The sequence below is a fragment of the Prinia subflava genome (genome assembly GCF_021018805.1).
Source record: "Prinia subflava isolate CZ2003 ecotype Zambia chromosome W unlocalized genomic scaffold, Cam_Psub_1.2 scaffold_22_NEW, whole genome shotgun sequence".
Classification (NCBI taxonomy): Eukaryota; Metazoa; Chordata; class Aves; order Passeriformes; family Cisticolidae; genus Prinia; species Prinia subflava.
This window is the reverse complement of record NW_026960606.1, coordinates 6,952,502-7,013,449: the sequence shown is the minus strand read 5'-3', so window position 1 is coordinate 7,013,449 and position 60,948 is coordinate 6,952,502. Positions and strand designations below refer to the sequence as shown.

Sequence of the window (60,948 nt, the reverse complement as noted above, 5' to 3'; positions counted from 1 at the left end):
AAAGTAGAATGCAAAAACTCTTAAGGACAGAACTCCTGGCAAGCAACACTAAACAAGCCTTAAAACAACATGAAAAGTAAAACATAAGGAGTGCACACAGGAAAAAAATATATACAAGCAGTAGTTTGATGCAATTATGACATTTGACACAAGATGGCAGTATTACCTCAAAAATACTCCACAGGTCCCAAGCTCATGGTCACCTCACACAAATCTTCAGGCACACAAAACCAAACGCAAAACACATCTGAACTTTTTTAAAACTCACACAGGAAACCAAATAGCAGCAATAAGACAGGAATTTATTTGATTTACCCCCAAAATCGCTAGCGGTCGATCCACGGTCAACGAACCCCTCCCCCCGCCTTTCCCTGGGTCAGTGGTCCCTCCCGATAGCCGCATGTTTGGCTAACGGTTGCCTGCAATCCCAAATCCACCAAGGCCCTTTCTGTGCCCTCAGACGTCTCTGTGCGGCTTATCAGTGGTCTCTTACGGGGGCCCTCTTTTTAAAGAAATACGTACCATTTCTCTGCTGTTCAGGGGGTCGTTTGTCTGTCCCCGCAGTGATCGACCTGAGAGGCGGAGTTCCTTTCCAGAGAAGATCCTGGGGGCACCCTAGGAAGTCTGCCCCTCAGTCGGTCCTGTGGCTGGGCAGAGAACGTCCACTCGTATTCGCCAAAAATGACCTGTGGAAAAACTCTAAAACTCAGAGACAAAGTGAGTTTTAAAGTAGGTATGTAGTTTATTCATAGCTGGACGTGATGCGGGATAGCTCCCAAAGGCAAGCGCACCCCACGCTCACTTGTGTTTTCTTTTATCTTCTAGAATGCTACATATGCAACAAGTTTTGCAATACTGCCATGCATATTCATCCCTTGGCTCTCCCCCTCTCTGTCTTCATATGCTAATTAGCTTATCAGTCCTTTGCGCCTGCATAGTTTTCTCTGGTGGTAGTTGTCTCTGGTGGTTGTTTTGAGGGTCTCGGGGATGAAGGAAATAGTCTTCCTCTTCAGATGAACTTCTGACCCCGCTGCCTTGTGCATGCTCACTGATCCCCTGGTCATAGTCCAAGCTATGAGACCAGTCTTATCTGGTCTTGGGGGCCTGAGGAGCCTCGTTATCTCAGTACCTCTGGTAATCTTGTATTTTTGTCTCTTGTTTTGGTAAGCATTCTTCTTCTTGTCAGACATCCTTGCATTCTTCCTTATTGTTCTCACACATAGCCCTGTCTCTTCCCTCCTTAGGCAATTAATACAGTACAAAGAGCAGCAAGTATTAAGCAATACACATCATTTGAATGCTTATTCTTAATAAAAATCTTCTAATTTCTATGATTAATATCCTCTAGTTTTTAATCTCATGTTTCATGCTCAGCCTCTAGGGACAGCAGACCCAGCATCAGATTATTTCCTTCAGTTTAGACTGTGAGCCACGATCACCCTGATCAGGGACCCCGGCTAGCTCCAGGCACAGCAGTCAGCTGGAGACACTCCTCAGTGCCCTGGGGTACTGAGGGGCAGCTACGGGCATTACCCCGTGCATTTCCCATGCTGTCGTCAGGAGAAAGCAAAGGCTGAAAGAGGACTCTCCACAGTGATATCAATCCAGGTCTTTATTGGTGAGTCCAGAGAGCCCCTAGACCCAGGGGGTACAGACTGTGCAGAGGCTGTGCAGAGACGCTCTGACAGCAGGCTCAGAGCCCACAGCCCCTTTTACAGGGAGGAGAGTACAAAGGAGGGAACCACTCATCAGCCAATGGGGGAAGGCTGGGGAGGGAATGGGGATAACCACTGAGGGTAGATTAGGGAAGGGACCTTGCTTTCCAGCCTATCACTCGACGTCCTTCTTAGAGCCTTCTAGAATAAGGGAAGGATACACCAAGTGATGCACAAGTGACATATAAAGGGGATGGTGCAAACTCTTAATGATTACATCATAGTGTCCTGGGTTGAAAAATGTAACCAAAAATGTGTATTCTATTTTCATCTGTTGAAGTCGGTTGGGACATATTATTCTTTATCTCTTTATCTCTTGTAACTCTAAGGGTAGAAAGAGGGTGGATGCCTTCTGTTAATGGGACAACTGATAACACCAGATATGGCAGTGCCTTCTTATCTCTTCCTCCACCCATCCTCCTCCCAGGGACATCACCTGTGAATGGGCCATTTAAGGCCTCTCACATGACTGATAACATTACCTCATTCCATTGTGAGATGCTCTGCCCAGTGGGAGGAGCCAAAGCCTTTCCACCGAGATAAAAACAGCAATCCCAAACACTAAGGTAGCCTGTTTTCACTGGATTCCCAGAGGACGACTGGACCCTTTCTTGAGGATCATCTCTACTTCAAGGGAGCCACAACTGTCACTCTGGGAGGACTTACTTCGGGCTGCTTCCAACACCCTGACCAACAGGGTGTCAGGTTTGCATTCTGACTGTCAGTGGTCCTTTGTACTATTGCATTTGTCTTATTTTATTTTTATTTTATTTTTATCTTTCTTGTTGTTTGTTCTCTCTCTATTAAATTGTATTTCTGACTTGGAGTCTCACTGGTTTTGCTTTCAAACCAGCACACATAGAAAGGAAAAACCTTAACAAGCCAGAACAAAGGCAAACAAACCACAACACTCAGTCCCGAGCCCAGCAGGACGAGTTTGACTATCCCAGGAAGGATTTGCCTTATCCAGTTTATCCAGAGGCAAGACAGTACCAGGTACATATCAATTACATCCCTCTGCATAATAATTACATATTCTGCATATTAATTACATACCCTGCATATTAGTTATATCACCCATCCTGGTACTAAATACAAATTATCACTAAATTGATAGTGTTTGTCACTAAATAAAGATGTGAGCTAACAGAAAGCCTACAGCCACCTTTCACTGTGCAGATGTTTCCTTCAGGAATGTTACAGACCCTGTTGAAATGTTTTTAAATATTTCCAAATCTGTTTCAGTTTGTGTGCACACAGTGGTAATGCTTTCAGCTATTAGCATGAAAATCATCTTCCAAAGCTCTTGGTGAGTGCACACTCAGAAGCAGCACATACTAAGAAAAGAAACATAAAAATGTTGTTTGATTACAGATTATTATAATAGCAAGCATACTGGGGAATGTGCGTCATGCTGCTGATTTAATTCTAATGTCTCTACAGAGATACTAAGAACAAGTGCTTCCTATATCAGAAAGGTCTTGGAATGCTATGTGATCACTGGACAATCCATGTGCTGAGAGAGCAGCAAGACCCTGGTGGGACACAGGAAATTACCATCCTTCTTAGAGAGCACTAAGTTATTGCAAAGAGAAGTTATAGAGGATAACTGTAAAAGAAAACCTGATATGACATGATAAAATCTTGCATGGGGCCAGAATGGAATAAGCTACGTGAAGATTTATCAAGTCTGAGGGTTGGCCTGCAACTTCCCAAAGTGGCTTAATAATAGCAAGACAACTTCTCTGGACATGCTTTGTAAAACAAAAGGTTTTAATGATGACAAAAATTACAAACATTATAGAACAAAGAAATTATAGGTCGAAGGCAGTGCAGAGAACACTCATACACTGGCTAAGGTAGTCCAAAAAAGCCTTGAGCTCCTCTGTGCAGTCTTTTTAGTACTTGAAGGTTTTGGTGGGCTGTTTGGCCCCTTGCCCAATGAAATTGGCAACAGGCTTTGAGGTACATTTCCAAAGCCTAATCAGTGCCTCTGTACTGGCACTGGACCAATTACAATGAGAAGGTTATAGAAAATTCTAGTTTAACTTCCTTACTCGTTTAGAGGCAAACTGAAACTCTTTTCCTTATATAGAATCATTTGCTTGGCTGTGGGAGTGCATTACTACAATGACACGACATTAACGTCTGATTTATTTACTGTTTAATTGGTGACAGCTTCGTGTGAATCCCTGATACTGCTGTGCACAAGGGTCTGGCCCTGGCAGTGTGGTACAAACACAGCCAAGGACTGGGCCCCTCTCTATCCCAAGATTTATCAAATACCTACAGACCCATTCCCTTGTCCCTTGTCTTTTTTGCTTTGTGTTCCTTCTGTGTTGATCCCAACAGCTGGAATGGTTTGCCTTTAAAACTGCCCTGGCTTGCTTTGTAACTTTTTTGTAAATGAGGAAAATAAATGAAGCTATGGAAGATTGACTACCTTGCCACTAAATAACAAATTAAAAAGATTGAAGACTGGGATTTATTTCCCATTTTCAAAAAAGTCTAAGGCACCTTATATTGTGATTTATTTGAAATTATTTTCCTTTGGTAATATGTGAAACTATATGACAAAACCAGAATCTTAAGGATTTCAGAAAGGGTTTTTTGATATTTGGTTTTTCCCTTAATTTAACAAAAATGCAAAGTGGGCACGTTTCACTGGGTTTACTTCTACTGCTTCAAATTCTGTCAAAAGTAAAAGAAGTTAGTCTGGTTCCCTCTCTTATCTTCAGAAACACAGAGAAATGGTGTTAGCACATCTGTTTAGAGCTCAGACTACCAGTTTAAACTATTCTGACCTCAGAAATTCAGATCCAAAGGTATCAGAGAATTGTGTCAGTGAATCACTTTTTTTGTCACTTCTCAGCCTCGGGTGGTGCCACAATCTGACAAACTGTGGTGGTTGTTGACCTCAATCCAGCTCTGTTGTACCAACCTCATGTGTGAGTGCTCAATTTGATATTCTACCACTGCTCCGAAAAGGAGTAGGAGGAGCATATAAGGAAGTGCTGTCAATATCCATGGTGCTGGCAAGAGCAGAGCTGGCAAAACTGAGTCTCACCATTTCCCAGTGTTCAGTTTTGTCATTACCTTTTCCAGGTATTTTCCCCTTCATTACTTCATTGCATTTGTCAGTTTGAAATTATTTTGTCATAAGAATGTCCATCTCTTGCTAGAGCTCGACAAAATGACTGGAATGTCCTTCCTACTGAAATTACTTTGGTGTGTGCTGTGTGGTTTTACTCTTTAAAATAAAAAAAGGGGAGGAGTGTTGTTGTTTAAATTTTGGGGGGTCCCTGGGGAGGGTCCCCTGGGAGACCCCCGGGTCCTAGGGTCGTAAGTGTTCTCATGATGGCAGGCAAAGAGACTCCAAACGGCTGCTGAGGTGCTGATGAGATGAGGGTTTATTCAAAGTCTCACTCCAGGCAGGGAGCATGGTCCTGCGGGAGAGGGGGAAGGGAAGGGGAGAGGGGGAAGGGGAGCAAGGGAAGGGGAGCGTCTGGAGACCTCCAGGGGGAAGAGAGGCAAAGAGAGCGAGCCTTCTGCCTTTGCATTCTTAACACAGAGGTTCAAGGTGGGCGCGGTAAGATTCTTAGCCAATGAGGTTACAGATGCACGATACTGCAGGGAGGGTACAGACTTGGGATAAACCATACATTTTCCAGGGGTGAACAAGAGCATACCATTTCAATAAAATGCAATCCCACAAGTCACCCTTTTTTTCTTTAAAATGTGAGAAGAGAAATATGACATATGACAATCAGCAATTTAAAAATGAAACAGTAATTACACAGTTTTGCAGCATAAAACCAAATACAATTGCAGTAAGGATTATGTTATACTGTGAACTTTTATCTGACCTTGTAATTGCAGTAGACGGGTTATGTGGATTCATATTGCAAATACAAACAAATTAACAAATTTGTCAGAGCCTTTTCAGCGTGACTGGCCTAATAGTGTCTTGCCATTTCCAACTGGCTTTTCAGACCACCACAGCCCCCAGTTTAGGCTGAGGCGCTGACCTCTGCTCCCACTCTAGGGACAGGAAAACACATGGAGTTGCCCGGGCTCCACACACGGCCTCAGATTCTCCAGGTGGCCTGCTGCAGTTCCCCCATTGGGGCCGGGCAGGGGCAGTGAGGAATTTAAATCAACTCAAGCTGCCACTGATCTGCCACGGGATCCCGTAAGGCTTGAACAGCAAGTCACCGACACTCACGGATCTGAGCCAAATCACTCCTTTCACTTTCCAACTGGTTCAACCAAAAAACCCCCATTTTTAGATCATCAAAAGAAAAACAAAAAAAAAACCTACAAAAACCGTCAAATACTTTCTCAGACACCATATCAGGTTATCAATCACCCTCAGAACTTACTGAGGACAGCATAAACCCAAAAGCTTCACTGATTCAATACTGAATCCCGCCATACAAGAAGACAATTCAAAAACTGCTTCCCTTGGATCCACACTTGTGACCTGAAAAGGCCTCTGCTTTCTAAAACTGAAAGCAGGGGAATCTGCAATATGAACACACACAAAAGCTAGAAAGGCATAATTGTAAAAACTACTTCATGGGGATGGGAAGGAAATGGAGGGGTTTGGGACACCCTGCTGTTTGGCCAGAACAGCAAGGGACTGGGGCAGAAAAACAGGGAAAGGGAATCAAAGTAGCATTAACAATTATACAAGGCTGTAAAACTGGTATTACTAATCTGCTTTAGCTTTGGGGTTTGGTTTCTTAACGTTTACCTGATGGGACTTGGAAAGCAGAAGGTGGGACTGAGAGCATGTGGCCATGGTGGCCATGCGGTCACAGTGCAGCACGTGGTGTCAGCCATGCTGTGCCGGGCTTAGCAGGAAGGGGTTAACTTTCGGGGGTTTGTTAAGGGAAAGAGGGTTAGGGAGAAGGAGGAGCGAGGGAAGGAGAGTAAGGGTAAGGAAAGAAGTTACACAATTTACAAAACTGAGTTTTGGAAGATGTGGGGCTTGGGCGAAGTTGCAGACTGTTTTTTCCTTCTCTGATGGCTGTCTGGCTGAGTTCTTTTCGCTGCTGTCTGGGGCGTTGGCTGCTCGGACTCGATCGACGGTGTGCGGGCGCTTTCTCGCCACTGCTGCCAGGCGGGGGGGGATGTTCTCAGATGCCGCGTCTCGGGTGCAGCTGCGGGGCCGTGGCCGCGTGGCTCACGCCAGCGCCCCACGGCGCTGCTTGTGCCACGGGCACGCGCCGGAGCTCTCTGCTCGCGCCACGGGGCCACCTCGCGCCGCCGCGCCAGCCGCCCGTGCCACGGCTGCTGCGCTGCCGGGGCTTTCACCGCCCGCACCCGGGGCCGCCCCGCGCCGGAGCCGCCGCAGGCCGGAGGGGCCGCGCCGCCGCTACCGCTTTGCCGCCCGCGCCGCGGCGAGGCTGGCCAGGGCCCCAAGTGGCTGGGACTCCGGCCCACGCCACACTGGCCGGTGATGGCGGGATGGCAGTGTGGTGGCTCGTGGGATGGGGGAGGTGCCGCCCCGGGCCGCCATGGCTCGGAACGGCCGCTCCGCCAGAGACGGCACTGAAGCAATGTTACTGTGGTCCATCAGGGTCGGATGGTGGTCTGCTCCACGTTGATGCGCCATTGTTGCGGTGTATATTTTGGGGGGGACCCGGGGAGGGTTCCTCGGGAGCCCCCCGGGGTCCTAGGATTGTGGGTGTTCGTGTGCTGGCAGGCAAAGAGACTCAGACGCCGGTGGGGTGCTGATGAGGTGAGGGTTTATTCGGGGTTTGATTCCAGGAAGGCAGCATGGTCCCTGAGGGAGAGGGGGAAGGGGAGAGGCGGAGGGGGAGAGTCCGGAGACCCCCCAGGGGGAAGAGGGGCAAAGAGGGCAAAGAGGGCAAAGAGGGCAAAGAGCCAAAAGAGAGAGCAAAGAGGAGGAGCTCACTTTCTCCTGCACTCTTAATACAGAGGTTCAAAGGGGCACGGTAAGATTCTTAGCCAATGAGGTTACAGATACACGATACTGCAGGGAGGGTACAGACTTGGGATAAACCATACATTTTCCAGGGGTGAACAAGAGCAAACCATTTCCATAAAATGCAATCCCACAGAGGAGGGTCAAATGTAAGTCTTCAAGTTCTCTGCTAAGTGGGTGAAAGTCCAGAAGGATGAATCTTTTGGGAATTACAGAAGCTCATGTCTCTCTTGACCTGAGGAGCCCAGAACTGGACACAGCACTCCAGCTGTGGTCAGTAAGGTCACCTGGGGATGCCCCATCTCAGGATGTCCACCTTGCGTCACCCACCCTGTGTTGGCCCAACTCTCAGACCCCAGGTTGCTCTGCCCTCTAAACCCCTGACACGATCCATTTAATGGTTGTGATGGTTTGTTTTGATTTCAAAGTGCAAAAAGAGGCAAAGAGAACTCAGTTTTAACCAAAAATCAATGCATCTGTTATTGATACCCACAATCAATGTGCGATAGAGGAAAAGGGAGAGAAAGAGAAAGAGAAAGAGAAAGAGAAAGAGAAAGAGAAAGAGAAAGAGAAAGAGAAAGAGAAAGAGAAAGAGAAAGAGAAAGGAGAGAAAAGAGAAAAGGGGGGTTATAGCTACCAATGGGAGACGCAAGTCCTCGTGACGCTGAACCAATAGACCACCTTCGAAGTCCTCATGACATGCGCCAAATAGATCCGTCTTCTCCATCAGGGAGGCCTCAAAAGGGTCTTTCTTGGGGAGCTTATTATAGTCCTTTTCAAGGTGAGGGGCAGCTCGCCAGGAGGGGTGGTAGATCTCGTGAGCAGTGCCATCTTGTTGTTCCATTGAGGGAACAGGTCAGTACAGCACAGCTAGTTTGGCCAGCAGCAAACACAGCCCAGGCACCCATGACAGGTCCATTGTTCTTCCCATGGACCGGTGAGCACACCTGCAGGACTCTGGCAGGTTTCCACCTCAGCCTGTGCCAAGCCAGGAGAACTGAGTCGGGGGTCTCTATGGTCTCAGCCTCCTTTCCCCTCCTGTCCTTCTGCAGCGATTGGGAGGCAGACAAAGGGTCTTTGGACCAACTCTCACAACCCCCCAGACAGGGGAACCCCTGCCTTCCCTCAGGTAGCTCTGAGCAATCCCCTCTCAGCATCTGAGGGGTTTAGGTCACATTTTCCACGAATCCATTTCTGCCTTTACACTTTACTTGGAAACACAGACTTGGCTTTGAAATAGAAGACAAGGAACAGGCACCAAGCATTGCCTAAGTCCTCCTTTGCTCAGATTTATACGGCAGGCTCTTAATCTTGTGACAGAGTAATGCAAAGTTTCCAAAACAAGTTGCTATGCTTGTTATGAGAAGGTTCATGTCTGTATCCTAACTAGTTTTATATATTAAAAAACTGGTTCAACTTTGTATTGTCACGTTTAACCAGGCAGGTCGGGTTTTCACACTGAGACCTACAGAACTGAAATTGTTGCCCGAACTATTTATACGTTGCGTGTTTTATTCACTAGATGATTCCACTGCCCTCACGGGGACTGGTGTGAACTCCCGTCATTGCCCCTCACGGTGCACCGGGCGGGAGCGGAGGTCCCCCCGCGGTCCCCTCAAGGAGCCGGGGGCGCGGGGGGGGGGTCTGAGGGGGCGGTGGCGGCTGCGCCTGCTCGGCGCGCAGGGGCGCGCGTGACGTGCGGGGGGAGCGGAGTGGGGCCGCGCGCGCTCGCGGCCCCCGCCCAGCTCAGGCTGCGGGCGGAGCGGGCCCAAGCCCGGCCCGGCCCCGGCGCGTCCCGCGGGCCCGGCGCACCCCGGGCCTGCACAGGTGAGCTGGGGCACGGGCACAGTAGAGCCGCGCAGGCCGCCCTCCGGCACCGCCGCCGCGGTCGCTGTGGGCCGCGGCCGTCCCTGGGCGAGCGGGCGAGCCCCGGCCGGGCCCGCCGGTGCCGCGCCGGGCGGATAGTGCGGGCGGGCCCGGCGGCGGAGGGACCCCGCGGGCGGGCAGAAAATGGCGCAACACAAGATGTCGGCCGGGCCGGTGGGGCGGAGAGGCTGCGACTCAGGGCCGTGGGACGGCATTATCCCGGCGGGGACCGGGTTATTCCCGCCGGGACGGCGTTATCCCGGCGCTGTCCCCGCCTCCCGGCCCGCACCGCCGTAGGATACTCGCTCCTTTGTCCCCGCTCTCCCTTCGCCGCCTCCCCCCGCCCCGGCAGCACCGCGGGCGCGCCCGCGCCGGGCACGCGCTGGAGGGAGGGATGCGCCGGGAGCCCCGGCCCTTGGGCACAGCCGGCCGGCTCTGCCCGTGATTTTTACTACGGGAAGTTTTATTGGTGCAACGCGTAGATGTAATTTTCTCTTCTATTTATTATTTTTTATTTTGTATTAAGAGCCTTTAGCGCGTTTCAGGCAGCGAGACAAAATCTCGTTCACTGGTTTTGTCTGTGGCATTTTACATGGATTTTAGAGTGTAAGTTGTGGTGTTTCCTAGGTGGACACAATAAAGAACTTTAAAATGGATATGCTGCATTTTTATACCCACTCTGTTCTCTGCCAAGGGTCTGTGTTAACCTGCACATTCGTTTATTAATTGAGGTTTTCTAATTATGATTTTTGTGCAAGCGGGACGTTTCTCATTGCGTTTCTGTCGGTTGCTGCATTAAAATTAGGGGTGGAAAAAATGAAAACCGTGTCATCAGGCGAGGATATTTTTTTGTTATTCAACTTGAATGTTAATTAAATCGTTACACAGCATCTGGTTCATATTTTTCAACGGCGTACAAGTTTATTTATTGTTCCATTGCTCTATGTGTGAGCCTGGTCCTTTTGGTTTAATGCAAATCTCGTGTGCAGCTTGTGAATATTTAAAACACCAGCAGTGTATGATGTGTTTTCCTTTGGAGCATGTAAACAAGGTGTAAATTATTTAGAAGAAATACACTATTTTAAAGGAGAGATTAAGGGCTAACCATGCAGTTAGGCTTCACGTGAAAATATATCACCTGAACCTACTGGGAATAAAGGTGTGTATAAACTGGGAAGATGCTTAACATTTGCAAGACCACACAAAATGTATTCCTAAAGCTACTTAAATAAAAAGCACATATTTAAGCTGTAATTGGCATGTTTTAATTGGCGGTCTATAGAAATGTTGTTTCTGTTATACACATTTTAAATATAGCAACAATGCCTGGAAGCCAGCAGAGGGATTTGGAGTTTCCTTGTCCCCCTGGGAACACCAATGACACCCTGTTTTTCCTGGGAAGGGTAGAAGTCCTGAAGCATTGGTTGTTATCCCTCCTTAAAATGCTTTGCTGAAGATCTTTGCATTTGGAGTGTTTTCTTAAACTCTCTCTAAAATGAAAATATTCCTGGTTATTTTGTGATACTTTTTTTAGGAAGAGTAAGCTAAGAACAGATCATTGTGTATCCTAGGAACTTCCACCAGTTTTTCAGTTGAGTGTTGTTATTAGGTGTCCTTAGGTCATTCCAAACTGCCAACCATTACCCTTGATTTTAAAAAATGCCATGTGCAGAAGTAATTTACAGTTGTAGTCAGAAAGGTCAGATATCCCTTCTACTCTAAAATTCCTTGCTTGTCTCAGCTGAGACCCATCAAAGGAAGAGTTCTGGCATAAAGAGCTGAAATAGATTGAAATGAACCTCAGGCTCATTAGAAAGAGAACTGTTATTTTTCAGAAAAGCAAAACCATTCCAGATACAGACATGTTTTAAAAATTTAGCCTTGAGACATTGCTCTGGGAGTCTCAGTGTAGGTTGCATGAAATACTTCAGTTTGGGATGTGATGATAATGTCCTTTTTCCTGAACCAAGATAGCATGCTGTAATTAAAAAATCAATGAAAAAATTAATGGAATATTGTAAAGTGAATATTTTATTGGCTGATGCTAAGAAAACATTTTCACTGTCTTTAAATATCCAGAGAAGGGGAATTGAGAGGACAAACTTGAGATGTTACAAGTTAGAGGAAGAGAGGAACGGATAAGTGTGAGATTGTGACAGGGTGTGGAATTGTGGCTTTATGCCTAATTTCTCCCTTTCCAAAGCCATAATTTGGATCTGTCTGTGGTGGTGTGGGTGTTACACAGTGTACTACAGGAGGAAGCTGAGAAGAACCACAATTAATCACTGCACTGCATTTTTTTTTGTTCCAAATAACAAGATTTGCCTGCATATTTGACGTGTAACTGCATCATCTGTACTGCTGCAACCTGTGAGCAGAACCACCCGGTTTGGGGGCAGCCGTGGGCCTTACCCAGGGTTCATTCTTCCAGCAGTAGCAGGAAGGGCTTTTCCTGCTGTCACTGCATTCCTTTAAGATCCCAGAGTTGATACCAAAAATAAATTTGTGATTGTGTGGTTGATTCAAGTCCATCCTTTGTCTGCAGTGAGGGTTTACAAGAACATTCTTCATAGGCTTGTTACAGCTTCAGTGGGGTTGTTGCCTGTGTGTCGTCATCGATCTCTGATTTTAGGGGAAGTTTAAGGGATTGCTGGTGCCATCCTATAACTTTGGTTCTTTTTCTAGTCCTGTTAAATACCAAGGAAATACTCTTAGTGATAATTTGCTTTCCCTGCAGAAATTTAAATTGAAATTATAGTCCTACTTTGTATTACATTTTTCTATGAGCTACAATACATAATATAGTTGTGCATCTAATTATTTAATCTGAAAATAAGTTGCTTATTGAGAAAAAAAAAAGTCTGAGATATTCTTCCTGTAATCTCAGATTGACGTAAATTAAGATAACTTATATCCATTTACTCTGGAAAAAGGATTATCTGAATGTAAAGGCTGTGGTCAGGAAATGATAGATATTGCCTTAATTCTGAAATAGTTAAATGAGCTATTTATGCTCTAGAGCTGCATTATATTTTGTACTAGCAAGAATTCATTAGTTACAGGGAGAATTTTGGATGGCTGTGGTGATAATTTGAGAGTGATGGAGCATTGCACTGATGTTCTGGAGCTGCTCTGTGATCCTTACAATGCTGAAAGAATTTGATTTTGGAGTGGAGTTGGATTAGTGAAATCCTTGCCAACTTTCCTCATGAATAATGTTTGACTTTTTTTGTATTCTTGAATTCAAACCTCCTTGGGTGGATCGGTGGCTTTTCTTTGCAATTCTGCTCGTTGGGCACCTTTACTGGAGGAGCTCAGGAGTTGTGGGAGGTCCTGGCTCTCCTGGGCCCCTTGATTCTGCCTTAGAGGTGTTTCAGATTTTGGGTGCTTGTTCCTACAGTTTGGCTTGACCTTGGCTGTCTTGGTTCTTGAGGTAGAACTCACTGCGATGGGGTTGTCAAGTGTTTTCTACCACTAAGTAATTGGAGTTTCCCTCATAGTTTGAAATTAGATGCAAAGATTTAACGAATTCTTGTGGTGGGGTACTGGTGATTTCTTTTATGAGATCTAGGAGAGCAAAAACAAGGTTGGTGCTACAAGAGGAAAGCAGCATACTTTGGCGACTTACCCTTGAAAGATCTGTACTCCCTGCTCCTCTCTGCCCCACAGGTCACATAGGTCTGAGCTCTGACTCAGCATTCACTTCCCACAACTCCTACAACTTCTTATTTGCTCTGTGATTCTGTCAATTTTTCTGATTCTTGGATATGAGAGGGTAGGAAAGTACAAGATTTTAGTCTTGGGCAACAGAGATTGTTTTAGGCTTGAGATTTTTTACCTATGAAAGCCTTGAGCTATTTCTGATCCTGTGGGTGCTTCTGTGCAGTCACTTTGCACTGAGAACTTGTGTAAAGTCCTTTGGGTTACAGCAAATTGCAAAACAATTTGGAATCCCCACACTTCAGTGTTTGGCAGCAATGCTGGAATGCTGATTTTATCCTTTTCTCTTGTGTTTTATGGGAACGCTGTCAAATGATACATGCTTTCTCCTGCTGTGGGAGTGACTTTGTGTAGCTGAACCTTGTCAAAGAAATCCCCAATTAAATTTACATGATAAAATTGGTTTTGAAGTGTCTCATATATCCAAATTTTGAAAGAATTGGAAAAATTGATACTCCCAATACAATTCTCCACTTTCTTCATCATAGCTCCACACATCCAGAATCACCAGTCTTGCTAATTAGTTAATGAGTCTGTACAGACAGGGGCAGAGCAGAGGCTGCTTTGTGCACAATTGCTAATATTTATTGTTATGCTAATATGCTATTGTTATGTTATTTTATATCAAAAAATATAAACAAAAATAGTAAAGTGAATTGTGTGAAGTGTTGCTTATGGTTTTCTTGATTTTTTAAATAAATATTCCTCTGTGTTTGTCAGTGTAACACATCAATCCAATAAAGCTGATCAACACAAGAATACTGTTAAACATAAATTCTTGTTTTTTGTTTTATTGCAGTTATTTGTGAATGAATTTGGCTGAATATGGATCCTGGTGGCGGAAGTCTTGGATTGCAAACACAGGAATCCAAAATGCCTCACACTATGATCATGCAAGATTTTGGTAAACATTTTAACTATTAAAAATAAGGAGTAAAATCCAGATGATCTCAGGTATTGGGAAGGACTATGTCTATACCAAGATATTTGCATTTGAATTAAAACACTGAATAATGTTAATTATTTTTTTCTAAATTCTGGTAAGAACCATTTTCTTGAGTGTTTTCAAGATTAAAACTGCTGTTTGTGTGTTAAAATAGTTCGCTGTGCATTTTTTGTTGTCTAGAAAAGTAGTCTGCAAATATGACTGGCCAGTCCAGTCTGGTAATGAAAACCATGTTTCTACCTCCAGCCATTCCTTGTGATGTGGCAAGTTGTTGGAAATTTTACTGTAAATATTGCATAAAATTGAGTGTTATTTTGAACAAGGCCCTTGCAGTCCAAAGGATGAGTCCTTTTATTGTAACAGGAATTAATGGTTTATTATTATGCTTCCAGTGTCACACAAGTATTCTGTGAAGGTTCATATTGCTGCTGCAATGAAATGTTTTCTAACTGGGAATTAAAAGAAACGAGACTGAATTGTAAACTGGCCTTTAGTTTTTAACAGATCCTAAGTTTGGGACAAACTCCAAATTATGTCTTGAAGTGTTTAGTTTATCTTAACTTGTACAGAACAGGCTGCTTTGGACAGTGTTTATCTGGTGAAATGCAAAACGTGGATGTGGAGAAGTAACAGATTTTGACATCTGTGTTTAACTTGTCTATGTGATAACTCCATTCCTTAGATAAACCAGTTGCTGGTGCAATAACTGTAACATTTTTCTCTTGGTTCGTGGTTATTTCCCTAGTGGCTGGAATGGCTGGCACTGCTCACATTGATGGAGACCACATTGTTGTGTCAGTCCCCGAAGCTGTCCTGGTTTCTGACATGGTCATGGATGATGGGATAACCCTTGATCATGGCTTGGCAGCTGAGGTGGTGCAGGGGCCTGACATCATCACAGAAACAGACGTTGTCACCGAGGGCGTCATTGTTCCCGACTCTGTGTTGGAGGCTGATGTTGCCATTGAGGAGGCTTTGGACACCAGTGACCACGTTTTGACTTCTGACCTGATCACAGAAACCGTGCGAGTTCCTGATCAGGTGTTTGTGGCAGACCTTGTCACGGGCTCTGAGGGACACTTGGAGCACATGGTGCAGGACTCCATGGCCAGGGCTGAGTTGCCCACCATGGTCTCGGAAGAGGTGCTGGTGACCAACTCGGATTCGGAAGCTGTCATCCAGGCAGCTGGGACTGTCCCTGGCTCCACAGTCACCATCAAAACTGAGGATGACGACAATGGCAAGAGCACATCTGAAGACTACCTGATGATATCTTGTAAGTCCACAGAGGTAGATGGAAGCAGGAGGGAGCTGAGCTGGAAGTGGTCTGGTGGGGAAGAAGTTCCTATAACTGGACTCTTGGAATGCTCAGGGAATAGGCTGGTGCCTAGTTAATTCCTGGTTTCTGGATTTGGGGGTTTTGGTGCAAAATCACTGATACAACAAGAAAGAGAAGGACATTGGTGCTGCTGAGTGAGTGGGTGTGTATGCTTGTGTTTCTGAAACTAGACACTCCAGGAAATTTAAGAAAAACACCTTGGAAAGTTAAACATTCCATTTATTTTGAATATACAACTTTTTACTAAAAAACACCACAGGTGCATTACAATGCTATGTAGATTCATGTGAAAATAACATATTGGGATTAATCAGGAGAATCCCACTGAGAAACAGGGGTTTTTAAAATCTCGAACTCAAAGTTTTCTCAATGTGTCCACAAAATGTGGTTTGTTTAGTGTATTAAAAATTATAATAGGCATTTCATTGTCTGTTGTGCTGTTCTGGGCTGAACTTGGAAATAAGGGGTCGTGCTCATTAATGGATTGGCTCATTAACACATTCCAGTTTCCACACAGCATCCAACTCCATATGATCCTATTTACAGGTAACGGAAGTTGGCTGCTGAAAGAACCTTGGGTACTTAGTGTTTCCTCAGTGTTTACATTATACCCAAGGTACCAGTTATTGCTGCTACACAAATTTGATAAAATATATTCCAAGTAATTTAATTTTTTTTACTTCTTCAGATCGCTTATTGAAATGTGAGTAGGTCAAAACAGATTTTATTTAGTCAGAAGCAATATTTTAAAAAAAGTCAATGCCAAGTGTCAGTGTCAGTCGGTTCACAACAAGCTGCATTTATTAAAAATTTCACGACAGAGGACACCACTGATTCATGATTATAATGATTTCCCTCTCTTATAGAATTTATGTCCCTTATGCAAAATATATTTTGACATTTGTTTTCATTTAGTATAGGATGAACAGCAATGATTTTTAAAGCTTTCCATCATTACTATGTCACTAACAGAAGTCAAAAAGAGGGTTTTTTGAAAAAGGAACTTCAAAAATGAGTCTATATAGCAAATTAGACTTGCAACAAAAAAAAAAACCCTGTGTGTTTTTGTAACGAAAGGAACACCATTTTTACAGTCAGATGTTTGGCTGAACAAATTCCTCCTTTCTGACAGAGTATTTATGATGAGTTTATTCTGTAACTGGCTGTTTCCCTTGTCATTGTAAGTACAGTCATCTTTGGGATTTATTCTGAGAGAGATGAGTGAGTGATGCTGATGATCCTGCACTTAGACCAGAGCATCTGAAGCTTTCAGTTACCTGATGGCCTCATGTGTGTCTGACACATTCGTGATTTTGTCAGGTGCTCTCAAGCTTGGCTTTCACAATGTTTCAAAGCTGTTTTGAGACCTAGTTTTCAGCAAATTAAATTTTTATATATGTGTAATTGTGATGTGCTTGAATAGTCACAGTTGGAAGCTACATTATTCACCTAGGATTTTGTATTAAGTAATCATTTAGATAAATTAAGGCAGTCATAGAATTGGTTAGGTTGGGAAAGAGCTGAGTTTAATCGTTCTCCCAGCACTGTCAAGGCCACCACTGACCATGTCTCCAAGGGACACATGCACATGGCTTTTGAATTCCACCAGGGATGGGGACTCCACCACTGCCCTGGGCAGCTGTGCCAGGGCTGCACAGCCCTTTCAATGAATTAATTTTTCCCAGTATCCAACCTGAGCCTCCCCTGGCACAGCTCAAGGCTGTTCCCCTGTTCCCTGGGAGCAGAGCCCAACTCCCCCCCCCCCCCCCCCCCCCAGCTGTCCCCTCCTGTCAGGAGTTGTGCAGAGCCACAAGGTCCCCCCTGAGCCTCCTTTTCTCCAGGCTGAGTCCCTTTCCCAGCTCCCTCAGCTGCTCCTGGGGCTCCAGCCCCTTCCCAGCTCCATTTTTTTATTGTTTAAATATTACCCTTGAATTTTTTGTTTATGGAGATAATGTGTTGTGTAGAATAGACGAAGACCTCAATTTATCAAGCAGGTCAAAACTTTTTATTTACTTATATGTATTCAATTGTCAAATGCTGTCAATATTGTAGAAAGTGAATTTTACAGTATTTCATTTGGGGTGTATATAGAGGACTGTTGAACTGTTTTTATAATGTAAATCACACCAAAGTGATACTTCTAAAGAATTTCAAAATAGTTAGTTGTCTTTTAATGAAATTTAGCATCTAAAAAGGGGAGACTTTACATAAAATGCCAGATATGCCCTTAGGGAATACCACAAGTTGTTCTGTGGAACACATGTGGGAACTACCAAAATATGACATTTTAGGGTATGGAACTGACTGTGGAGTTTTAATTTCCCTTACGCTTGTTGGGAGTTACAGCTTAAATGACAACCATAGAATGGGTTGGGTTGGAAGGGACTTTACTGAAAGGTGATTTTTCACCATTTTTAGGTAACATTCCCATGTAGATACTTTATACACTTTTGGTTATAACATTTTCTGTGTAAATACCATTTGGACAATAGTAAGTTCATCTTGATAGTTGTGTGACTATCTGTGTATGGTTTTGTGATTGGAAATTTTCATTGGAAGATTATCACCACTGCAGATAAATTCAGCTTTTTCAAACCATCTTGATAAGCATAGGACTTAAAACATCTATTTTTGCTATGTTCACACCATGAATACCACAGGGCATTCATGATTCTTTGCTTTAAACCATCAGAACACCTTGATAAAAAGGAATTGAATCCCAAATGCGGTGGTGGGCCCCTGACCCCACCCCTTGTCAGAGTGAGATGGAGCTGGTGAGCAGCACACCCCGTGCTGCAGGGGCAGTGGGCAGTGGAGCTGAAGCCTCCCCTCTTTTGTTTTTCAGGTTTGCGATATTCAGACCCACAGCGGGTTGCCAGCCCCTGCTCCACGTGCCGGCCCCATGCACTATTCTGGTGACCTCAAAGCCACCACTGACCCACACTGGAGCTGGCCCGGGGGTAAGGTACTGTGCCACCAACACCTCCTTTTTAGTGTCTTACACTGTTGCCTCATTTGCTAAACATTTTAGGATTCCTACTCCTCTATTTGAACCTATGGGACTTAAATAGCTCAGACATTAGAAAATACCGGAGAATTGTCAAAGCGTGGGACTTACCTTGCCCTCATGTTGCTCCTCTGGTGGCTGTGGTATCACCAGCATAGTGCATGTGAGGCATCACATGGATTGAGAGCTGGCAATCCACGGTGAATCTGGACATCACACACCTGAAAACAGCCAAGCCAGGTAAGTGTAACACTGCGAGTGTGCTGAGTGTTCCTTTAAAGCTTGTTCACTCAGGAGGATTCAGCATCTATTTATGGAGGTTCTCTGTTGTGTTTTCTCAGTTTATTTTAAGGGACCAGATAATATGTAGTGCTTCTGGTAGGTGAGTCAGAGCTGGAAGACACTTTGATATTCCATTGACAGAAAGGAAGCAAGCATTCCCTTGTTCCCCTGTGCTATCCCTGGGAAAAGCAGCAGGGAATTTAGCACTGATGGGTTAGCAGTGATTGAAGGCATCTTAGACAACATAATGTTTTCATGAACTGTTCTAAAAAACAATAATATTTTAGAGCCTGACAAAGATTACTTGTCCTGCTGTGTTGTTTTTCTCTTACCTAAATCTATTTAAAAGATAGATGGAAGCCATGAGATGTACTTCAGATAAGACAGGACTTTAAGCAAAAGCAATTACCACCTTGGTGTATTTTGTTGTATTTGAAACAAAAAGCAACATCTTACAGGTAACAGTCTATATTGATATCATTTTCTCAGCCCAGATGATATTTTCCAAATTTTGCTATATTACACATTTGCTTTTTTAGAAAAGTGATCCCAGAGGCCCTGGATACACAAACTTCCTGATTGGTTTCCATTTTTTAGCTTAAATTGTAAAGACTGAATTTTTTTGAGAATACACAGGATGGTTAATGGTGTAGAAGTAACCACAAATGTTAAAAATACTGTTTTAAGTTTGCCCCTCTAAAACAGGGCTCCCTATTTTTAAAGGATATTGAAGATTTGTGAGCTTTACAGGCAATATTAAAACACAGTATGTGAGTGTACATGCTATATTTATGTTTTGGGGGTCTCTTGATGAAAACATTCTTAAAAAAAATTGGAAAATTCCCCATTTCTTTTCCTTCATGTAATGTTTATTGCATTGCAGTTGATGTCCTGGTAACTATCTAAAATTCTGGGATTTTTTCTTACATTATTTCACCAGCCCCATAGTGGTGCACAGTCACATAATATTAGTTTAATAGTTGGTAATTTTTCCAGAAAGAAAACTTCCTATCACACATGTGGGAACTCCCCTGTTCAGCAGGAAGTTGCTGTTGTTGAATAACTTCCCAGGATAGAAATACTTATTTCTGTTAAACTGGTAACGTGTTATATTTATAAATATATGAGTTTAGAAAAAAATGGTGTTGCTTGAGTTGCAGATTTGAAAAGAACTTTATTACCACCTCCCAATTCTAAATTGGCAGGGCTTGTAAGCTTTGAAATACTCTTTTTGGCAGTCATAGAGCTGGGTATATAATCCCTCCTTGTACTGGGAATTACTTCCTGTCCTTCCAACACTCACACATGCCGTGGGAATGGTCATTCTATTAAATTAAACTTATATTTATCATTTTCCAGAACATGCATAAGAAATTTTTATCAACATTAAAAGCCTTGCAGGAAAAAAAAAAGTCTTTAATAAAGTCATGCTTAGTAAATGTATAGGAATACTTATTCCAAGCTAAGGGAATTTCAGCATCTCCACTTTTCTCTCTTCTGACAACCCCATTCTGGCAGCATTTAAAAATGTCAATTAGCAGGTGCAGTAACACTCCCACGGTGGATATAAAGGGGTTGAATGACCTGGTGCTGGGAAGGTTGAGTGTCAGAGGAATATTGCAGGTTCTCTGTTGTGGCTCTCTCAGTGTTTGTGCTCTGACTGTTCCCAGTGTCCTGCCAGGTCACACAAACATCATGCAGCATGTGTCAGACTCTCACTCATTAAGGTGTTGGTTTTCCTGGCATTGATTTCAGTAGAGATTTTAAAAGTTCTTTTCATTAAAAAAGCAGAAACTGTCTTCCTGAGGAATTTTTTTTTTCCTGATCCATGTTTGATACTTTTTCAGCAATGGAATTAATCCATTAGTTACCAAAAAGAACCCCAAACCCCACCAAACAGCTAAACCAGCATTTTTTAAATGTTTTCCATAGATGTTTCAGGCTATAGAGCCTGGTGCTGATAACAAGGTTGTGGGATCAACCCCCATATGGATCATTCACTTAAGAGTTGGACTTGATGATCCTTTTGGGTCCCTTCCAACTCAGAATATTAATTTTCATCAAAGTATAGACTTCCTAGAGGTTCTAAAACGAAACCACTTACTTGTACTTACCTACATTTTATCCCGTTCTGTCCTCAGTAACTTCTGTATTCACCTGGTGCAGTCCAAGATTTGTGAATAGAAATGAGGTTTCCCAGTGCTTTGAGCTAAGTATGTGTCCGTGGTATCCTGTCCATGAGTGGGAAGAGCTTAGTTTGGAATTGCTGGGATGGATTCCCACTCCCCTGATGCCAGAGGCACCTTCTCCTTCCCACCTCCTGTGACTGCTCCGAGCTTTAAAGGCTTAAAGTGACTCCAGTTTAGCCCAGTGCTCCAGGGTGTTAAAGCAGCTTTTGGGAGCAGCCACCAGTGCCCTGGGAGCAGGAAACTGGGAGGGGATTGGGTACCACTGCAGCCATCCCAGGTAAGCCAACTTTTTCCAGGGATCACAGCCTTGGCATCCCCATGGTGTCAGGAAGCTCTGCTGTCACCTCAGTGTTCATTTTAAGGCGTTTTTCTTTGCTTAGTGCACACATTTTAATGTTACGTGTGCAGTAAGATGCTGTTTCCCTGGAAAGTATTTCATTCAGATTTTGTCTACATTTTGTGGGATTCTCCTCTATTCAGAGGACTTCAGTGGGTGTTCAGCTCTGCACAGGTTTCTGTTGACCATCTGCACAGGAGCTAAATTTATCCTCGGAAAGAAGTGTGTTGGTACATGTGTCAGAGATGCTGAGTTCAGTGCCCTCTGTGTTGGCAATTTGAGGTGTATCTATGGTCATCTCTCTGAATGCCCTTTTTACCAAAATATGTTGAATTTAATAGTTTGGATGTATTTTTTTTCTTAGGAATTAAATGAACGTTTTGAATGTATAAACCAAATAATCAGCGAGTCAGTTGTGTAAAGAATAAGTCAATCTCTCATAGTAGTATTTGGATTTATTGTCACTGCATCTTTTAATCAGCTGTATATCATACATTAATCTTCATTAATGTGTATGTTTTCAAGTGATAAAGTGGATAAAATAATAATTTCTTTTAGGGACAAGATAGATTTTTGATGCACACTTCTTTAGCTGGGAATATACTTTAAGTCATTACATTCCACAAGAGTTTCAGCCACCAAATTTTAGTCACTATGCCTCAGAGTGAAACTTTTGAGAACTCTTAGACTGTAACAGGCAATTCTGGGTTAATTTTTAATGCTTTTGTATAGATGTTTAATTACTGATAAATTTTTGCTTTCTAAGAGTAATAGTTTCAGCCATAACCGGTTACCTCATTCCCTTTTATGACAAGCTCCCTCTTATGTCCTTCATTTTGTAATTCCTGCTGTGTTTCCTGAGTTGCAATAAAATACTGAACTTCTGGAATCTCCTTTAAGTATCTTGAGATGAGCTGCTTTTAAAGGCCACTTATGAATACAAACCTTTCCTGCGCATGGGGAGAATAGTGGAGAAAATCATGCTACTGATTACTTTGACTTCTAAAAATGTGTTTGAATCTCATTATTATTCTCTTCTCTTTGCAGTGGATGATGTTGGAGAGAAATTGGACCATATAGGAAGCACTCCCTTGAAGATCAGTACCGAGGTGGCAAATAATGATGTTGCTAAAGATGATGGCTTTGGTTCAGAAGTTATCAAAGTTTATATATTTAAAGCTGAAGCTGAAGATGATGTTGAAATAGGTACCTTGAAATCCTATCTATTCTTTCAGTAGTATGAAGTGTTTCAGGGTCTCTCTGTTTGTTCTTCATTCCACGTAATCCAGTGAATGGAGTATTTTGTAAAACATGACACTTGTGGAGATGCAGCAAATGCTGGGTGTGGATAAGTCTCAAGTTCTTTTTTGATTAGCAGGGCTATTTTCAGGCAGCCAAAGCCCAAATGTAGAAGTGGCTGTGTGTCTGCAGCTGTTTTTTCAGCTGCTGCTTTTCTCTGACTTTACAAGACACAAGTGTGTCAGCATAGCAGTCTCTGGAGTGGATCCCTTTTGTTGGTGGGAGCTTTTGGTGGCCTTTGCAGAGAGAGGGGAGGATTTCTGGGGCTGCAGGTGAACCAAGGGACTTATTCTCTGCAGTTCCCTTTCCCCATGGGTAGACCAGCTCTCCCCATGCTCTGAGGGGATGCACAACTCACCTGTGTCTGTTCCTGAAAAAGCAGAATCCCCCTCTTGGTTGTTTTGGAGCTGAAACCTCTGGATCATTCCTAGGCCCTATTCCCAAAATAGTTTGTTCCTGTGGGGATGGGCTGTCAGTCTCAAGGGACAGAAGGGACAGACTGCTCGTGCAGCAGCAGGGAGAACCAAAATCTCTGATGGCTGAGAAGTAATTCCCAGCAAGGGTGTTCTCTGAGCTGCTCTCAGGGAGGTGGTCCCAGCAAGTCAAAAAAAAAACTTGGATCTGAAATTAATCTTACCAGTGGCTTTGTTCACATTGACTTAATGTGTGTAACTTCTTTTTGTTCAAGGTGGGACAGAAATTGTCACCGAGAGTGACTTCAACAATGGCCATTCTGTAGCTGGAGTCATTGAACAAGGAGGTGTTGGGAGAATGCAGCGAGAAAAAATGGTTTACATGGCTGTTAAGGACTCTTGTCAGGAAGATGAAGATATTAGTAAGCATAATAAGAAACATTTTTGTTTCTCATGCTGTTTGTACACCCATATATTCTCAAGGACATTTTTAATTTTTTTTCTGAAGGATTCTTCAGCCTGAAGTAGTAGAAAACTAAGCTCATCTTCCCTAAAAATAAAAAGCAGGCTATAATTATTTTAAAGTGATGTGGATAATGCACTTTGTGCATACTGTGTGCAATCATTTCATTATTTATATTAAATTTAACATGTCCATGGATGAAATTAATGAGGTTAGTCAAACTTATTTTTTTTATTTTCCTACTGTGAATTAAGCAGCTTTCTGACAAAGTGACAAATGTCATCAGTTGCAAGTTCATGAGTCTGTGTATTGGAAATTTTGTGGGCATTTGTTTTGGATTAGTATTTATTGATACATGTTTTCTCTCTTTAAGGAATATCTGAATAAGCAATGATTCCCTAAATGCCAAAGGAAGAAAATTAATTTATAATGAGTATCAATCAGAGAGCAAATTAAATTAAGGAAAAGTTAGGACAGGCAGAACAAAATTAAAGATTTATTCTCCTCCCTTCATCCAGGCTGTGCTGAAATAGCAGATGAAGTTTATATGGAAGTTATTGTAGGGGAAGAAGAAGCCACATCCCTTCCAGACACTCACCTTGAGGACTCTGGCGTGAATAAAACATTTGTCCCCGTTGCTTGGGCTGCTGCTTATGGTAGGAACCTGTGCTGCTTTCCTGAAAATCCCTGCCATTATTTCCTCTCTCATCCAGCTGCCAGCATCTCTGGGATGACCTCACCTTGTTCTTGGGGTTTGGAAACAGCTCCTGATCTCTGCCATCTAGTGATTGCTGTGTGTTGCGTTTCATGGAATAGAAAGGAAAGCTTGTTAGGAGAAGTTTGATTTTGTTTCAGATCCCAGCTCAGCTGTACAGAGTATGTGGGGTTTGATGCTTAATGTTGAAGATCTTAAACAACAAGAACAGCATTAAGTATTTTACATTAGTAGGAGTAGAGGGGAAAGACTGTAAAAAGGGAATAGTAGGAATAAACGTGTAAATACATTCCTAATAATTTCAGTTTATATACATGATTTAAACCTGTTAGTCTGTCGAGTGAGAAACAAAAAAAATTTTTTTTTTCAAATAGTGGAAGTGTCTTAGGATATATTGTGAATTCTGCCTGTTCTTTTGTATAATTTCCTTGGATTTTGGTGTCTTAAATGTTTGTTAAGAGGGTACCAAGTTATCCATAGTCTCTGTTACAATTAATTAAGCAAGTTAGTGAAAATTCCTTGGTGTGGTAATGAGACCCCAACAGTTGGGCTGGTAAAGTGCATCAGAACCACGGAGCTTTGGCACACAGCAGCAAATGCTTCCAGTGCAAAATGAGGAATGTGCTCCTGAGGTATTCATTGTACTGAGAGGCTGATAAGGGCCAAGTCCTCTTATCTGCCTGCTTCTACTCCAGACAGATAACGTGCTTCCATCTCAGGAGCAAAGTGTGCATTTCAGATGACCTCTGCATCGCTATCTGAGGGCATAGATGAGGTTAAAAGTTTGCAGAAACAAGCATATTAATAATGGAAAGCATGAGAGCCAGCAGGGTAAGCATGGAAACACAGATGGGGTGGATATTAACTCTTCCCAGGGATGGGATTTTGTCTCCTGAGGCTCATGATTACACAACACCAAGCTGCACATCTCCACTTGGATGGTGTTAACCTGTTACTTATTAGCTAAGTTAGTTTTCTCTCATTATCAGGCTTTCAAAAGCAGAATATTATTTTATGTCTAAAATACCATTTTCTGCAGGAGATGAAAGAAGGCTTCCCCGAAGATACGAAGATGGTCAAGCGGCAGGTGAGAACTTCTAACTAAAACTAAAACTGTCTTTGAAAAAATAGACATTTCTGTGTCAGTGCTCCTAATCAGAGATGCAAAGAATGAGCCATAAATTAGATATTGAAGGACTCCACAGTCTTTCTCTACTGTTTTGAATGAAAGCAATTCTAGATGTCTGTAGGCCTTTGGAGGGGGTGGCGGAGTTGGGAGGCACTGCCAAGTTTTTAATGTAGTTTTGCAGACAGAAAAGAGAGAATGCAGTTGTTAAGAAGTAAAAACAAGTTAAATAGAAATCAAAGAATATATTTAGAAATTAATCAGTGTTTAAACAATCATACCCTTGACTTTTGCCAGGAAAGATAGATAGTGGTTCCTATTAGGACACTTCTTTTTAATGTATGTTGGTGATAGAGGAATGGGCAATGCTTGTTTTTAAAAAGTAGATAATGCTGCTGTGCAATTCCAGTCATCAGTCCCAAAGAAACAAGTTGTTTAAGGTTTTTTATGGTGTCTAATTTTTGTTTCTAGGAAATAACTTGGATACACGATTAGAAAACAAAAACGGTAATGCAACACAGTACCTACAGATTTGTGATAGCATTAGCACTAATAGAGTGTTCAAACAAAAAACCAAGAAAAGGAGGAGAGGAGAGGCCAGGCAATGGCAAACAGGTAAACACTGGATGGTTACGATTTTGTCATGGAGTGCCACTTACTCCTGTCCTATTCTTTTTCTCTTTTTTTAAGTGATGCAGAATTAAAAGCTATAAATGATGATTTGCGTATTTCCTGTGTCCTTCCCCCCTCCAGTTCTGTGCCTAGAAAATGTCATATTTTGCTATTCAGAGTCAGTACACTCAGGGCTGATGCAATTCATTGGAATGTTGCAAGCTATTAAAAAGTACCCATGGCTATATTCAGTGCACATGTGATATTCCTGATCTGTTTGAACAGTTTCTAAAACAGAACTATATAAACTATAGGTGCTGTGGATTGGTTGTTTTTAAACTACTGACCCACTCTCTCTCTGCTGCAAGTGCAAGTGCATGAATCTGAACAGCACTTGGCTGATTTAAAACTTCTTAATCAGTAAATGTGTTTCCTTCATAACTTGTTTTTGTTTGTTCAAAAACAGCTGTTATAATAGGTCCTGATGGACAGCCCTTAACCGTTTACCCTTGTCATATTTGTGGGAAAAAATTTAAATCCAGAGGATTCTTGAAAAGACATATGAAGAACCATCCTGATCATATGATCAAGAAGAAGTACCAGTGTACAGACTGTGACTTTACAACTAACAAAAAAGTAAGTTTCCACAATCATCTGGAAAGCCATAAACTTATAAATAAAGTTGATAAAATGCACGAGTTTACAGAGTACACAAGAAGATACAGAGAGGCAAGCCCGTTGAGTTCCAATAAACTCATCCTGCGGGACAAGGAGCCCAAGCTCCACAAGTGCAAATATTGTGACTATGAGACTGCAGAGCAGGGGCTGCTCAACAGGCACATGCTGGCAGTCCATAGCAAGAACTTCCCTCATGTGTGCGTGGAGTGCGGGAAGGGCTTCCGCCACCCCTCGGAGCTGAAAAAGCACATGAGGACCCACACGGGGGAAAAGCCATACCAGTGTCAGCACTGCGTGTTCAGGTGTGCTGACCAGTCCAACCTGAAAACTCACATCAAAACCAAACACAGCACCGACCTGCCCTTTAAATGTGAGCACTGTCCCCAGGCCTTCGCCGACGAGAAGGAGCTGCAGCAGCACACCGAGCTCTTCCAAGGGCATAAGACTCACCAGTGTCCCCACTGTGACCACAAGAGCACCAACTCCAGTGACCTGAAGCGACACATCATTTCAGTGCACACCAAGGATTTTCCCCACAAGTGTGAGGTGTGTGAGAAAGGCTTCCACCGGCCCTCAGAGCTCAAAAAGCATAGCGAGACCCATAAAGGGAAAAAGATCCACCAGTGTAGGCACTGTGACTTCAAAACCTCCGATCCTTTTGTGCTCAGTGGGCACATCCTCTCCATTCACACCAAGGACCTGCCTTTCAAATGCAAAAGGTGTAAAAGGGGCTTCAGGCAGCAGAACGAACTGAAGAAGCACATGAAGACCCACAGTGGCAGGAAGGTGTACCAGTGCCAGTACTGTGAGTACAGCACCACGGACGCATCGGGCTTTAAGCGCCACGTCATCTCCATCCACACCAAAGACTACCCCCACAGGTGTGAGTACTGCAAAAAGGGCTTCCGCAGGCCCTCTGAGAAAAATCAGCACATAATGAGGCACCACAAAGAGGCTATAATGTGATACGTGAGCTCCAGAAGGAAGCGATGTAGATATGCTAATTGGGAAAAAAAAAAAATCTCATGAACTGTTTCTCCTGGTTTCAAAGCTTGATATTAAACCATAACTTTACATTCTTTGTATTAAAAGTCTTAAAAAGTATTAGGGTTGACAGGGGATCTCATAGCCCTATGATGGTTGCTGATCAAAACCTAAAGAGCACTAGAGAATGCAGAGGATGAATGAATGTCTTAAATTTGCAGAAAGATGGATGAATGTCTCCAAGTGAACAGTATTTGCCATTGCTGAGTCTAGAGGACAGGGCAGAGGGGATTGTGTGACCCATTCTGTCAGTCTCAATGTGTGTCTCCAGTATGGAAACAGATCCCTGGTGGGGTGAGCTACAGAGGGTTTGCAAAGGATCCCCCTCTTCACTTCTTGTGCAGTTTGGAATGGGGAGTTTTAGTCAGACACTTCATCACAACGTTTTCAATTGTGCCTAGAAATTGAATTACAGAACTGGTGAAATTTGGGGGGGGTGGCCCTTGTTTGGTTTGTTTTGGTTTTTTTTTAAACATTTCATAGGGAAACATTTTGGTTTCCTTTATTAGTTTAGGTCCAAAAAGCATTTTTTACTGGTTTTCAAAGCTGCTAACCTATTTTATTGCAGGATATGATGTTTAAAATAGTGCATTATGTTATGGTCTCAGAGGCGGTGTTCTGGTGATAGGGTTAAAGATGTATATGTGTATAATTTCCCTTTTTTAATCTGAAACTACAGTTGAATGTTGTTCAGTATGGCACATATAACAAAATTAACTTTGAATTTGACATTTTTTAAAGTATAAAAATGGATGCAGCTCATAGTGTTGTGACTCAACACTAATTTTTTTCTTCACTACTTTAAAGTCTCTAAAAAGAATACTAAAAACAGTTGAAAACTGTTGGGGTTTTTAAATTAAAATTCAAAGTACTTAGAGGTTCTTTAGGGCAGTGTTCTTAACAGTATGACAGTTACTGTCCTACCTCCTAATATGAAATTTTCCATATAGACATAAAATTGCACTTTTAAATCAATTCTTTTAAAAAAAGGATCTATACCATGCTATAAACATGCATTTTCAATCTGTAAGAAAGTATATATGCAGTATTTATCCAGAAAAATCTGCTGCCACTAGAGTTTGGAGGTGGATCTTGAGTTTACAGTGTATACATTTAAAATATGCATCCCTTTAAAAATGCTTTGTGTTAGCATGCTGCAAATCCAATGGCGCTTATATAACAAGCTGGTCTAGGGCTATTTAATGAAAAAACTGGTCATAAATGTTATGCATATAATGTGTATTTTTTACCTTTTTTAGTTGCTTCATGTTTGCACACAGTTGTTCACATGAGAAATTGTAACTTCATGCTATATTGTGGCTTTGTGTTCCAGATAATGTTCATATTTTGTTTTTGCACCAGATGAGAATCAGTTCCTTGAGAATAATTTTTTTTTTATATTTCTAAACTTCAGAAAGTTAAAATTTGGGAAATCTCTTAGACAAATGAGTGTTTTATGTGGCTGTAAAAAATGATGTACATGCTGTAAAATAAGATTGTCACTGTTCTGTGGGATTATTATTTCTAAATGTGTTACTCATTGTAACAGGCATACAATAAAATGCATCTCTTGCACTCCAGATTTTTTGGAGTTTCCTTTTCATTTTTTGGTGTTTAGGAAAGCCCCATTCTCTGTAAATTCGCCTGATATGTTTAATTGCATTATTCACTAATTAATATGTAATCACATTTCAAGTAAACAGGTTACTGCAGGTCTATTTACCAGACTGTTGAGGAGAGAACATTAGTATGATTTAACCCTTTAGACTTACAGGTAATGTATTTGTGTTTGTTTTGCTTATTTCTAAAATAATCAAATGTGATACTGACATTCCTTTGAAACTTTTTTTCCCTTAAAGAGAACAAAAAACTCCCCACATATTTTGAAAAAAAACAGGTAGGTTTTTGTCTTTTTACCTGTGTAATAGAACAGCTTGCAGAATGAAATGCTAAAAACGCCGCTATCCTAAACTATCTCTCTTTTTAGAATACTTGAATTACATCAGTAACAGATTAAAAAGCTGAAGAAGAACATGTGCTATTAAATGAACTCTTCATCGAGGATTTCCAATGGGCTTTGAGCCACTGAAGTTGTAGGTTTGGCACAAAGAGCAGAAATTAAGCAGACAGGAATTAATTCATCTGGGTTTTGTTTCTGCTTTTCCTTGCATGCCCACCAGTCAGACGGGAAAAAATCTTTAGTGATTTAAAGCTGTGCATTTCTGACTATGTCAGTGCTTTGTTCCTGAATGTTATGTTGAATACATGGACTGAAGGAGTTTCTTCATAGCCTGAAGATGCTCTCTGACTCTGCCCATGGCTGTGCTGGCTCATTTTTCCACCCTACAGACGGACCAAATAATCAGGTAATTACTGCTCTGTAGCAAAGCAGGAGGTCAGTTGCTGTTCTTGACATATGATTTTACCACGAAGTGGTGTTTTAAATCTGAAATGCAAGGATAAAATGCCACCTGAATCCTCAGCAGTTTCAAGGACAGTTCCCAAATCCTTCTCAGTGCCCTTTCCCAGTAAATATTTGAGAGCTGTGACAGGTCAGGGGTGCTTCAGCAAGCAGAGCCTCAGGAAGGTGTGCAGGGCTTGCTCTGAAATGTCAGATCTGTTTGGTGCAGCTTTTTACTGGGCTGACAGGTGCAGTTAAAAGTGATTCACATTCTGATCATCAGCTGTGTTTTTCTTTCCTCAGGTTTCAACTGCCTGCAATTAAAGGTAATAAATCAGAGAGAAAACATCGAAGAGCTCCAGCAGAACTCTGGAGGTAAAGATGAGGTACTGGGTGTGGGCTGGTGGCTGCTGGAGTTGTCAGGGTCTTCCCAGGCAGGGCTCTCTGGCTTTTATTTTACAGCTGAGGCAGAGAAACTTCAATACTGCAGAAAGGTCAGTCAAACCAAAGAAGACAGTTTTCTCCTTTTCAGTGTAAAACAAGACTGCATTCTGGCAGATAAAGACAGGGCAGAATGTATATTGTTGTAATTATATAAAGAAAATAATGTCTGACTTTTTTCTAATTTGTTTCTGGAAAAAAATGTAGAAGTCTTGGTGGACCTACTTGAACTTGAGGTAGGAAATAAGCTGAAGTAAAATGCTTCTACCCAGGATTTAAAGAGCTGAGTAAATAAGAAAATGAGTTTCTGTAAACTCCAGCAGAAACCACATTAGGTAAATCAGTTCCAGTTTCACAGCAAAGAGGGGACAGCTGAGCCCACAGTAACAGGTACTTCATAGTAAAAAATACTAAATTTGCTTTTTAAATACATATGGTTTGAAAACAAAACCAGCCTATAAATAAATGGTCATATGCTTTATTTACTAGTCTAATGCAGCTTTTTGACAACCATTCACTGCTTTGTGTTTTCTGTGAGTAAAAAGTGTAGTTTACAACCTTTGCTCTGTAGCATTTACAGGGTCTGGTGGTCTTCTGATTCTTAGAGGAGCTGTCCTTGCTACCCCCAGGATAGAGAGCTGGCTGGCCCGAGCAGCAACCTGGGCTTTTTCTAAGCAGGCTGCAGCTTTCCTGGCTGCCCCAGGATGGTGTTTCCACTTGGGATGGATCAGCTGGATTTGAAAAGAGCATTTGCCTGGTGGTGGCCTTCGCCATACAACTGTCTCACCACGCTCAGCACCTCCTGGTCTGAGCCCTGTCCCTCCTTAAGGGAGTTCCCTGTGTGCCTTGTGCTGTGCCATGGAGTGGAGGAAACACAGGTTGGTGTCACTGAGGGGCTGGTTGGGAAATCCATGGCTGGGATGAGGCATCAGAAACTGTGGCCATTAATAACCCCCATTTCTGCCCTTTGTAGCTTTGTCCGAGCTGTGGGAAACCCCTGGCCCTGGTGGGAGCACAAGGAGCACCTGCACCCAGACACCTGCACAGGTAACTCTGATGGCATTAGACAAACATGGCGCTTTTCCTCTGTTCGTCCTTTTTTTGGTTAAAATTACCAAGGGTGAAAAGTCTTTTGCTGACAGTGTAACTAAAATTATTCATTGCACTGATGCTGTCCCATGGCAAGAGCATGTTAACTCTGTGCGTAGCTCTACTTTTTATTCACTCCTCTGCAGAAAGAGGGGTTGGCTTTAGAATCTGTTTCAGAATAATTACTGAATGCAGAGGGGCGAGGCAGTCCTTGTTCAAATGAGGGTAATTAACTAATTGAAGCCTTTCTGTAAAGCCAGGCTGAAGGAGGGGACCAAACTGGTGAAACTGCAGGCCCATCTCAGCCTGGACACACTCAAAAAGCAGCAGCAGGACCAGGTTTTACTCATGGCTCTTTGCTCAGTCCTGAAAAGCACAAGGCCAGCTGGACATCCAGCAGTACCTGAGGGAGTTCTGGCAGCAGCAGCCGAAAAAGGGAGCCAGCCTTAATCCTTCACTTGTGAAGATTCATGGAGAGGAACCAGAGACCACCTACCCTTCCTCCAGCTGTACACAAGATGTTTCCAGGACAGACAGACAATGATCCAGTTAGACTTGGGTTTATTTCATGGTTACAGGTAGCCTCCAGGATTCTTTCCCCATTAAACATTGCCTAGGGTCTATATTATCTGGGAACAGAAATACACGGCTGTAGCAGGAAAGCAAAGCAAGAACCTCACGATAAAAGAGCACCTTTGGATTGCAGCATTGCAAATTTTTCCTGTGACTCTCTGTGCTGTGTTGCTCAGACAACTACTGAATCATGAACACCAAATCAGTTTGAAAGAATTTCTGTGGTCCTGCAAGGAGTGGAAATTGTAAATGGCAGGTTGGTCTGATAAGGAAACTTAGTCCATGAGTTATTTTCACACAAAGTTCTATATAAAAATATACCAAGTTCTTGAGAATTTGAAGCACAGCAAATAAATACTTACAGCTGGTTTGGGGCTGAAAAGACATCACGTCTGAGGTCAGAAACATTCTCTAAAATGAGCCTTGGCCCAGCCCTTCACTAAACTGGGTCCTTCTGGCATTTGCCAGGTCAGAAGCTGGGTTTGATGTGAGTTTTGTCCTTTGTGTCTGAGCTTCCCAGACAGAGGCAGGTGTAAGGTAAGGAGCAGTTCCCAGTGAGGTATTTTTAAGTTCCTATGCAGCCCATGACTGCACTGAAAGCAGCTGTGGGAGGGGTGGGACTGACATCAGAGTCATTCCCACTCTCAGCATGAGGAGACAGAACATGTCTACAAAAGGACCAAGAGGAAAAGGTTTCAAGTGTCTTCCTTTTGTCTTCTAGATTGCCTCAGGACTGGCTGAAAACCAGGAGCTAGTCAAGAACAGCTGAAGTCCACAGAGGGATAGTATCCCACTCTTCCAAGGGAAAAGTGAGTCCTTAATGTTTTCCCAGCCTTTCTCGCTATCAGACTGAACCTTTTTTTGGATGCAGAAGAGCAGAAAGTAAAGCAGTTTTAGTGATTGTGAACTCCTTGGAGCAGCTCTGAGTGCTCAGAGGTTTCTCTCATTCCTAAAAGAAACAAGCAGCTTGTTAGAAAAAAAAAAAACAAAAAACCTGAAAACCTGTTTCTGTTATGAAACAGAACTACCTCCCATAAAGCATCTCATTTAATTACCTACTTGTTTTCTCTTGTAGAAAAGGGGACCAGTGAGCCTTTCCTGTGTACCAAACACCTTACTTTTTCATTTCTCTTTTGATGTTTCATTGCTTGACATTTTACTAGGTTGCAATGCACCTGGGTGAGGTTTAGGCATCAGTAATAAAACTCTGCTCTTTCCCAGTGACCTGAGCCTTTTGCTTTCTTAATCCTGCTGCAGGCAAGGTCCCCTTGAGGAAGATGCCAGGGATGTTACCTACATCCGCTCAGGCTGTCACAGAACTGTCCCCTGGCTGTGCCCCCTGTGGTTGTGTCCAGGTGCTGCTGTGACCTTGTGCCTGCAGCCGCCACCACCCCTGCTTGGCCACCATGCCATTTCTCCAGCCTTTACCTTGCAGGCACACTTGGCACCACGAGCCCTGCCTGTAACACAAATAGCTTCTGCAGCCCTGTTCTCTATTTTTACTCTGAATCATTCCTTAAAATGTCACCACTCTTCTGCATTCCTGGGTTCATCACTGCCCAGGCTCAAGGTGAGTTTCAGGGATGCAGTGCTTTGTATGTTTTAATAATAGCTTGAAGTCATTAATGCTCCTAATGCAGAGAAGCACAGCCCTCCTAAATCCCTCCTCACCTGAGAGCACAGCAGGACACAGTCCCCGCCTACCTGCCCAGTACAGCAACACCCCGGGGCCGGTGTTAGAGCAACGGTGCTGCTTTTGTTCAGGGTAATTACGTGCCAGAGAAAACAACAAAAGGTTTTATTTGTACCACATCCACCAATTACTGCCTGCTCCTGAGAGCCAGGACAGTTCCCTGGCTGCAGTCAGTCACTTTGCTTTTTGCAGTTAAATTACCACCAAGGCATTTCTGAGCTCTCAGTTTGAGTAATACTTGAAGTTAAATTGAACACTTAGGGATTGCAGAAGGAACAGTCCATCTCCAGGTAAACTTACGTGTTTCCAGATCTCTCCAGTCCTCTCAATTACAATCGTTTGTGATTTATTGACAGGTGATGTGACCTTGTAGTCATCAGACAGGAGACCCAGAACAGGATACTGATTCCTACACCTGCAGAGTTGAACAGGTTGTTTTAACAGAGCCTAAACAAAGGAAAGCCCAAAGGATGTTTCTAAGGTGAATAACACATTACTTTTTAGTGATGATGGCTGTCACCCTAGGGGACTGACTGCCGGATAACTTCTTGTGCTTCAGTCTGAAGAGCTCCTGAGAAAACCAAAAGCAAACATTGACGTGAAGTAATGTTTTCTGAAGTATAAGTTCAATACAGTCACAACACAATACTTGCAGAATTTTCTCTCAAAAAACAGTCTGAAAATCTGCCCTTCCAGAAGGCTGGCAGAGGAACAGCATTCAGTTAAAACAAATCCTAACCCCCATTCCTGAGCCAAGGAGAGGACAAGGGACTTCCTGGTAAGGTTCCACCTACACAGTATATGGAGGCTTAAACACAAAAACCCTTAGAAGAGAAATAACTTGTATTATTTTACCTCTTGCTGTTGTTTAATAAAAGCCTCTTTGTCCTCCAGCAGCGATGTCAGTTCGTGCAGCCTCATTTGCAAGTTGCTGTTGCTCCCCTCTCTCCTGGTTATGTCCTGCTGGAGCTGGCACAGCTGGGACTGCAGAACAAGGCAGGAGCTCTCAAGTGTGGGGGGCTCTGGGCAGGACCCCTCAGCACTGACCCAGGGCTCCAGGGGTGGCATTTCATCAACACCATCAACAGTGAGACCCAGGGATTTTCAGGTCAGGAAGTTGAGCCACACAGTAAACTCAGAAAGTGCTAATTGGACTGAATTCTACCCGGTATTAATTTAATGATTTTATAATTCTAAAGCTAAACCAGCAGTGAACCAGTTGAATTGGCTTCCAGGGTTGGAGACTTTTACCTCTGGTTTCCATGAGACATTTGCTACATACAGCTGTGACTGGGATTTTTGTTTCCTGTTGAGCATCTTTTGACTAATTTCTTATGTTATCAGGACACACAAAATATCCTTTTAGACAGCCTGCTAATCAGATTGATCCCTAATTTCTTGAGGTAAAGAACAGTTGGGTTATTTTTGTTACAGTTTTATGTTCTACTGAAGAGGTTTCAAACCATCACCAGTGTCTATGAGTAAAGTAACTGCACAAGCAGAAGACACCCAAAAAGTGCCTGTGGTAGATCTCTGCTGCTGTAATTGCAGGAGCAGCTGTCCCTGCACACAGCCAGTGCCAGCAGAGCCCCTTACCCTGAGACTGCAGATCTCCCTGTCCTTGTCCTCCCTCAGGTTGTTGATCATCTCCACATAGCGGCTGGAGAGCTCGTCTGTCGTGGTCTGCAGGGTTGGGCTGGAGCAGCTCTGCAGCAAAGAATCCGTTTTTATTTTACTAAGAGAGTTTTCATCATTAGTTTTCCTACACTGATCCCTCTGAGTCTGGGACTCAGCTACTGCGCCCAGCCAGGCGAGCCCTCACCTGCAGCTTGAGGCTCTGGATCTCCTGCTCCAGGGCCCTCTTGCTGTACTCCAGCTCCTTCAGCTGGCAGTCCTTGTCCTCCTCTCTGAGCTGCAGGCACAGGAGCTGTTCCTCCAGGGAGTGGCATTTGGCAATGCTGTCCCTGAGCCCTTGCTGGAAAGCACAGGGGGAATGAGCACATGGAATTCCTCAGGGGAGGAACAGCATCACATGCAGCAGGCAGCAGTTACTCAGAGTACACTAAAGTCAGCAAACTGCCCCCATTTTGGTTGCCTGGAATGACACTGAAAATGTTTCTTGATTCACCTGCTGCTGACAATTGTTCTCTCTCAAAGAAGCCAGCATTGTTTCATATTCTTTTAGTTGAGAATCCTTAAAAGCCAAATCCTTCTTCAGTAAGACATTGTCGGTTTCCAGCTTCTGCAGGACAAAAGTCAAAAGTTCACAGTCAAAAGCTTCAATTTTTCAGTAAACTCTTCCCATAAAGTGCAACACACTCAGTCATTAATAAAGGGATGTTTTAGAACTGAGAGAATGCTCAACTTTCTTGAAAATTTGGGGTTTAGGTACACAGTACTCACTGTAGTACCTGTGGCTTTGTGCTGGGTGGTGAGCACTGGGATCCTGGACACTGCCCTTCCAGTCTGTCCCAGAAACAATTTAAATAGAAGCCAACAAAAAAACCCAAACCAACAAAAACTACCCTAAAACTAAGCCCACTGCACGGACTCCTTGTTCTGTGCTCAAGTTCAAACTCCTTCTCCCTCAACTTTTCCAGGACAATGCTGTGACATTCCCAGCTGTGCCAAGCACTTGGGCTGGTGTAGGAAACATTGCTGCTTTCCCAACAGGAATTCTCTGCTACCTGCACTCACAGCCAGAGGGCTGGGATGGCTGAAAGCAAGAGAACCTCTGGAGCCACCAAAGCCACCTGTGTCCATCAAGCCCCCTGAGGCACTGACAGTGCAGCTGCTGCCACCAGCACAGCCACGGCCTGGAATGCCAGCCCTGACTCCTGCTGCCAGCTGGGAGCAGCTGGATGAGCTGTGGGCAGTGAAGAACAGGACTCACCCCCAGGTCATCCTGCAAATGGCAGAGCTCCTCACGCAGATTCTTGAACGTGGAAAGCACAAGTCTCAGGGATTTGTCCGATGTCACTCTCATCTGGGAGGGGAGAAATTAAAAGGATAATTGGGATTAATTAGGCAGCTTTGTTTACAATATGCCTGACAAGAGGTAGAACAGAAACTGCTTTACAGCTGACAGTAGCTTCTAAAACCCTCGAAGTGCCCACAGTTTCTACAGGAAATATTTTCATTGCACTTTGTTCTGCAAATGCCAGTGCTCAATTTCTGCCTTGTAACACAGGACAATGTTGTTAAAAGTGGAAGGAACAACAGGGTAAGGAACTTCCTTTGTACACAAATAAAGGGAAAAATAAATGTGTTAATATTGCACAATTATAATTTGAGCTTTCAAAGCTTTGTGCTTATACTGGTTTTTAAAAATTACTGCCCTGCCTGAAAAGGCACAGAGGAATGAGTCATGTCTGAGTTCTGGCAAAGCTTTGGGCTCAAGGGTGAGGGAATTTAATTAACATTTCTAAAAATTTAAATTAAAAAAAGTTCATACAACCAACTCCTCCCTTTAAAAGGAAAAAGATCCCAAAGATGAAAGGAGTCATCTGGAAGAAAGAGAAAACCAGAAGTGGCCACAGCCCAACACTGTTCTCCTTTGGAATGTTAATTTTAATGCCTCAAATAGCTGCGTATTGATTCAGGTGAAAACAAATTGTTGCATTTCATGATACATTTATAATATCTAAAGAAAAATAGACTTTAAAAGGACACACAAAATAACTCCTCAAGTTGTGACTCTCCTGGAAGGACTGAATATTCTGTGGAAAAGCTGTGTTTTTCCTTGTCTGGACAAAAGTGAAACTCTCCTATGTGTTCCCGTAACCTGGAAGAATGAGCTCTCATGCTCTCTATCCATATGGGGATTGGCCCTTGCCCAGTTTTTTATCCCCACTGGTGCCATGGTGTAACTGAGACTTCATTCCTAGTGTAACTCACTTTTTTGTTTGTTTTGTAATTAAAGTGGAATTTCACTTTTGCCTTATGGTTTTGTTGGTTTTATTGTGTAATACACTATAGAGTAGTTTGAAAGAAGGAATTGAGTCAAATGGTGAAATTTAGACTATAAAAATGTAAGTAAAACCCCACTCAGCAACTGCTTAGTGCTAGAGGTTGCTAAATCCCAGAGGTGCCGTGTGCTTCTCCAGTGGAATTCTCTGTGTCCTCAGAGGAGCCTCTGTGCATTTCCAGCTCAGGATCCTGGGCTATGCAAACCCTTCCCTCCCAGCTCTATCCTGGTGGCCAAAGGCTCTGAGAGCACTCTGGGTGGATCCTGTGAAATACAAAGTTGTGTTTCATGTCAGGTAAATAAAGAGAATCTGTGTAATTGTAATTGTAGAACACGGCCATGGGACAGTTATAAAGATGAGTTCTAATAAACAATCGAGGAAAGCATGGAAGGTTTTTGAGCAAACTGCTTGCAATTACCTATTATAAATCTCAAGCTATTCTGTAATAAGTCTTTGAATTATAACTTTAGAAGCTTGTTTTGTATTAAAGAATTTTAAACTGTAGTTTTAGAATGTAAAAAGGCTTTAAACAAAAGAAAAATAACAATGATCTTAAGACTTCTTCACAGAATGGTGAAAAACATCCTGGATACAGAAGAAGGATTTCAGCTCACTGATTTATAGTTCTTGAAAAAGGAAAACTGAACATCACTATCAAAGATTGATAGACCTGGAGAACAGAAACTGGACCCCACATCTGGAAGCTGGACCCCACCACCTGGGATACATATCCTGGATGTACATCCTGGAATATTGAAATCTAAAATGGACCACAATAGAGTATAGAAATTGAACAGGAACCAAACATCACCATCATAGATTTACGATTTCTAGGTATTGAATAGTGACGTTAAAAATTGGAAATAGAATCTGCTGAGAAAAGCTTATGAATATGTATGAATATAGCAAATAAAATACCAGCAATTCCAGCAATTGGTGTTCAGTCGGTAGGGAGAACTCCCACCACTGTACCCAGCGCAGCCTTTGCTCATACTTTACCATACTAGTTAATCAATTATTAAATTGAATTGCTGCTTGATATATTGGCCGTGTCAAGCATCTCATTTCTAACAATCCTGGCAATACCTGTGTTATAAGTTGATACAGTTTGGTTTTTAGTTAAAGTAGAAACAGTTCCCTGTCAGGACCTTGAAATTGTTTTGAGACAGGCACCTATCAGAGTTCATTTTTGAATACTGACATATTGTTAGACCATTGAAAAAGCTGGATGCAACTTTGAGGAATACCCATATAAAATTCTGAGGGAGGGCAAGTCAGCTCTCTTTCCTCACGACCACTTGAACAGGTAACTTCAGCCGGGCCGTTCTGATAGAACAGCCCAGGCCAGCCCAGCGGAGCTGGGGCCCTGATAACACCTCTGGGCCCAGCTGGGCAAAGCCGCCCCCCCCTCCCCCCCCCGATTGCCATCGAGGGGTGGGTAGAGCCCCCTCTCTCCCTCTCCTCCGGTGACTCCCGGGCAGAGAGGGGAAGGGGGGGGTGAAGCTCAGCCGCTCTGAGGAAGGCGGCCAGGCCGGAGAGGCTGCCCGGCAGATCACATGACTATCGCAAGTCTGGGTAGATTTAACCCTTTCTTAGTAACATGAAGCTTTCGAAACTTGGCTCTTCTTTGAGAGAGAGGAGAGATGGGCAGAGTGAACATAGAGAAGACCCAGCATGAAGTCAAATAGAGAGAGAGTGTGAAAGACTGGAGGAAGGATAGAGGAGGTGCCTGCTGGCTGGACTTCAATTAGAACCATGGAACTGAAATCTATATGTAATTTATCCCTTCAAACCATGAGAAAAATATGCATTTGGGGAGATGATTATTTGTAGATTTTTGAACAAAGGTGTTGTGATAGACTGAGTAATATTACATTAGAATCTGTGATTCTTTAGTCACATAAGATGCTTGAACAGAGAGAGATGAGAAGCCTTTGTGCCAGTGGAGAAGTGAAGAGAGAGCTCTGTTCTCTGAGAAGAAGAATCCTTTGCCTCTGGAGTTGTTAATCTTTAAAAGGTGGCACCCCAATATGCCTGAGTCTCCATGACCCAGAAGCAGCTTGGGAAACTGCTAACGGGAGGAAGGGTCTGAGGGGTCACGGAAGCAGATTTTCCCCTGGCAGATTTTTCTGTGACAGCTAAAACCCACAAGAGAATTGTTCCAAAATCAGTGGGATCCATGACTCTAAAGAGACTCTTCTCCTAAAGAAGTAATGAAAGATTATTTTCCAAATGGTGAAACTAACTGAAAATCAAGTTGTCTCTGTGTTGGTTGTGGAAAAGTGAACAGTTTGTGGAGAGGAGGGAAAAATTTTAAAAGTTCCTTTTTTTCTCTTCCTTTAGTGTGTATTAATAAATCTATCTTTGTAACCTTTAAGTTGGGCCTGTTTTGCCTTTTTCCTCCCTAATTCTATCTCACAGAAATGAAAAGAGTAAACACAAAAACCATCACAAATTTGGTGTGTTAGCTGAGAAAAGTTAAAATTAGCAAACATGAAACTACTACAACCTGGTTCCGCAAAAGCCATTTTGGCTGCATTTTATAATCACAGCTGCGAGGATGTAAAACCAGCTGGACACAGAGACAACAGGGAATGCCTGTTCAGCTTTTTCACCTGGAGCTGAACCAGGACAGTGTGCCAGTGTGAGGCCATAGAATAGTTGGGGGTTGATGTCCATCTTCCTTGTAAGAGAAGCACAGAATAATTCCAGTTGGAAGGGATGGGGGAGGTTAGAGGAGGCAGCTGCAAACTCAGACCAGGCTGCTCCTTCTCAACTTCATTTCAATGGACTTTTTTTTTTTTTTTTTTTTCCCAGGAAGTGACTCCATGGTGCAGCTCCCAGGTAGGATCACCCTCCCCATACCTGAGGGAGCCCAGATCAGGACACTCCTGATGAGGCTGCCCTGGATCCTGCTCTGACACACCTGCCTGGTAAAGGCAGCTCTGAGTGCTGAGCTGTGCTTTTGGCATCGGGCATCAAACGGAACCATTCCTGTTGTGGTTCAGGTGTGAAGGGTTTTGTCCTCCTGGGATGGTTCTTCAGCTCCCTCCCCACCCCTCCCTCCCTGCTCCATGCCCAGCCATGGAGTTGGGCTGGGAGCAGGTGGGATTCAGGCTCTGCTTCTGGGTTTTTAGCACCTCTTATTTGTGTTTGGCTTTAAAGTAATACACAATTTCTTTTCTGTGGAAAGATGAAAGGTCTCTGTTCTCCTGCCAGTGGTCAAAAGCCAAGACAGTTTCCAGTGAAACTGCAGGAAAGCCCCAGTAAAGTTTAAAATACACAAGTGGACTGTGGGTCCATGTGATAGTTCCTTTAAAGCCACCATTCCACCCCCTTCACTCTAGAAACAATGGGATGAGGGAATAGAGCTTGAAGGGTGTTATGTACCAAGTCCCTCCTGTGTGTGAGCCAGCTCCCACTGCTCCCAGTTTCTACAGGCTGCCAAGCTCCCATACCTGGAGGAGATAACGAATCTGCTGCTTTGTTGCTTCAGACAGTCCTTTGGGAATTAATTCTTCAATATCTTCAGTCTAAGCAAAGAAGGGAGGAAAGGGGAGACATCTTGATTAAGAATTTTGCCTTGTAGATAGTAATGTAGTTTCTTCATTAATTACGCAGCTCTGCTATAAAAAACATCCTTAGTACAACCCAGATGACCACCAGGAGATTCACTGCCAGGATTCAGTGGCATTTGCTTCCTGCCAGGTATTTCTGCCCCATTCACACTGAATGCCTTCAAAGGTGCACCTGATGCTCAGCAGCAGCTTTACTGGCCATGGAGTGAAAGAGCATTTGCAAAAAAACACATTGTAAAAATACAGGTACCTGTGCAAGTTGTTTTCCAGTGAAACCATTATTAGAACAGCAGGAGAGACTTCCAAAATTTGACTCTCATACTGGAATAATGCAAATTCTTGAAGTTTCCTTCCAGTATTACCACATTTGCAAATACCTGCCTGGCAGCAGTTTTCAGGCTCTGAATGTTTTTACCAAGAAGCATTAACTAACAAAGACCAGCCTCCTTCATTTCAACTGCTTTGGCTAAATTTGCTTGAACCCTCCCCACACCGGTGTCAGGGAACAGCCTGGGCCTTACCTGGCATATGAATTCAATGTCGTGGTTCCTGTAAAACACAAAATCCAAGGGTCTGTAAACTCAAAGCTGCTTGAGAACTTTCAGGATTCAGGCCCATATTCACCACTAAAAGATTATCTGGACAATACAGAGCAAGGAAGGGTCTTTATCAGCTGAAGAATCATTACCTTCCCTCTGTGGACGAATTCCTGGGCAGACTGGAGTCCTAGGGCTAACACAGGCTGACTATCCCCAGTCCTTTGGGCAGTTATCCCAATTATGGGCAGTTAACCCAATTACTCCCTTAATTACCTAGGTAATGGTTTGCCCACAACTCTGCTGCAATGCACTGCCCTTCCCCAAGTGTTGACTCGGCACTGTCAGGATTTCTGTGATGGTTAAATTCCCTTTTTCCCCTGCTACAGGACCACTTTCCTTATTCAGTGACCTTGGAAAGCACCAGACAAGATCGGGAGTGAGGGGCAAGAATGAGTGTGATCAGGAAGGAAGGGAGGAAGGTTGTGCAGGACACTGCCTGCTATGACTCATTTCTTCCCACAGATGGTCTGCAGGGCTCTGCAGAAAATGTGCTTAATGTTCATTTGGGTGTAGAGACTGAGCTTTATGCCTGGTGGTGGCTATCCTTTAATCCATGACAATATCACAACAGGACAGAGGAAATTTGGACATTTGGGTTGTTTCTTCAGGACACAGCGATAGAATTGTGTCATGAAATATGTCAGAGAGTGCTGTAAGTTCTTGTTTGCTCAATGTACGAACACGTGTGGGAGACACAATTCTTAAGCATCAAATTCAATAAATTTCCTTGGCTTAGAGCATTTCTATGTCCTCAGTTACTTGCAAATCAGATGAGTGTGTAAAACATCCAGTCAATCCAATTCACAAACAACACTGTCCCTGTCAGCTGTGCAGTGCTAGATGTCTGGGACACAGGAATGACAGATCCAGTGGCAATACCTTGTCCCAATCTTCTCCATATGCTGCAGCAAGCAGCTGTAAAGGTCAGTGCTCTTGCGGTGCAGCTCTGCCAGCAGCTCCCCAAAGAAGCGACAGTCCAGTTGCTCAGGGCTGTCCTGGGGGCAGCTCACCTGGCAGGAGACAGGCAGGACATCAGAACAGGATCCCTTCTTTGGGATGAAAGCTAAACACGAAAATGCTACAGGTAGGATGGATTTGGGTCTGGCTGCTCTTAGCAATTTGCAATTTAATTACACTTTTCTCAGTAGTGAGTTTTCCTTGTCTGCTGGTTTTCAATAAACTGTATAGAGATGAATTACTTCCTTTAGAACAACAAGCAACAGGCAGTCCTGCTTCCACAGCAGTGTCCTCAGCTCTACAGGAACATCAGCCCAAGCTGTGTGTCCTGAGCTGGTTGATGCGAGTGTTGGGCTCTGGAAGGTTCTGTACAGGTCTGACACCGAGGTTCCCAGGGTGTTTGTCACCCAAACACCAACTGGGTGCACAGGAGGGACCTGCTGCACTCCCTCCCCAGCTGCACTAACAGGCTACAGGTACACCAGGAAGCTCCTTCTGTGCTTCCACTGAATCTGTGTCAACAGCTTTTGCGTCAAATTGAAATATATTTGAAGCCCTGGTTGATCAGCATAGGAGGAAAGGAACCCTGAGCTGATGTTTGCCAAGGTTATAAAGCAATATGTTTCCTCCCAAAGCAGAGGCTGTGCATCCCTCGGTGTTTGTGTGCAGACTGACAGGTGAAACACGACTGAATTGATGGGTAAAGAAAAACAAAACCCAACAAGCCAGTGAGACTGAGCACAGTTAAATACCAAGGGCTGATCTCAGTCAGTGCACACCTGAACGTAGGTCTGTGACAAGGAGAAACACAATTCCTCAAACAGCCTTTCCCCCCCCAACAGCATGTGAGGAAGCCTTGGACAGTCCCAGACGGACACACAGGCTCTGCTTAGTGACGAGGGCGTGGTGCTGAGTCCAACACAAACCTCTGGACGCTGCGGAGCCATGAAACGGCTCATTCCTGGAGTTCTGTCTCTGCCTAAGAACAAACCGTGCCGAGAACAAAGTGTGGAGCCCTCACCAGCTTGGGGGGGGCTGTGCCCCTCCTGACGGGGTGTCCCCGGCACTCATCACTGCCCGGGCCCAGCTCACAGGGAGAGCCTGTCTGTGTCTGCTGGCACTGCTGGGTGACCGCCACCGGCAGGCACTGCTCCACCGGCCACACCTGGAACTGCCACTCCTAGCACAGAGAAGGACCTGTTAGTGCTGGACACTGCAGGGAGTGGGACATCAACCTCAACAGCAAATCAAATGTGTCTGTGACTAGCAGTGCTGGTGGTGGTTTTGGATGTTTTAATAATCCGAATAAAAGTGCTTCTATACCTAACTGAACGTGAGTTTGTCTCATGCTTTCATACTCCAGGGTTGTAATTCACCCATTTTCCTTCCAATTTTAGTAGCTGCCAGTGAGAAGCACAGGCAAAAAACCTTTCCCAAGGTGGATGTCCCATTACATGAAAATTTCCTTCAAAACTACACTCTTGATTTGACCTAAATCTAAACATAGCCCAGGTAACAAAAATCAGAAGTAAAACTATGGTTTCCAGGGCTGAACTCCACAATTTTTTCTTTTCTTTGCACATCATCTGCAGAAAGAAAGCTGTTATTTATAATTACGTTTTTTTTTCCTTTTCCACTTTAGACTGTATATCACAGAGAATTCAGATTTTGCTTAAACTCAGAAGTGAACAGGTAGAGAAGCTGCCCAACAACCCACTGGGTCACATCCAGTGCACACAACTCCACAACTGCCACCTATGGGAATGATGCCCACATGGAGCATCTGCACATTCCTGAAGGAAAAATGAGATGTGCTGTCACAGTCGACATGAAAAAGAACTGCATGAGGACACATTGATGAGCAAAGCAGGAAAAAGGATGAGTTTATTTACAAAACTCAATTTTATACATTTCCTATGGTGCCCGTGGATTGGAGGATGGAATCCCACCTCTCAAACCACATCGGTCAAGCCAACTGTTAATCAACTTTCTCCTCCTACCTAAAAATATGTAAACAATGAAGGACAGCAAAACACGGCTATTGTTTATAGTAGAAAGTGTGATAAAGTAAAAATTCTGACTCCAATATGAAGGACAATTCAGAAGGCTTAGAAAAGTCTTCAAAAACAGGGCAACAATATGCCTCTTTGAATTACAAAATCTGTCCCTGGCAGCAGCTTTGTTTTCAAATAGATTTCTTCAGGTTTTGCCCCAGCACTGTCTAGAAGCAATTGCAGACACTGTACCCCACCAGTTCTAACAAATCATACATTGCTTCAACTCTTCACATCCAGGTCTTTACCCAAACAAGCAGAGTTCCCACTGAACCCAATCTAAAGACTGGGCAATTTGTCAGTTTGCAGCATATTGTTTATTCTCCCTCACAGCACAAACCTCCAATTTTCATAATGAATCGTTTCTTCCCCAGAGCCATGGGGATGTTTATGTTACTGCAGTTCAGTCTCAGACATTCTCAGCCAGGTGAGAGCTACTCTGAAGTAGGTCAGGTTTCCTGTCAACTGTTGCATAAGTCTAGGAAGCCTGGAGCAGTTTTCCAAATCTCCCAAGAGTGAATCATAACAGCACCGGGAAAGAGAAACAAAAGTAGAAAAGAAACTGTTTTTGCAGCAGTCAGAGTAATTATGAAATTTCCAAATTAAAACTTACAGGAACTGGGGGAGCTGCTCAGTGCTGCTGCCACCCCATGTGCCAGCAGTGCCAGCAGGACTCTGGGGACAACACAGAGAAGAGACAGCACAGAGAGGTGGAACATGCCGCCCAATCCTGCACCAGTGATACCTGCAGAACTGGAACTAAAAAGTGAAATACTCAGCAAAGGAATTGCCACTGGTCCTTCCTACAGCCCGGTCTCAGAGCAGGCACAGCCCAAGCCTGGTGTCTGGTGCCGCAGCACACAGAGCTGTGACACCAGAGAGCCATGGGACAGCAGAGAGTGCTCAATTCCAGCACAGGGACAACACATGGCCATTGTGTGACATTAAACAATAGCCTTGGAATTCATTGAAAGGTTGGACAAACATGCCAAGACTAACTCAAAGTCTAGAGAGGATAACACATCCAGGGTGTCTCAGAGGAATAAACCCACAATGGAGGAGTCTGGAGCATTTTAAGGTGAAACAGACCTTTATAATATTCACAAGGGCAGTCTCATTGTATGTGCAATATTATACAGAACCTAAGAATGTTTGGCCTGGATAAAATTATGCTTCTTTTTCAGATACCCAAACTCTTTCATTTTCAAAGAACTGCTTTACAAACACAGATTTTGTTGGGGAGGATGAAGTAGAAAGGCCTTGTAAATATGATGGTTTCGATTCTGGGAGTATGAGACCAACAAGTGAGATGGAAATGAGGGCAGGCTTTAGGGTGTGGGGTACCAAGCCATCAGCTAGTGAACAATAGTGTGCCTAGCTGAGGGCCATCTCCCTTGATTAAACAATACCCTTCTGCTTGCCAAAGGTAATGGGACAGTTCTATTGGCTGTATGTAAATGTTGTTATCTTGTATTAGATTGGTTGGTCCAACACAGACTATTCAACTTGGAAAGACATTGTACGGTATTCAGAACCTCCTTCTCTTTCCCCTCTTTTCTTCTTCTCTTTTCCTTCGCTCTCTTCCCCCTCTTTTCTCCTCTTTTCCTGCTCTCCTGGCCTGCTTTAGCTGTGGCTAGCAGCTACAAGCAAGGCCCTCACAATAAACCACGTGCTACCCCAGTTACTTTGCTTATAGAGATACTTTGTCGCCGACTCTGCCGTCACCTAGAAGCCTTACAAGATTTGCCTGCCCTTTCTCCCATTCCAGCCAAGCAGGCTGGACTGGCACAGGCTGGGAGGGGACCAAGAGGCAGAAACGCTGTGTCTGTGCCAGCCTGGATTGCCCACACACAGCTTGGGCCTCTGCACAAGGAGGTGCCACCTCCAAGGCCTCTGGAGCTGTCCCCAGCAGTGGAGACATGTTGGGAGACAGAGAGTGCTAAAGGCAATCTTGTCTCTGACATGTAGCAGCTGTGTTAATTACTCAAGAGTGGGAACAGCCTTGCCCTCACAGCTATGGGTGTGATAAAAGAGTGAGTTAGCTGGTTGGAGTCGGAGTTTGTTGGCTGTGCTATGAGGAGGAAGGGGCAGAAAGGGTAGGACATTGTACAAGGGACAGACAGGGTTAGGTGGCTGTGCTAGGGACAGGAAAGAGCCAGCTGGAACTGCTGAAGGAAGAGAGAAGAAGGACAGAAAGAGCCAGAGCTGTGTGGAGCTGCCCATGGGCTACAGAGGAAAGGTATGAGAGACTTTTGGATAACAAGGAGCTGATTCTTGAAGCCTTCTGAGATTTTACTAAAGCACTCTGAGTGTTGTGGCTGTCTCTACCACCACAGGGACACTGCCATGGAAAGGGATCTTGGGCTCTGTCCATTTTCCAGCATTCCCAAGGGGCATAGCTCAGGCTACTCTCTCCAAGCAGTCAGAAGATGCAGTTTAGAGATACAGCATTTTCTAACTGGGAGAAAGAAGGGGAAGGTGGCATTCCAAAGGGAGAGCCCAGTGCTGTTGTGGGTTTCAGTGGCATGACTGGATTTGAGATTTATGACAGCCTGACCACTCAGTCTGGGTCTGTTTTACAGAATCACAGAATGGTTTGGGTTGGAAAGGACTTTAGAGTTGTTCCCATTCCAATCCCCTGCCATGGGGCTTATAAGGAGAATTTTAAAAGGTAACACTAAAATTTCCATGAATATTTTTACTAATCTTTAAGATTTTTAATAAGATTTTAAATTTTACAATAAGCATTTGATAGATTTATCCTTACTGTGTGCCATTTTTATGTAGAAGCTATCAGTCCAGTCCTTTTCTTTATTTCAACAGGTTACCCTTGGCTTCAGCCAACCCAGAGATGAAAGTGAGAATTTCATCTATGTCAAAGGCCTTTATCCACAACACATTGTCTTGCTAATTACAAGCAATCCAGTCATCTGGTCATAATTTATATGAGAAGTTATCTTTTCATGACCATGGAGAAGGGATTCATATACATAAGCCACACTGGAAGGGAATTTATTCCAAACAGTTCTCATTTAGATCAAGCAGAGCAAAATTTGCTGTGAATTACTCCAAGGACAAAACAGTTACACCAAGAAAGTAAAAAAAAACCCTGAATCCTGAACCACAAAAAGTACCAGCACATGTGCTCTGTGCACACACCAATTTCAAATTCTCCCTCTCTCCAGCTTATTAAAAGTGTACATAAACACAAGAGCACACCCCAGCCACGTGACTGAAGACTACCATTGTGTCAACAGGGATGTACATGTCTGCTATTGTTAACCCGCAGAAGCAAATTAAATATTTCTCAAAGACAGCCCTTTGCTTTACCAGCAGTACACTAAGCCCAAATTCTCCTGTTACAACAAACACAGATGTGAGTTTGGTATCGGTTCAATATTCACTTCACACGGCCCTACACAGTTGGCTCAAAAGGCAACTGATCCACTCTTTGGGAATGTCCTACACCCCTCCCAGGGCTTCTCTCTGGCAACTCCCATTCAGCACCAAGCGTGCCATTTCTGCCTCCTTCCAGCTGACTTCCCTGTTTGTTACTGTTTTCTGCTTTAAATAACTTCCTAATAATCTATTAGGTGCCTTCCTTCACCACAAACTGCAAACCCACACAGAGCCTCACTGAGCTACACCCTCTTGTCTTTAAAGTCTCGTCCAGCAAAACACTTCAGCGAGAAATTCGTTTTCATCAGCAGGATGTAATGGTTTCAGTGACTACAGCAGATGTTGAAAATTAAACATCTTCCATAGAGCAGCAACAGCATTTGAGTCTCTAATCTTTGTTCACCTACTTATCTAGGCAGAGGAAGCCTGGGACTGCAATGTTTATGCCAATGAATATTTTATTAATTAACTGCAATTCAGACTATTATCCAGCCTAGCTGAGCAGATCGCTTATCTGGGAGGTGAGAGACCTGTGTTTACACTCCTGCCCTACATCTTGCAAGAGGATTAACAGCTTGGATACAGAGGGAATGGCTCTGCCATTACCAACCCCCACAAAGCCATTATGACCACAGACTCGTTCAGGCTGGAAAAACTCACCAAGATCATCAAGTCAAACCCTTCCCCAGCACTGCCAAGGCCACCACTCGACCATGTCCCCAAGTGCCACGTCCACACATTTTTGAACACTTCCAGGGATGGTGAGTCCACCAATTCCCTGGGCAGTGTGTTCCAGTGTTTAACCATCTATTCCATGAAGAAATTTTTCCTAATATCCAACCTAAACCTCCACTACCACAACTTGAGGCTGTTTCCTCTTGTCCCTGTATTAGCGCAGCTGCTCTCTCACTCCCCAGGATTTACATAAACCATCCTGGAGAGGAAGACGGCTGTCAAACTATGCAAATACTGCTTTGAAAGGAATTCAGATCTTGTATTGGTCTTAATCCAGATTCTTTTTGACAGGTAAATATAACATGGGAACAAAAATTCAGTAAGAGTTCATCTTGAAACAAATGTACATTGCCATTTAAGTATAGTAGAGCAATCCTATTGATGTTAATGGCATTCTGTTGTATGAGGAAAAAATGGTTTGAGAATAAATTCCCACCTCCTTTCTGGTTTTGCAATCAAATCCGTTTTTAAGCTATTGGTTTCTAGTTTTAATATACCAGTTGCATGTGTTAAAATGACATTAAATTCCACCGATACTTCCAAGCCATGTCTTGGATACACACACAACAAACCTGCTGAACGGCATTGTGAGGGCTTTCCAAGCCCGACTCCAGCACTCCAGTCTCGGACCTTACTAAACACCATCGATTCAAAGGGAACTAGTAAGCACACAGGCTTGGTGTTCTATTTACATGAGCAGCCCCAAGTCAGCAAAGCTGCGTGGTGACATCCCAGCGTGGGAAGGGAGCAGCGCCTGCAGCGGGATTGCTGCTGGGCTGTGACAGAACCGGCAAAAACGCCGTTCTGCGCTAAAAGGGTGAAAAAGGGTGACAGCTCTGGGCGGACACGGGTGACACCGCACTGGGGCCGCTGACAGTGACCGCATCCCTGCCCGGGGACAGCCCGGTGAGGCTGGGGACAGCGGGGAGCGGCCACAGCACCTTTTCCACAGGGGAAAATGAGCGGGGCGAGCGGAGGGGTCGGGGCTGGACCCGTCCCACCCCCGGGGGAGCCCGGCCCGACGTTCAGACCCTCCGCCCCGCCGGGCGCACCCGCAGCTCCTGGGTTCGGGCTCCGGCTTCGACGATGCCTCATCCCGGGCGGGAGCCGGGGCCCGGTCCGTGTTCGCCGTACCTGTGGCCGGTCGCAGCCGTGTCCGCAGTCCAGCGGCGAGGCGGCTCGAGAGGAGCAGGAGGTGCTGACCTGGCGGCAGCCCGGCCCGTAGGTGCGCACCCGGTCGTAGGCCACGGCGCCGTCCTGCTGCTGGTGCGGAGCGGGGTCCAGGCAGGGCAGTGGCCGCGGCGGCTCCGGGGACGGCGGGGGCTCGGGGCAGGCCCGGCGGGAAGGCAGGGTGCTGCAGTGCTGCTGCTGCGGGAGGTGCGGGGGCAGCGCGGGCGGCTGTAGCTGCTGCTGCGTCCCTAACATCGCTGTGGGACTGCGATAGCAGCGGCGGGGCTTCTCTGGTTTTACCTGCGCGGGCCGCGCCTTGGGCAGGCCGCACCTGCGGGCGGGGAGCCCCGGCCCGACCCCGCCCCGGGCCCGGCACCGACACCTGCCCGGAAGGGGCTCCGCACCTACCGCGCTCCCGGTACAGCACCACAGCGACACATCGCCAAGCACTGGGAGAAAAGCAAAGCCCCACGCTGTTCAGTGAAGCCCTTTGCTGTTGTTCTTTTTACGTGTGTAGGGGGAGTGTAAACCCATAGTTATCTGCTGCTCAAATGAACTTACATATTCTTTTCGCGGGAGGTTAGGAACTTGGCCACAGAGCTTTTCCCACCTGCAGGAGCCGCAGTTGCTTTTGCCGGCTCGCAGGAGGCTGAGCATGTTCTGTACTTGCATCCCTGTACCTGCACCACGGAGCATGGGCTGCCTTCAGTGACCAACTGATCTGAGCATCCCAGGATGGTTTGGGTTGAAAAGGACCTTGAAGTCCATCCCATTCCACCCTGTGACATGAGCAAGGACACTTTCCACCATCCCAGGTTGCCCCAAGCCTCGTCCAACCTGGCCTAGGACACTTCCAGGGGTGGAAAAGCCATAGCGGCTCTGGGCAACCTGTGGCAGGGCCTCACCAGCCTCAAAGGGAAGAATTTTCCCAGTATCCCATCTAATCCCACCCTCTGTCAGTGGGAAGCCATTCCCCCTTCACCTGTCATTCCCAGCCCTCATTGTGTATGGAATACCATACGGCTCTTATCTAGAAAGGATGGAGTTTGTTACTTATTCAAAATCTCACTCTGCAGAGAAGAATGTGAACTCAGTTTCTCAATCCAGCATATTTTGAGTTGGATTCCTCTGGCAGTATCAGACAAGCCCTGAGAACATAACTTTGTTCTGCAAGGTCATGTAGCAATAACATAATTGTAGAATCTTGTGTAATAAATATTCTGCTTAATGATAAACCTGAAATTCTTTATTTTGTCATTTTTTTTCCCCTACATGCTTACTGTGCTGTAAGGCTACATAGTACAGTCACACAGAATAAAAACTAATTTCTGTAGTACCATGTTAGGGCAAAACACCTCCAAGGTGATGGAGCAATACCTTCTGCACTGTTCTACACTCACTGAAAGCTCTGTCTGAAATTAAAAAGTGTTTACCAAATCTGTTCAACAGGCATTTGGAAAGGTATGGATTTTAGGGTGAGTGCCTACAACAATCTGGTATTTTAAGGTACTGTGGCATCTGGAGACATTCATCACATATAAAAAACTTTCACTTTTCCTCTAGGCATTAAACCCAAACAGATACCCTGCTTCAAACAGGAGTGTATAGAAAAAGCATTTCAGGTAAATTCTATCCCACTGGTTACAAAGGAACTAAATGCAAAGAAAATCTTGTAATAAAACATTCTGGCTTCACCACCTTGGAAGAGCTGTTAGTGGCTTCTCACAATTTTAAAAAGAGCATTTCTTGGAAAGCAGCAAAATATGATTACAACAGCCTCTGTTTTACACAGACCATATGGAAGTGTTTTGTGCTTCAGTAGGTAACTACAGAAACTGCAGTAATACTCCTCAGGGGAGAAAAGGTGCTGTAATATAAAATGTGGAAACTGTTGGTTTGCCAGCTCAGGAATGTTACCTGCATGCAGCACATTGCCATGCTTAATAAAGAACTTTCTACCAGGGTCAGCAGAAAGCAGGCCCCAAGTTATCCCATTGTAATGGAAATAGGGAACAACTTCTGGAAGGCTTTGTAGATGTGGTGAGGATTATTTGAGTCATAAATAACAACAGTAAGTAATAAATGCATGGTGATCTGTACCAGGTAATGAAAAGAGCCTCAAACAAAGCTTCTGAATTTTAATGTGATCAAAATTCCATGTACATCCAAACCTTGAGATGGTGCTGCACTGTGGTGTGCAGGGTGTTACCTGCTCTGGAATTCTGGCTGTGACAGCTGAGGCTACGAGAAACAGAACTGCTTTGATAGAAAAATACTCCCCTGGGAACACCACGACCAGGAACAGTGTTTACAACATTTATACTTACATTATTTGTGAGGTTGGGAAGCTCTCTGAAGGACTGGGGCACAGAGGGTTACGAAGCCTGACAGGCAGCAGCACTCCATAAGCAACTTGATGGGGCAGATAAAAATCTGCTTTCAGCTGAAGGAAGGCTTTTAGAGCAGGGAGTGAAGTCAGAACCAGCTGGTGAGCAGAGGCTTTGTGTGATCCTCCCTTTGAAGGCAGTCATCCTGTACCTGAGGTTTGGTGGAAGGTGCCAGTCTGCAGAGATAGCACAGTGCCCCCACTTCATCCCAAATGACCTGATCCAGACAGCTCAGTGCCCCCACTTTGTTCCTGTTAACCATGGGCTGCCTGGGTCAGGCTGTGCTGATACTGGGACAGCACCTGATAGAGAGAATCAAAGCAAAATGTCCCTCTCCTTCCAAAGGCTGGGACAGCTTGGCTGCAGGGCTCTGCTCTTGTACCAGCTAAAGCTGAGCACCAGGAGTTGCCATGAAGATGATGTAAGGCATTTTCAGACAAGAGAGCAGATGTCTAGGACTTGCTGTTGTTTTGGCTCTGCAGCACCTGGAGCCCCATCTGCTACCTCTCCATGGCAATTTTGGGGTAGAGGATGCTGAGAGAAAGGATGGCAGGTTGGGTTTGGTACTGCCTGATCCTTTGCCCTTGTGGTTCGTGGCTCTGCAATGACAATATGCTCCACTTCCCACAAGAAGAAAATACAAAAGCACACGAGGTGAAATACCTTGAGTTGTTTTAGGACAGCACTCGTTGGCCATCCAGTCTCACACTAGAGCAGCAAGCTCAGAGCCCATCATTCCCACTGTTCTGTACAATCATTTCTGTGTGCTCACCCACAATGGCTTTTTATCTGCTGTATCATTTTATATTTCATTTAGAAATGTATTTTAACAAGGTGTCTTGCAATGCATAAGTAGCAGGATTGGATCCGAAAGGCTTCTTGTGTGATTCTAGAATTATAACTCTCCTTTTGCATTCAGTGGCAAGCAAATTCACTGAGCAGAAAGGGTTGGACAGAGTTTAGGGTATGGTTTAAAGACTCTCATTTACCTTGCTGGCACTAGATCATGATCAGACCATAAAGAGTGAAAGAAACCTCTCTTACCCCATTAATATGTTCCTTCTAAAAAGTTGTGATATCAGTTGTAGTTTATACACTTCAAAAAGAAATGGAAATTCTTGGAATATGAAAAAAAATCTAGATTTTAAAATTGCATTTATTGATTAGTAGCTAGGATAATTTATAATCTAAAATTGTCAAGGAACATGCAAATACACTTCTACTTTTGCTGTGTCACCAGAGAGGAAAAATCATCTTTGTATTATAGTATAACAGCAGTACATGGAGTACCAAAACAGAATAAATGACTGTTTTATAAGGACACTGGGTTTGTGATGCTCTCAGTATTTTCAGCTACTCAAAAGATTGTATTTCATGGTATGAAATGAAATAATACAGTACTGCACTTACCCTGAGGCAGAAGTCACTCCTTTGTTCTGTGGGAAATATGGTTATTTAATTCATGTTCTATAAATAATTATAGATTGGGAACTGTGATATATATTGTATGAAGGTATGTGTGTGTCTGCTCAACCCGCACGTTTCACGAATTTCTGTAAAGCACCTCCCTGCCAAAAATAGAAGGGGAGAACACGAGGCGCTGATGACTTCCCCTGCCTACGTGCAGCTAAACTCATCGGGACTTGCAACGGTCAAACGCTACGTGCCAGCAAAGACGTGCCAGCAAGGACTTACATCGGTCATCACACACCTACTCAAAGCAAGGACTAACTCTGGACATTAGCATTTGAATATGCCCGGGGACCCTTTCGGGATTTAATGTAAATAAAGTTAATGGCCGATGATTAAAGAAACAATGGGAGGAAGATTGCTGAAGGGGAAGTTAAGGGTATTTAAGTTGGGCCTTTAGGTGGGCAAATGTGTGAACCCGGTTAGATACACTGACTGCCAAGTCCTGTGTATCTAGGGTCACCCTTGACTCAACTTTTCCCGGGAGAACTTCGGTCAAGTAAGTTTCGCTGTTTGTGTGGTTCGTATTGTTTTGTTTTTATTGTTTGAAATTGTTATAATTTGATTCTAAATTTTGTGATTTGGATGTTAATAAACCAAACTATTGAATTTGGCAATAAATTTGTCCTGGCGTTTATAACAGTTCTAACCATTTTCCTGTTTGAATTGTTGAGGTTACTTAATAGTCACTTTACTTTGTTTCAGATAATTAATACTATGCAGGAGATTGGTGATCAAGCAAAAAAAACCCCTCATTGAACAACTTTCCTCCTACCCATTAAAGACCTTATTCAGCATGTTAAGGAGTAAATGCCTCAGCTGAATGAAACACTGCCAGTTATCATTTACCAAATATCAATTGCAAAAAAAACCAAAAAACCTTCAGAACAGAACATTGCATGATAAATGTAACATTTTAAGTCTTAGTACAAAATAAAAAGATGATGCTAAACTTTCTCCCTGACACTGCAAAAGTCTTGTGAGCCCCAGCAGTGATATCTGTGTTATGCTGACAGTTCTAATTTACAGTTCAGGGATGCTGTAAAGGAACTGATAAAGGAAAGGGCCTGCAGATGTGGAACACGGAGCAGCTGATCTGTGAGTTAAACACTCCACAGTTACATGCCAAGGAAAGATATTACATTCATTATGACCTAAGAACAGGAAACCAGTTCAATTCTAAAGCAACAATTTGCATTTCCCTCTCCTGGACAGACTGCCTGAGGAACAATGCTCCTTATTAAAGGAGATTGTAATAAATGTAGTGGGTTAAATCGTGGTTTTTGGGGATAATAACATAATAAAATCATGGTTTGGTAAGATATAAAATAAATTGTAACTTAAATTCCAGGCAGCCATGGAATTAGAATTCCTAGGCGTTACCACCCAGTAACTACTATTCAGGGAGACACAATAAGGTGCTGGGAACTGGACATGAGGAGATTGGCATCTGAAAGAAGGACACATTAAGATAAGAAATCAGTTCTCCTCCCATGGGCAGCAGAGCCATCAGAGCACCATCATCGCCCGGATCCCGGAGAAGAACGCCCTTCTGCCCTTCCATTCATAAACTTCAGTTTCCATTCACCCACGGGAAGCCCGAAATTGACACCTCGCACTACCGGAGGAAAATCTTTTCAGCCGACCAGCCACGACTATGAATTCGAATAACCAGTCCTGGGAACAAAGAGACTGTGGGGAAATCTTGTGCCAGGGGCAAAATAAAGTGTATGAAACCTGAGCCCCGAACAAGGCAAATTTATGAACTTTGAGGGGATGACAGTGTGCCAGATACTGCGTCCCAGTTCACCCTTTGACGATTCCCCGGGTCAATCATCAACATAACTCCGCTGAGGGTTTTTACTGAAATTCTGTAATTTGATCTTTTAATAAACCAAATTATATTTTTAATTAGACTATTGGATTGGCATTTATAACAGAGATAAAGGAGCTGTGCTTGTGGCACACTAAAATAAGTGTTGGTACCTTGGCATTTTTGGTGAGAACAAGACAGGGATTTGGGGGTTTATTTTTTTGCTGTTACTTGTACCTGACTAAAAATGTGTTTTAGAAACAGCTGGTCTGTCTTTAAAGAAAATCTGAGATCATTAAGCAAGTAGCACAGAAAACTGTTTAGAATATAAAACTATTGGTGTTACCAATGTTAGAAATGAGACACTTGACACGGCCAATATATCAAGCAGCAATTCAATTTAATAATTGATTAATTAGCATGGTAAAATATGAGCAAAGACAGCACGCTGGGTACAGTGGAAGGATTTTCCCTTCCGACTGCACACCGATTGCTGGAATTCCTGGTATTTTATTGACTATATTGATACATATTCATAAGCTTTTCTCAGCAGATTCTATTTCCAATTTTTAACGTCACTATTCAATACCTAGAAATCGTAAATCTATGATGGTGATGTTTGGTTCCTGTTCAATTTCTATACTCTATTGTGGTCCATTTTAGATTTCAATATTCCAGGATGTACATCCAGGATATGTATCCCAGGTGGTGGGGTCCAGCTTCCAGATGTGGGGTCCAGTTTCTATTTTCCAGGTCTATCAATCTTTGATAGTGATGTCCAGTTTCCCTTTTTCAAGAACCATAAATCAGCGAGCTGAAATCTTTCTTCTGTATCCAGGATGTTTTTCTACCTGTCTGTGAGAAAGCCTTTTTACATTCTAAAACTACAGTTTAAAATTCTTTAATACAAAACAAGCTTCTAAAGTTATAATTCAAAGACTTATTACAGAATAGCTTGAGATTTATAATAGGTAATTGCAAGAAAAGTTTGCTCAAAAAACCTTCTTCTATGCTTTCCGAAATTGTTTATTAGAACTCATCTTTATAACTGTCCCATGGCCGTGTTCTACAATTACACAGATTCTCTTTATTTATCTGACAAGAAACACAACTTTGTATTTCACACCAATAGGACAGGACGGAACTAGTCTGGGCTTGTTCAAAAACCCAGCAGCTGAGCCAGAGGGCAGCTGTTGCAGTGTTACCTACAAAGATACCTTTAGCAAGCCAGATGCTGCAAGCAGTGGGGTCAACCAGGTGAGGACAAGCCTGGACTTGCCTGGAGCTCTGGAGCCAGTGAGTGAGAACTGCCTTTTGCAGAGGGTAGTTCTCCAGGAATCCTTCTGTCGGACAGACTTTTAGACTGATAGCAAAGAAGAGAGTTGGTTCTGGTCAGGGGGTTTCAATCCAGAGTTTTATTGTAGCTTGCAAGGCTTCTGAATTCAGTAACTGCCCTGCCAGAACTCCCAAGCCACACGGTTCCCCTTGGTTTTATCAGGGGGAGGGAAGCTGGGAAGGTGCAGCAGACTCACCAGTCAGGTAGGTAAGTGGGGGGGTCTCAAGGGAAGAAGGACACCTGGGCAGCCAATAGTTTACAAAAGGTGAAGGGCATCTTTTAAATCAGCCACTCACACGACACTCCTTTGGAATTTCTCCAGGATAAGGGGAAGGTCCCTTTTTTGGTGACAGACAGGGCTCTGGAGATTGGCAGGGTTCTGGGTGGGGAAGAGGAGGAAGGATTGACATAACTTGGAGGAGAAACCCAGGGGAAGGACCAGGGGTTCAGGGATGTTATAAATGCCAATCCACTTCACCAATTAAATATAATTTGGTTTATTAAAAAAATAAAATTACAGAATTTCGGTAAAACCAACAAGTGGAGTTACGGTGACGATTACCCAGGATCGTCAGAGGGTGAACGGAAAGCAGCCTCTATTGCACTGCAACCCCCCAGAGTTCACAAATTGGCCCCTTCTGGGGACCAGGTTTTATACAGTTTATTTCGCCCCTGGCATAAGATTTCCGCACAGTTCTTTGTTTCCTTGGAATAGTTATTCAAATGCATCACTGTCGTTGGTCTGCTGAATGGGGTCTCCTCTGGGAGGGAGAAGTGTCAATTTCTTTTCTTCAGTGGGTGAATGGAAGATGAAATTTTGAATGTACAGACATTCCCCTCCTATGATCAGCTTGATGGTGGAGCACTGATGGCTCCGCTGCTTTCGAGAGGAGAACTGATTGCTTATCTTGATGTGTCCTCCTTTCTGATGCCAATGGCAGCGTCTCCAATTCCTGGCATTGCCTTGTCCTCCTCTGAATGGCGGTTTCTGGGTGTTGCCTGCCTCAAAATTTGTCAGTTCCGTGGCTGACTGGAACTAGTGTTACATTTTAAAGAACATATTTACAGTTTGCATTTATCAAAATATGATTTAACATACTATAATCCATAAAAACATGAATTAACATACTGTATTTACTACAAGGGACTATCGCCGCAAACCTAGCCAGAAGGACACTCAGAGACAGAGATCTGAGTTCATTAGAGCAGCAGGGCAGAAGACCCTGCCCTTTGTTTATTCTTCCTATTATATACTTCTAGCAAGATGCCCATGGATTGGACTGTTAACAGTCCCACCTCTCGACCCATTGGTCAAGGGGACTGTCACACAGTCTTGTTTGTCCCAGCATGGAATGTGAAAACAATGGCAATGTTTATAGAACATAGCTGGTGTTTACATGAAAAGAGCGTGAGAAGGTACAAACTTCTACTTTATATGAAACGCTCAGCTAGCTAGGAGAATCTCATGGCAACAAGGGACAAACCACAAAAGCACACTGCAACATAAAACTATTAAAAGTGAGAGAGTAAGTTCTGAACATCCATTAAAAAAATCTGCTATAGATTTTAGAGATTGTTTTTCTACCCAAAAACCTCTCAAGATGCCTTAAGATGTACTTAATTTCTGATGCATCATCATTTCCATTATTCAACCTGTATGAAATTTCTATGGCTGAGGATGAAGGATGATTGGGATTTTAAATAACAAGTGTACTGAATAGTTCTTTGGTCAATGTGTATCACAGGTGTACAGAGACTAAAACAAAATATCTGAATATCTGAGGAATCTGGGCACAGAAACTGGAATAGGGATTGTTATAAATATCCAGCCAATTTTAATTAATAAAATATTTTTTTATTAATTAAAGAATTACAGATCAAAAATTTTGGGCAAACCAGCAATTGAAAGTGAAGTGTCGATAACCCGGGATCGACACTGGGTGAACAGTAGCCACAGCCTCGCACTGTGACTTTCCCCTGTTCAAAAATTTGGCCTGTTTTGGGGTCCTCTTAAATACAGTTTATTTTGCCCGCAGCCCCCAAAGTTCTTTGTTCTATTCGGCCACCCCATCTTCTGCTGACTAGACTTTCTGGGGAGAGATGAATAATTTTAGTTTTTCAGAGTGTCCAAATAGGGAGTCAATTTGATGAATAGAGGTGTGTCTCCTTCAGTACTGCTGCCTAGATCGGTATCTCTTGATGGCTGGGCACTTAACAGTCCTCCTTGCCCAGAAAGAATCGGTCCACCTTCCTTTCTTGTCGTTAATGGCAGTGCTTCTTGCTCTCCAGCTCCACTCTGCCACAGTCTTTGTTCACTCTGAAAGGCAATTTCTACAAGCCTGGACTTGCCCGTTTCCCACTGCAAACCCCGGCTTGCTTGTTACATTTATTTTTTTATTTTATTTATTTTTTATACACATATAACCTTATAATTCATGTTTTTAGGAAATATTTTGTTAAGAATATGTGTATAAAATACATTTAACCTACAAGCAGGGGTTTGCACTGGAAACGGGCAAGCCCTGGCTTGTAAAAATTGCTTTCCAGAAAGGACAAAGGTGTAGCTGGGTGGAGTGAACAAAGACAAGTACAGCTATTAAGGAGAGAGCACTGCAACCCTTTCTAGTAACAAGGACTGTTAATGGTTCAGCCATTAAAGGCAGATATGAATCTCCGCGCATTGAAGGAAGATATACCTCTATTCAACGGAGAGAAGGACTGAGTAAATGGCTGTTCAACCGAGGATCCCGATCCCGTGGAACTGGGGGACCATGGGTGAAATAAAGTCTATTTAAGGGGACCTCAGATCGGGTGGAATTTGTGAACAGGGGGAGGACTTAATGCGACTGAGTCTGTGTCTGTGGTTCACCCAGTGGTGATCCTGGGTTTATCAGCACTATCCTTTTGACTGCTGGTTTGCCTAAATCTTGTTCTATATTTTCTTAAATTAATAAAAATTATTTTATTAATTTGGAAAATTGGCTGAGCATTTATAACAATTTGGTGCCTGAGTGTGGGGCCAGTTTTTGGACCGGCAGCCCGCTGTTTTGGCCAGGAGGTGCCCTGCTGTTTTTGCGGCCCGGCGGAGCAGGGAGAATTTGCAGAACCGAACTGGCCAAGATGAACCAACCAAATTTAAACCGCAATCAAAAGGGGTTGAGATAAATGGCTAGCAAGCCGGGGAGGGCTCTCGGGAACTCGGGGGAGACCCAGGGAAGGGTCTCCAGGACCGCGGTGTTTTTTTCACTTGTAAATCTCTACGTGCACAAAGAATCCACGCAAAAACAGCAGACTGTGAGTATTGCGGTGCTGAGTGAGGGTGACCGAGTGTGTGAGTGAGACGTGATTTATCACGAGGTGAGTGGGGACTCCAAGGTCGCGGTTCCACTGCTCCCACGAGGGACGTGGTCAACCACGGAGGAAGCGTGTGTCGACTTTTTCTGTGTTGCCCTGAACCTTGGTGGAACAGGAGAACAGGGTCAGTCGCCAGGGGCTAGGAGGGAAAGGGTACGTCCTTAGGAGTTAGGGACTGGTAAGCCCTTCTAGCTGGGACCAGGGAAGGTCCACCATAAGGGAATTGA

General features: G+C 43.7%; 2 protein-coding genes across 9 annotated transcripts; one reads left to right on the top strand and one right to left on the bottom strand.

Annotated features, from left to right (window-relative positions):
• The first annotated feature begins 9,356 nt into the window (after window positions 1-9,356).
• LOC134564850 (zinc finger protein 711-like) lies at window positions 9,357-32,031 on the top strand. Of its 6 annotated transcripts, none has more exons than XM_063424076.1 (11): window positions 9,357-9,495; window positions 14,054-14,158; window positions 14,946-15,476; window positions 22,402-22,560; window positions 23,342-23,488; window positions 24,048-24,185; window positions 25,284-25,331; window positions 25,842-25,985; window positions 26,449-31,424; window positions 31,520-31,593; window positions 31,896-32,031. In XM_063424076.1, exons 2-9 carry the CDS (start codon window positions 14,080-14,082, stop codon window positions 27,624-27,626), a joined length of 2,424 nt encoding a protein of 807 aa, XP_063280146.1. In that variant the 5' UTR covers window positions 9,357-9,495; window positions 14,054-14,079; the 3' UTR covers window positions 27,627-31,424; window positions 31,520-31,593; window positions 31,896-32,031. The 6 variants fall into 6 exon arrangements, with proteins under 6 accessions (XP_063280146.1, XP_063280145.1, XP_063280143.1 ...); XM_063424075.1 differs by having other exon boundaries at window positions 31,892-32,018; XM_063424073.1 differs by having other exon boundaries at window positions 26,449-31,593.
• Window positions 31,935-50,821, bottom strand: LOC134564851 (protein POF1B-like). Of its 3 annotated transcripts, XM_063424079.1 has the most exons (13): window positions 50,326-50,811; window positions 44,025-44,183; window positions 42,926-43,056; window positions 41,969-41,996; window positions 41,328-41,402; window positions 36,795-36,887; window positions 36,030-36,143; window positions 35,724-35,876; window positions 35,498-35,608; window positions 34,757-34,885; window positions 34,399-34,472; window positions 34,202-34,316; window positions 31,935-33,157 (listed from the first exon to the last, which is right to left on the bottom strand). In XM_063424079.1, the coding sequence occupies exons 1-13, from the start codon at window positions 50,614-50,616 to the stop codon at window positions 33,152-33,154; spliced, it is 1,479 nt and encodes a 492-aa protein (XP_063280149.1). In that variant the 5' UTR covers window positions 50,617-50,811; the 3' UTR covers window positions 31,935-33,151. The 3 variants fall into 3 exon arrangements, with proteins under 3 accessions (XP_063280149.1, XP_063280150.1, XP_063280148.1); XM_063424080.1 differs by lacking the exon at window positions 44,025-44,183 and having other exon boundaries at window positions 32,164-33,157; window positions 50,326-50,799; XM_063424078.1 differs by lacking the exon at window positions 31,935-33,157 and having other exon boundaries at window positions 33,170-34,316; window positions 50,326-50,821.
• Between the last annotated feature and the right edge of the window lie 10,127 nt (window positions 50,822-60,948).

What these genes read in the sequence shown, in the direction of transcription:
- LOC134564850 (XM_063424076.1), top strand. Translation starts at nt 14,080, where the DNA reads ATGGATCCTGGTGGCGGAAGTCTTGGATTGCAAACACAGGAATCCAAA. An exon ending in TATGATCATGCAAGATTTTG is followed by an intron (nt 14,159 to 14,945) that starts GTAAACATTTTA and finishes TTATTTCCCTAG; the next exon opens with TGGCTGGAATGGCTGGCACT. An exon ending in TCAGGAAGATGAAGATATTA is followed by an intron (nt 23,489 to 24,047) that starts GTAAGCATAATA and finishes CCCTTCATCCAG; the next exon opens with GCTGTGCTGAAATAGCAGAT.
- LOC134564851 (XM_063424078.1), bottom strand. Translation starts at nt 50,616, where the DNA reads ATGTTAGGGACGCAGCAGCAGCTACAGCCGCCCGCGCTGCCCCCGCAC. An exon ending in AGAACAATTGTCAGCAGCAG is followed by an intron (nt 35,877 to 36,029) that starts GTGAATCAAGAA and finishes TGTGCTTTCCAG; the next exon opens with CAAGGGCTCAGGGACAGCAT. An exon ending in TCCAGAGCCTCAAGCTGCAG is followed by an intron (nt 35,609 to 35,723) that starts GTGAGGGCTCGC and finishes TCTTTGCTGCAG; the next exon opens with AGCTGCTCCAGCCCAACCCT.